Source organism: Euprymna scolopes, chromosome 33, assembly GCF_053919585.1.
Source record: "Euprymna scolopes isolate OS-2025 chromosome 33, ASM5391958v1, whole genome shotgun sequence".
Classification (NCBI taxonomy): domain Eukaryota; kingdom Metazoa; phylum Mollusca; class Cephalopoda; order Sepiida; family Sepiolidae; genus Euprymna; species Euprymna scolopes.
In genome coordinates, this window is record NC_136514.1 from 76,134,814 (window position 1) to 76,206,902 (window position 72,089).

A 72,089-nucleotide genomic window follows, 5' to 3' on the forward strand; every position below is an offset into this window, starting at 1 on the left:
AAAACCAACCTCTATCGCTGGATTAGTAAGGGAAATCGACCTGATACAAGAGGAGAGCCTAGAAATTATAAGCTCAAACAGGTGCATTTGGATTTTATTCAAGCACTAGTTGATGAAAATACTAGGATCACATTAAATGTGATCTGTAAAAAGATTGAAGCCCAGTTTGGGTTTAAATGGTCCAAATCTACAGTAGCGAAGCATCTAGATATGATGACTTATACGCTTACAGCTGTAAGATTTGTGCCCGAGAGAGCAAATTCAATTAAGAATAAAAATAAACGTAGTTTATTTTGTTCAAAATTATTGAATTACTAATCAACTGGAAACCCCATTTTATTTATGTATGAAACGAACTTTAATGTTCATATTTCCAGGTGAGATGGGCGTTCTCTAAAGGGTAGGCGATATAACGTAGTTACAACCGATACACAGGGGACCAGTATTCACGTTATTGAATGTATTGGTCCCCATGGCCCCGTGTGCCATTAAATTCAAAGAGGATCTTTTCGAAAGGAAAGCGCACAGTCTTGGATGCGAGAATGTTTGAGAGCTGCAAAGAGACAATATGGGGTCTAGTTGTGATGGTTGTTGACAATGCCCCACCCATGCCACTCAAACATTGAAGACGTTTTTAGTGAAGAAGAATTTCTAGGATGTGAAGTGCTTAGGTTGGGACCATACAGCCCAATGTTTAATCTAATTAAACAAGTATGGCTTACGTTAAGCAGGAATTGATGCTAAAATTGTGAGTATTCTTGAAATGGAGAGAAGAGATGGCTTGTCTATTACTGAACAAATGGCAAGAGCTTTGACTTAATTAATTGAGGAAGAATAGGTAAGGGTTACAGCAGAAGTTTCAATTCCTGCATCTGTCGCATTAGAACTGAACTATTACCATTTTGAAGTTAACTATTCCAATTTTGAAATGAACTTTCCCATTTTGAAACAAACTATTCCCATTTTGAAATAAGCTATTCCCATTTTGAAATAAACTATTCCCATTTTTAAATGAACTATTCCCATTTTGAAATAAACTATTCCCATTTAGAAATTAACTATTCTAATTTTGAAATGAACTATTCCCATTTTGAAATGAATTATTCCCATTTTGAAATGAACTATTCCCATTTTGAAATGAATTATTCCCATTTTGAAATGAATTATTCCCATTTTGAAATGAATTATTCTCATTTTGAAATGAATTATTCCCATTTTGAAATGAACTATTCCCATTTTGAAATGAATTATTCCCATTTTGAAATGAACTATTTCAATTGTGTAAACGAACTATTCCCATTTCGAACTGGTAAAGGCATAGTTTTACGTAGTATTAGTTAAAGTAACGTGGACCATAGTATAGAAAGGCACGCGTCATTTTTGTAGTTAAGATGCAGTCGGAGTCGAATGAAGTAGAAATATCGTCTAGGGATAGTAATGACTCCAAGTAAAGAGGATCAGAAATAGTGATAGTCCAGGACCAGTATTGCAGCTTTCCAATGGGGGGGGGCATCTGTAATAAAAATGCTGGAAAGGCAATCCGAGATTTGTTGATTCATTCCGATGAATTGTCTTCGTAACTTTCAGTCAAATAAGACCAAAAGACGGACCAAGTATGTTGATCCGATTGGCCCGATATAAAAACCACAAAGCACTGTTATCCGGCCCTTTCTGTTTTAAATGTAACATGTCCGTTCAAAAGGGCATCGATTCAAACAGCAATATATAACAAAACTAGATTTGATAAAAACGCGCATATACACGACTGTGACACGTATGAACAAACGTATATACATTCTGTATACACACATTCATTAGAAGAACATTTTATTCCACTAGACGATGCGGGAATTTAGGCACGAATATATATATATATATATATATATATATATATATACATATATATATTCTCAAATGGGGAAATTATATATATATATCCTCAAATGGGGAAATATGAATGCATATATATATATATATATATATGTAGAGAGAGAGAGAGAGAGAGAGAGAGAAAGAGAGAGAAATAAAAAGGAACAAACTGAATTATGTGTTCATTACATAATTTTGTTTCCAGAGGAAGTCTCGAAAGAAAGACGAAACGTTGATGAACACATAATTCGGTTTGTTTCTTTTTATTCCCCTATTTTGCCAGAATACTATTTCCATTATCATATATATATATATATATATATATATATATATATATATATATATATATATATATATATAAAATACATTCGTATACATAATATATATATATATATATATATATATATATATATATATATCTTTCCCAGTATACAACATAAACAGTAACTAACCTCGTGACTATAGATAAGGTGCGCGCTCAAATGAGGAAATATGAATGCACATATAAATAAGGTTGAGCAAAGGCCTATATATTCAAAGATACAATCGGTTCTATAATTAAGCGTATTGTACGATGTTCCAGAACAAAATAAAAAAAAATTTGATTACATACGCGCTAGTGTTTATACGTCTTTTATCCTTTTTCTGCCTTTTCCCATCGTCGCCGTTTTCTCTGGTGTTTACTATAGAACTAAGCTTCTATTTGTGCAGAAAGAGGTCACAAGAGACGTGCGCTGAGCTTTCTTCAAGATTTTATTCTTAGAGAGTGTACTTAGGAGAGGGAGAGTAATTCATACTAAGCTAATTATTTACCTTTTTAACTTTCTAACTTACTGAAATGAGTGACGTAGACGGATAGAAACCGAGGTAATATTTAGCTTGGATTATTTCTATTTTATTGATGGTGTCTCATTCGCGGGGTTTTCACGGTGAGACTTGAAAACTTTTTTTTCTTTCAGCACGCAAACGTTACGTCATTCGTGATCATTCAAATCTGTTTTGTCTATGGCTTGACGGGTTGTCCATTTTCTCAACTTTATGTCAGCCATCTTTTATTCTATCCTGGGAATGATTCCGTTCTATAAATTTGGGTTATCATGCACGATGTGTGACCCTTGTCAAAATTCGCACTAGCTAACTTAATTATTAGTAGTGTAGAGCCCCTAATATGTAACAATATTTGTTCTCTCTCTATCTTTTCCATTTTATATTTTTTATTTTTATTCATTCTTTTTTCTGGTTTAATACTCCTTTCTTTTATATAGTCTATCCTCTTTTACATTTAAAGTTTTTTTTTCGCTTTTCGCTTTTATTTTTCTTTATTTTTAACATAAAACCAATCCTTTTATCGAAATACTGAAATCGCTTTTTATGCCTCTACTCGATAAACTTTCCTTAACTGACTTAGATCAAAGGATAAAAGATTAACTCTTCCTATTGCAAAATCAATCGATCTTTCATGTATTGATTGGATCGATTCTTTGTATTATTATTATTATTATTATTATTATTATTATTATTATTATTATTATTATTATTATTATTATTCATACGCATAAATTGTTTTAAATATGACTAGAAGAAAGGCTGAGTGTTGCTCGGGATGGAATGAAGAATCCTATGTCATTATCTTTCCCAGTTCATAACATAATAATATATTTTTATGTACTCACTTGGAGTTTTCACACATGTTATTATCAGTGATTCCTCAGAGCGGGAGGATACTAATAGGACAGTGGTTTTGTGAGTCGATTGTTTGGCAAGTGTTCATGAACACTTGTTATCACAGAGACAATTTAAAAAACATATTGAAAATAAGATTCGACAAGACATTTGTTGTAGTTTCTTTTTGTAAGTCCGAGTCCCTAGATTCTGCGGCGAATGTGTTTTCTGCTAATTGCAGTATATCTTCTCTTGGTTACAACTACTTTAATCTTACAATAATTTTTAGCTTCAATTATTAGGGAAAAAGGACTTTATTTTTGACAGGACAAGAGATAGCTTAGTCGAACATTTATTTATAACTATGAAAAAGTTATATCGCATATATATATATATATATATATATATATATATATATATATATAAATGTAAATGTTGGTTTGTTCTAAACGAATAAAACCATATTTCTACGTTACCAATTTATTTGAAATTTTCAGACAACCCATTTTTAGAGTCGAGGTATGTTTTTATGTTATTATAAAATATTAAATAAAATAAATATATTTTTTTAACCGTTACTGCGAATCTGTTCTGTTGATAAAACTGAACTTCCGGTTCGATTCATTTCACAGCCATGAATTGACGAAATATTTCATTTTCTGTTTAGTAAGTAAAAAAAAACAAACAAAAAAACATAGTTCATTTGTTTATCTTCCATATTTTTTAATTTACACATTTTTTCTTTATTATATTGAGGCCAAAAAATAGTTTGTCGCTTGCTTTTTGAGTTTTTTGGAATAAAAAAAAACACGATTTAAAAAATAGCGCGGATCACTCTCTGCATTAGCACCGAAAAATGTTACTAAACATTTATTAATAATTTCTCACTTTTACAAACATTTGATTTTAAATTTCTTTTTAAATGACGACTTTTATCGACTTTTTTTTTTAAATATCCCCCCCTCCAAAAGTGATGTTTATTCCGGAAGCTGTTCTTAAGATTTGGAGGTTGGGGGGAGGATGATTCCAAGTTGGACCTAAGCTAAAAAAAAAAAGAAAAGTTTTTTATGCGCACATATGCAACAATTTTTTTATTAACTTTTTTTTTTTTACGTTTTTATTTAAAAATTAGTAAATTTCAATTGTAATGTAGCGTCTACATCGGAACTAATTTTGACAGTGACATTGAACATTCACCGTTTCCGGAGAGCTCCAAGAAAAAGACAAAAAAAAAATTCGAGGAGTCTATTCACGCCGCTCCTTACCCGAACGAATTTTCTAAAGAAAATTAATTTATCGTTTCATCCCAACTTATCGCCAAAAACATTTGACCAGTCGGGAAGGATTTCTTCTTTATTTTTGGACTAAAAATAACACGAGATTCGAAAAAGTTGTCAAAAAACAAATATATAACAAATAAATGTTATCAAAAGCAAGATAAGTTACTTTTCTGCCAAACTGGATATATTTTTTGTGTTTTTATTCAATGTAACATATTTATTCAGCTCGAAAAACATACAGTGTTTACCGATGTATTCAAAAATTCAAGATGGCGTCTCACACCCTCTTTAACACCGTAAGTTTGGGAAAAGGTGGTATAAATAAAAAACTATACAAAATACTATTAAAAACCCGCCGAATATATGTCAACATATGTCACGGTAACATATATTGAGCGAGTTTTTAACAATATTTTATCCGGTTTTTTATTTATAACACCTTTTCCCAAACTTACCGTGTTAAAGAGAGAATCAGACGCCATCTTGAATGTTCCAATACATCGGTAAACACTGTATGCTTTTCGAGCTGAATAAATATGTTACATTGGATAAAAACACAAAAAATATATCCAGTTTGGTAGAAAAGTAATTTATCTTGCCTTTGATAACATTTATTTGTTTTTTGACAACTTTTTCGAATCTATGTGTACAGTAATACAAACCCGTTTTTCTTTTATTAATTTGTTAAATGAAAGTACAGATAACCCGGTCGGTTTCTAATGTGATGAAAATCTAGCCCCCCCCAAAAAAAGGGGTACTCTAGGTAATAACAAAACATTAAAATTGCCTCAGTCTCGAAAGATTTCTTCTCTACTGAACGAGGAAACAAACGGTGAAGTGTAGTTCACCTTCTGTTTCTCTCCCCCTCTCTCTTCCTCTCTTAATATCTCTCTCTATCCATCTCTCCCTTTCCCTCTCTCAATCTATATTTCTCTCTATATCACCCTCTCCATCTCTCTTTGAGCTCCTTTCTCTCTCTAACTCCCTCTATCTCTCTCCTTTCCTCTGTCTCATCCCCCTCTCTATGTTTATCTATCAATCCCTTTATCTCTCTATCTCCTTCTCTTTCTCTATTTTCCTCTCACTTGCTCTTTTCTATCTATATATCTTCCTCTCTATCTGTCCATCTCTAATCCCTCATCCTATTTTAGTCTCCTAAATTAATTACAGTGAATAAGGCATTGTCAAAACATGGATAAATCCTATTTTAGTCACCTAATTTACTGACTGTGAGAATAGAAGTTATTTGGAAATTACTGCTACCTTGAACAGCACCAGAAGTAACAGGTAAACCCTTTCTAATTAAATTGATTTTGGCAGCCATTTGGTAACAAAATGACATAGCCTTAGCCCTTGCTGCATGAGGATACCTGCGACCTTGCTTGCCAAGTTGAAGAATTATTTATTCTACTTTAAAACATTCAATTTTTCAAAAATCTCATGTTCGACATCTCAAAAACATCCAATATGGGGAAAAATATTGCAGAAATGCAAACTTATTGTTTAGAATGAATGCACAATGGTACGCAAAAAATCACTTGAGGCTCTTGGTCGATCCTTGCAAGATTTGCGTGGCAATGTCAGACCATTTGGGAATGCAGTAATATTGCTTGCAGGAGATTTCAGACAAATGTTACCTGTTATTCTTCAATCAACACCAGCAGATGAAATAAAAGCTTGCCTCAAATACTCTACTTTTTTGTTCCATGTGAAGCTATTAAACTTAACTCAAAATATGCATGTCCAGTTGCCGACTGTTCGATCCGCACAAAAACTTTTGCATCACTTGTGGGAAATTGGGTACGAAAAAGTGCCAGCTGATCAGAGTTAAGGGCAAAATTCTTTGACTTTTAACTTCTGTAATTTCTGTAATTTTATTTCATCAAAAGAATAGTTAGTTTAAAATGTTTTTGCAGATATTCAAATTATAAGAATTCCATTTGACTGAGTGAATGAGCTATTCTTGCAGGTCAATACAAAGATGCCGATGAACTTAACGCTATTATTCAATGTGAAATTCCAAGTGAGGTAGTCAAATACAAATCCATCGACACTGTTGTGAAAGCAGATAAAGTGGTTAATTATCAAACAGCTATATTTGCCAGGGATGCCACCGCATGTATTGCAACTGAAATTTGGTGTACTAATTATCATGTTGTGAAATATAAACCAATCCAAGCTTTGCAATGGCACATAGCTTGCAGTAAAAAAATTAACAAACAATATCATAGAAACAACAATCTTAACAGGACCTTTCACAGATGAATATATCTTCATTCCATGAATTCCTATGATTCCACCGGATACATCATTACACTTTAGGAAATTGAACTTTCCAATTTTATTGTCATTTGCAATAACCATCAACAAAGCACAGGGAACAATCTTTACAATTGTGGGCCTTACAGTTACACACTGACTGTTTTTTCACATGGACAATATATATTACATATTCAAGAGTCACCACACCGGAAAATCTCTATATCAGATAAGAAAATGGAACAACAAAAACGGTGTACCCATGCAAAATGGAAAATTAAACCTATAAGAAACATGCTTTTTCTCATGTTGGAACTTTTTCCATTGCGCAATTTGAGCCACAGCAACGCGTGGCAGGGTACAGCTAGTATATATATATATATATATATATATATATATATATATATATATATATATCAGGGGCGGAGATGGGACTAGTGCCACTCGTGCCAGGCCAGACCAATAACTCGGTCAATGTTATTCAAAATGAGTTAAAAATCATTCATTAATTTCAAGCAAACATACTTAGTCTGATCTCAATTAAATTATGTATCTACTTAGGTTTCGATAACTAAGTAGTCAAAAGTTCATAATTATATATGGGAATAATACAACGATGCTGTAGTGAACGGATGGTCTTTTCGGTCACCGTCAGATCCATTGAACATTGAAATCGGCCATAATGTTGAACACGCGCATTCCGTGCCAGCACAAAACCTTTCTCATAATAACAGTAATGTTAGAGAAATCTAGCTTTTCACTGTAGCCAGTGACAAAATCTAGTCAAAGGCTCGTGCTAAGAAAATTTATATATGTTACTGCTGACGCCTGTCTTGGGAAGAGAGAGAGAAAGAGAGAGAGAGAGAAAGAGAGAGAGAGCGAGATCTATAGACACATACGTACGCATAAACACATGAAGAACGATTACTACTACTGCTGTAATATGCAGTAGTACGAACAGCTATGTGTAAACATAACCACGCGTATGATTGTAAATATCAGTGATGAATTTATTGTTTCATTAATTAATAAAAAACAGGATTTGAATGAGAATGAATTTATTTTTTTTTTTATTGAGGAATGTTTTTTCGTGAATTTTGAATCATAGAAATCTACGAAAAAGACGAATTTTAAGTCATTTTATATTAATACTAGGTACGGGCAAAATGAATGTCGATGCTCAAAATGTATAAACATTTTGACTCCTCCCTTTACTTAAAAATTCACCAAAAATCAGGAAATGAACTTATTTTAATGAAATTTCCAGTATTTATCAAATAATGATCGCGAAATATAATGAACTAATTATTTTTATTTAAATTTTAGTGAAAATGTATTATTTTGTTTAAACAAAACTTCCTTTACTAAAGTTATGGTTTTCAGTAGTAAAAAAAAAACGCAAGAATTTATTTTTGCCTTTTTATATAAATAAAGCATCGTAATTTGTAACAATAAAAATAAAATAATTTTTACAGGAACATTACGAAAAAAGCCCATATTAATGAATTCGATATAACTCAAAGAAAAATTAAGCATTGTTCATTTAATATTTTCACAAAAAAAAATAATTGCAGAAATTATTTCTACTTTTTTTACGCTTACATTTTTAACGTAATCTTTACATGTAAGATTCTAATATTTCCATTGCACGCAAGAACGTATAGTTATCAACGTAAAATAATGTTCATATAAGCTTGGAAAATAAAGTAAAAAAGAAAATTAAATTGAAAAACAGGAACATAGAAAAATAATTTAATTAAAAAATCGTAAAAATTATACGAACGTTCCATGTCGGTAACTACGGATACACAGAGTTGGAAAAACACAGTCTGTTTTGCCCATCCTCCTCCTCTTTTCAACTACATACCCGTTTGTGTTTATCGACTTTACATTTAACGTAAACATTCTGATAAATTTTGACGTAAGTCTGTATTTTTTTTAGCGTGTAATTTTTTTCAATGATTATAAATTGTTTTCTTAACAAATTGTAATTCTGTATTAATACTAATAAATAATGGCGCTAACTTTTTTTTCAAAGAATAAATTGTCAGTAGTATAATTAATGAATTTAATTAACTTTTATGCATTTTTAAATGAAGGAAGGAGAGCCTGCGATTCAAAAAAAAAAACAAATAGTCGCTCAGTATGCCGGAATAAAGACATAAATTATGTTTAATTTGTCCTTCCATACATATTTCAATTTTGCCGCCAGAGTTTATTTTTATACGATGAACGAGTCTCGTTCTTACCAGTGATACATTTTTGGATAATTATTACTTTTTTTGCAAAAGTTAAGTATATTTACTGTATTAATTCATTATCTTAAGACTTTAACTTAATACTTAACTTGGAAATAATTTCAGAAAACTTATATTTTTCTTGTTAGAAAAATGTAAAGACGATTATTGTCATAATTAATTTTTACGTTAAATCAAGGATTTTTCAGATTTGAGATGAAATTATTCCATGTAATTTTTATTTCATACCCTTTTTTCTTTGATAAATTTACTTTAAACTATAATCTTTCAAATACAATAAAAAAGTACTCGAAAATTAAAAAAAATATGATTAACCGGCGTTAAAAACCATACCCCCTAGCGAAGCAGCCATTAATTGTCTGTACCTAATTAATACTAAGAAACCCGTCAAACTAATGATCCTTCATAGAATTTCGTAGTGGTACGTAAATACTTTTGTAATTTTATTTTATAAAGGTCCTACATGTAACTTTTTTTTGCTGCATCCATCATTTCACAATTTTATTCATCAATATTGGCTTTTATTCTATGGGAAAATTTAATCGCCGTTTTTGGAGAACATTACTTCAGTTACCGAAAATATTAAAGTCGCTTCACTATATTAAATTTTATCACGGACGTTATTTACGAATTTGTTGTATCTGAGAATTTTTGGATAAAATTAAGATTTTCAATGTTCTCAGTGTTTCCCCGGATAACTTCAGCTGGTCAAGATATCGTGTTTCAAGATTCATCAGATGAAATTTACATTTTGGAAATTCCCTGTATTTTGCGTATAACGTAACGGGTTAATTTTCCTGTGTTTCACGGGTAAGTATATTATTCTCTAAAACATAAAAAAAAGTTGTACTGCATTTGCTGTTAATGATCTGGATTTAAAATTAGATATAATGGAAATGGATATTGTGGTAGACCTGGAAAATAGATCCTTTGGCCAGAAAAATTTAGCTGAGAAGCGAGAAATTATCAAAGTTGGGCACCCAACTCCTTTATTGGTGAATAAGGTTAGAACTCGTTCGTTCCAAACCAAATGGCTTAATGACATTGACTGGTTATGTGTGAGTAAATCTGAGGAAAAACTCTATTGTTGGCCTTGCTTGCTTTCACGTCTAAATCAGGACAATCATGGACTGATACTGGCAAGGTACGTTAGTCAATCTGTGCTATACAATGATGAGTCACGCAATAACAAATATGATTACTTACCTTAGGTCCACGGACCACGGGTTGGGAAATGAAGTTGACAGGGCAGGGGGGGCACAAGTAGCAATATTAGGCTAGAGTCGCCACTGATATATATATATATATATATATATATATATATATATATATATATATATATATGCATATATATATATATATATATATATAAATATTGTGCTACCTAATAATATTGTGGAAAGATTATAATTCTTTGTGCATTCCCTCTGAAGGCAAAAAGTGAAAACATTAACACTCAATAGAATAAAGATATAATCCAATTCATATTGCATTTGTTTTTATGAATAATAAATTCTGGAAGACATAATTTGCATAATTTTAATTCAATTCTTTCTCTCTCTCTCACACACACACACACATATATATATTATATTTATATATATTATATATAAATAAGATCTGTTACTTTTAGCGATATATATAGTTCTTAAACGCTTCTTATTTGTAAATAATTTTCGATTCCTAAGCGGAAGGAGTCTTATCCCCCCCCATTTTTTTGCGTCATCCGCTTTACTGTTTTGCGTCGAATCTTTCTTGAATAGGATATACTTTATATTTATTTATGCCTTTTATTTAATAAATATTCAAATATTTATTTTATTTAAATACTTTGAAAAATGTTTTATGTGCATAAAGGTTATGTATAAACACGTGTTTCTGGGTATCACCTCTTATCAGCGTAGATACATTGCTGATTGGGTAGTTGTCAGTTCGATCCTTTGCCAGAAAGTGTAACCATGCTGATGACGGGTGTTACTCAATATTTAATAAATAAAAACAACACACACAAATATATATATATATATATATATATATATATATATATATATATAAATAAAAAAATTAAATTAAATCAGCCCGAAAAATCCCTTTCCCAATTAAACTCAAAACTAACTGTAATTGTAATAACAAATATCTTTGCCCATTCAATAATGATTGCATCCATAAAGATGTTATATATTCTTGCACTATTACTGAGCTCCCACGCAATCCTCGCATAACAGACACTAATAAGTTATTCTTCTTCCCATACTCCATCTAATATAGTTATTAATCCAATACACCACTCGAGCAGCCCCTCCATCTAAAATCATACAACTAGTAATAATGATAATAATAATACTAATATTAATGAGAATAATAATATTCTCCTAACAGCCACCCTAACACTAACAACAGTCATTATCCCCTCCAAAATAGTCCTCATACAGACATTGTCCCACCATTTGTTGAACACTATGAACAAAATTCAAACTATTTAACTAATACAAATCAGCAAATTAATATTAATACCAGACCTCGAGCTTTTAATATAATACATACATATATCGGCACTACTTCAACATTAATTAAGAAAAGATTATCAAGCCACATTTCTTCTTTTAACAACCATAATTCTAATAATAACCAAGAAACTTCTCTAACCACTTTAATTAAAAAACTTAACTCTAACAATACCCCCTTCTCAATCAAATGGACTATCATAAAAAAGTTAAGTCTTATACTCCAGGCTCTAAGTCATGTTGCCCCTGCACATCAAAGCTATAACTATAATTACTTCCCCTCAAAGTAACAATATAATAAATTCTAAAAATGAACTGATCTCTTTCTGTAAACATAAGTCCAAATTTAATTATGGTAATTTTGAAATTACATAGTTATTACTTTTACCCTTTATATTGATATAAAAAAGTTTTTCTTTAACTTTATCGTTTTTCTATATACTTCTTAATACTTTATAATTTAATAATCTATTATTTTAATTCTTTATCTCTTCTTTGCATGGCCGGTTATTTATCTGCATTTTCTGCTTTATTCTTTAAACTTTCCTATCCATCTAATATATCAATCTACCCACACTTTCTTGTATGCATATTTACTTATATTTTACTATATGCATTTACTTACTTTTTTCTTGCTTGTTCCTGAATTTGCAGATACCGGCCATTCTCTCCCCTTACATAATTTTTATTTTATTTAATTATTTATTTTTTTATTTTATATTTTATTTTTTATTTATTTAATCTTTATTTATTATTTATTTTCTATTTATTTATTAATTTATTTATTTATTTTCCATTTAGTGTCTTCTAACAACTCTTGCTGACATTTTTTTAAGTGATGACATGTACATTTCAGTTGATCTATATTATTTTGCCCTATATATTTTTTTCCCGCCTTTAACATTTCCTGTCTGGGTCATTTTGACATTTGTTTCCCTTTATTTTATATTTTATATTTAACTCTATCATCATTTTTTTTCTCTCTCCTTTTTTTCTCTCTCCTCTTTTTCTTCCCTGATCTTTCTTATTTATATTTATGTCTCGGAAGTAGAGTAAAAAGCATATCTTATTTTTCTTTTATTAATATTTTTGGAATCTTTTCCTTTTTTCCTTGTACACACATTTTTGTGAATTATTCCATGGCTTTCTGCCTTTGGATTATTATGGACCATCTGCTTCCAATTACAGGATTTCCTTGGATTTTACTTGTGCAAATGGAAATTCTTTTAACTTTTTTGAAGTTATACATTTGGATTTTACCGTAACTGGATTATTTATCTTTCACCAGACTATCCATCCATGTGTAATCACCTTTTTCTTCACCATATTCCCTCTGCTTCACTTTTTTTTGTTTTCACTTACTTGTTGTTTCATCAAATACTTTTGCATGCAAAATGCGGTCCCGCATTTTGCTAATTCCTACCCTCTGATGAGAAGGAAAGTATTTTTTCGAAACTCCGCGGATTAAGGACTATCCATTTATCTAGTGTTTCCTTTTCAGATTAAATATGTTTTTAACTCATTTCAAAGTGTTTTTAACATGTTTTATTAACTGTTTGCTCGTATATATATATATATATATATATATATATATATATATATATAGGAAAGGGGTTTCAAAAGTAATGCCTCCTATTTTTATTGCTCCCGGATGAATAAAAGGTGTTTGCAAATGCATTGTCATATATATATATATATATATATATATATGCATATATATATATATATATATATTAGACATTAAGAGGAGAATATAAATAGATATATAAATATCCGTTCACACACACCTTTCACGATAAAGCTAGAACCCAGAATTAGATAGAATCGAGCAATTGCATCGACAACGGACAACGCCAGACCCAAAGTGGGTTTCGCTATACTGCATCTCATCAGTGACGTGCTCCGACATAGGTGCGGACCCAGGTTGTCGCACTCATGAAGTGTGCAATACTGACGACCTAACCATATGGGTCACGGCGCAATCTATTGGCTGTGCCTCGATTTTTTAAATTCTTTTTTTTTTTTTATCCAGTTCTACATTCTACGATGTTGCTTGTCATTTCAACCTTTTGAAATATTATTAAAAAATAGTTTAACAGCTGGCTATAAATATGAAATTATTAAAGTAGGTCATAATTTACTGGAACTGTGGATTATATAGGAGGGTGTGTATGGCGGTTTCTGTTTATAAACTGATTTTCATGTGCCAGGAAAAGAAGTTTGCAAATGTGTTCATTGACATTATGAGTCGCGTGCCACTAGAAGGTTGAAGTTAGGTAGGGACAGGGAGATAAAAGTAATAGAGAGAGAGAGAGAGAGAGAGAGAGAGAAGAAAAAGAAAAAGAGAATTGTCTCTATGATGGAGAATGGAACATTAATAGACTAATGCAGATAAATTCATACCAAGATGTACATCCATATACATACATACGCACAACATATACACATACATATATACGTGTGCACACACATACACACACACACATATATATATATATATATACAAGAATATACACACATATACACACGTATATATATGTTTATATATACATATACACACACATATATATATACACACACATGTAAACATAAATATATTTAGTTTTAATTACTATTCACCATATTTTAATAAAATCGAAAATCGAAACTTGCATATTTTATTTTCCTTACATCGAGGATCTTGTTAAGAATGTCTAATGATATTTTAGACCGCTGTGTGTCTTTTCCGATAAGAAGAAAATTAAATTTTATATAAAAAGACAACCAAATTGAAATAATCTTCCAAGCATTTTCATCTTGGAACGCTTGATTTAATTTGAAATCTTCTCCAAGAAAATGTAATTAATTTTAAGGTTTCCGAAACACAAATCAACAGGGAAACGTATGGGAATTTCGATTTTCCTTATTTTCCGCCGGAACCAAAGTTGAAATAATTCTTTGCAAACATAAATTATTATTGGATGTAAGACTAGATTAATTTCCAATTTACATTGGCCAATCATCCGAGTTTGCAGAAATCGTTTTTTTTTTAGAAATTTTTACAAAATTTAGAATATATAATGCATGAACAGATATAAAATATTCGCGCAACTATGAAATGTACGAGCAGTTAACAATTAAAAAATACACGGACTAATGTAAAATGTTTTTACAACTCAAAAAAATGTGTAAATAAATATTAAATGTATAAAATGTAGAATATACGAAAAATAGGAAGCATCTAAACGCATGTAAACTATTAACGAATTAAAGTGTAACAACAAAGGTGAAATGTATAAACAAATATAAAATGTATAAAACAATATAAAACATATTACAACAGAAAATACATGAAAAAATATCAAATGTATGAATAAATATGAAATGTATAAATGCATATAAAACGGACGAACAAAGCAAGTAGGAAAAAATAACAAACGTATAATCAATATAAAATATAAGAACAAAAATAAAATGTGTGAATATATCTAAAATGTATGCAAAAATATAAAATGTACGAACAAATTCAACAATGCATGAGGAAATTGTTCTTGCGAAATTTTCGAGATAATTTATATAGAAATATCAAATGCATCAATAAATACAAAATATATTTTTTAAATATTGAACATTTGAATATATATACAATTTATAAAGATTTGAAAATATATAGACGAAAGTAAAAATACTAAACAAATGCAAAATAAAATTTAAGATGTGTAGATAAAGCTGAAGTGTATACTGCATAAATAAGTATAAAATGCACGAAAAATGTGTAAAAAAATATCAAACAGTTTATATACAATATATAAAACAAATGATATAAACTAACTATAAATATACAGACATACACACACACACACACACACACACATACACACACATATATATATACATATTTTCTAGTACTACCATATATGTAACAAAATTTCATGTAGATACGGCGAAATACTTATCCGTGGATAACTATTACACATACTAGTTATCAAAGTAAATAAATAAAAAACAACGGATATATATATATATATATATATATATATATATATATATATATATATATATATATATATATATATCCGTTGTTTTTTATTTATTTACTTTGATAACTAGTATGTGTAATATATGGATAACTATTACACATACTAGTTATCAAAGTAAATAAATAAAAAACAACGGATATATATATATATATATATATATATATATATATATATATATATATCCGTTGTTTTTTATTTATTTACTTTGATAACTAGTATGTGTAATAGTTATCCACGGATAAGTATTTCGCCGTATCTACATGAAATTTTGTTACATATATATATATAACATATTACAACAGAAAATACATGAAAAAATATGAAATGTATGAATAAATATGAAATGTATAAATGCATATAAAACGGACGAACAGAGGTCAAATAGGCCTTTGTCCGATAAATGCATGCTTATTGGCTGATAGGAAGGGCGCGGTGGATACTAGAAAGCTGATTGGCTAACTAAAATCTTAATAGAAGATGCGCATATAAAAACGACAAACAGCCACAGAATTCGCGCATAAGCCTGAAGAATCCTAGAGTGGATGAAACGCAGAATATTCAGTGTAGTTTAATACATTTTATAACTTACTATATATATATATACTAGCAAAAGTACCCGTCGTTGACTGGGTTTTAAAACAGCCTACAGAAAATGGACCCTGATTTATGAAAGTATCATAGGTTATGAAAAGGAAGGGTTGTAAAGAGATAGATTCGAATTTGGGGGTATCAAAACCAAAACAAAATATGGTGAAAGTAAAAATAAAATAGATAAATCCCATAATTTATTATACCATACCTGTTCACACTGAAACACTTATCACAATATTCTGTGGATCTATATTAAAAAATCTTATTAAACTTTGTGACATATTTCCATTCTATTGAGGCCAGGCGCGAACGAATACCCCATAATTTTATTATGCCATATTTCTTCAAACTGAAACATAATTATTAAAGTATACTTACGCAGATAGATATGAAAAGTCTTTATTAAAGTTTGTGCCTATTTCCATTCTATGAAAGCCTGGCCCAAACGCAGATCCCACAATCAATGTATTCTTATGTACATTTATATCAAAAACCCTAGTAAGCGTTTTTTTTTTCGTTTTTTATTTCCATACTTTGGGGACCAGGCACGAACGCAGACCCTACAATTTTTATGAACCACCGTTCTGCCAGATCAAACATACCTATTCCTGATCCTTGATACATCTTCTATCATTATATGTGATCAGTTTTCTATAATAGTCAACCATATAGGAGCCTATTCGTGACCTCACACACACACACACACACAGACGTTCAGCTTTATATTATAGATATATATATATATATGTATGTATGTATATATATGTAAAATATATATATGCATATTTATATATATAAATATATATTCGTTGTTTTTTGTTTATAGCAATTTATCGTAAATAAAAATCAACGATTATATATATGTATATATATATATGTGTGTATATATATATACTAGCCGTTCAAAAATATATACTAGCAGTTAAACTCGGCTTTGCTCGGCCCTATGTAATGTTCATAACTTACTTCATGTGTATATGTATAAATATTAAAAATTTTGACTCATGTCCAGGTAACCTCCATCTAAAATTTCCAGTGTTTAGACCAAAAATTGGCGGAGGAGTTTGATAGAATCTGCAAAGTACAACTCTTTCAACTTTTACCGTTTAACAGCGAAATCTTCTCCCCAAAACTTATTAAAAAGCTTGTTGCATGTCTGAATACCCTTTATGTAAAATTTCAAATGTTTAGACCCAAAAATTGACTCAATAGTTTGCTAGAGATTGCAAAGGTCAAACCTTTTCACCTTTGACTTCTTGGCGGCCACATTTTCGGTTAAAATCTCATTAAAAAGCAGTCTGAATTCACTTTACGTAAAGTTTCAAATGATAAGACGAAAAATTGGCTGAGTAATTTGGTAGCGACTGCAGAGGTCAAGTTTTTAAAACTTTGACCCCTATTTTTGACCCCTTAACATTTATTGTTTTTGGCTGAGATCAAATTAAAATGTTTGATCCATGTCCAAGTAACCTACATCTTAAATTTAGTCTTTAGACTGAAAAATTGTCGGGGAGTTTGGTAGAGTTTCAAATCGTTAAACTTTGACCTCTTGACAGCCAAATTTCTGGCCGAAAACCAATTAAAAAGATTTTCCTAAATCTCAATACTCCTTATGTCAAATCTCGCGTCTGTTGACTGAAAATTGACAGAGTAGTTTGACAGGGAAATGTACACACATAGACACACACAGACAATTTCACTTGTATGTACATACTAGCAGGTCAATTCGGCTTTGCTCGGGCCCTATGTACTGTCCATAATTTTCTGTGCATATGTATATATATATTAAAAAAATTAACTCATGTCAAGATAACTTACATCTTAAATTTCAAGTGTTTAAACCCAAACTGGCGGGGGAGTTTGGTAGAGCCTGCAAAGGTCAACTCTTCCAACTTTGACTTCTTGGCAACCAAATTTTCGCCCCAAACCGATTAAAAAGCTTGCTGCAGTACACATTATATAAAATTTTAAAATGTTTAGTCCCAAAATTGGCTGAATTCTTTGCTAAGAGATCGCAAAGGTCAAAAACCGATTATAAATCTTGACCTATGTCGGAATACACTTTATTTAAAATTTAAAATGTTTAGACCAAAAATTGGCTGGGTAATTTGGTAGAGACCGCAGAGGTAAACTGTTTTTTAAATTTGACCCCAATTTGACCCCTTAAAATTTATCTTTTTGGTTTCAAATCAAATTAAAAAGTTTGATCCTTGTCCAAGTAACCTACATCTAAAATTTCAAGTGTTTAGACCAAAAATCGGCGGAGGAGTTTTATAGAGTTGTCAAAGGTAAAATCGTTGAACTTTGACCCCTTGACAGGCAAATTTCTGTCCGAAAACTAATTAAAAAGATTTTCCCAAATGCTATTAATTAGCATATGTGCACAATTGGTAAATATTAAATGGGACGAATTCTAAAGCATGCCTTATTTGTTTCTTTAAACATTCAATTAAAATATCTAATCTGATTTTCATGATTACTGATGACAATTTGACATTCAACCAAAATGATAGTGCTTAAGAGAGACAAATATAATTTTAAAATCCTATTTCTAATTTGTTATATTTAAAAGTATGTTTATTTCATTTTCTTGTACTTAATTTGTTTAATTATATTTTTTCGATTCCATTTTGTGTGATTATCATTTTTAATGAAAAGCACGAGCAGCAAATTTTAGAAGTTATATTTGATTTGGAAATGGAGCAGCTGGTTATATCATAAGATAGACGCCGAGTGTCATCGCTTGAATTGAGACAGGCACACATATGGGCATTTTGTCACTGAAATGGCTGATTCAACTTGAAATTGTTGTTAATAAATATAATTCTAACAACGGTTGCAATAGTTAATAACATCTTAACCGAGAGCCCATCCTTCAAACTTCTCAGCATAACATTCACAGGTAAATTTGACGTTTCTGAATTTTTCAGATGAGGATTGGTTATTTGTATTATTATTCATCGGACTACTGTTCTCATCTTGAGTGGGATTTTCACAACGTCCTGGTCGATATAACCTCCAACCTTCTTCAGGTGTATTTTGTTGAACTCGGGAATTTGGACGGAATTTCGAGCGGAACCCTTTATTTACGTCACGGGGGTAGTGTACTCTTGTTCCTCGGCCATGACTGGATAGAGGTCCTTGGTAATTCTCAAATGTTTAAACGATTTACGGCTACTAAAATTCGCACTAGAATTGTCCGCAAGGACCCGTAGCGCAGTGGTTAGAGTACTGGGAAAATCAATTGTAAAAGTTATATTCTCCTGAAGGTTGAAGGTTCAATCTTCAGTGTGGGCGACTGAATTACTTAGGACCAGTCATGGCTGACGGAGCAAGAGCACGCTACCCCCGTCGACAGAAAGATACACCTGAAGAAGGTCGGAGGTTACATCGACCGAAACGTTGTGAAAATCCCACTCAAAATGCGATGAATAATAATACAGGCAACATAGATTGTAATTAACACATTGAGGATATTGCCAAGACTGCTGCCAAAAAAGTGGACTCCATCTATCGTCCTAGAAAATTACTCACATCAAAGAGTATCTTTTATCTTTACAAAACCACAATTCGCCCATGCATGGAGTATTGTTGCCACATATGCACTGCAGCCTCTACTGCTAGTCTCTCACTCTAAGACAGGATCTAATAGATCCCGCACTATCGACCAAGTTCCATCCTGTGTTCCATCCCCGTAATGTCACATCCCTGTGTCTGTTTTATAAATATTTTTATGCTTGATGCACTCGTAGATCTGCTGGCCCCATGACAATCCGACAAACAACAAAATCCCACCTCTAAACTGCTGAGGTCCTTAGACACCAGACAACCAATATTTATTTCTTTCGAACTTTGTAAACTTTGGAATTTCTTTTCTGTTTTCTGCTTCCCCGACTGTACTTATCCGTAGATATTTTAATGTATGGAAACAGATATCTCACTGCTAAAATCCCCATAATCCCCTGTAGGTATGCTCCTAAATAGTAGTGACTTAGTCCAATTGGCAATATGTTTTGTTAGATCTGACAAAAAGTAAAACAATACTTCATTATGCTTGTTCCATTATTTGTTTAAATTCCAATTTGTGCGATTTTTTAATTAATAGTAAGGGCAGCCATTTTGGAAGAGGTATTTAATTTGGAAATGGAACACCTGACTATTTCATAAGATAGACGCCGAGTGTCGTCGCTGGAATTGAGACACACACATATGGACACTCTGTGGTTGTTAATAAATTGAATTCTAACAAAGTATTCAAATAAGTTTGCCATTTATGACAAGCGTGTTTCAAATGATTTCGAACTGAAAGACTGCAATACACCATACTGAGTCGAACGCCTTTGTATATCTACATTCATATTTCTAGGGAAGAAACTTTGTTCATGAAATTTACGTTTAGTTTAGGCATAGATAGAGAGAAGGCGAAATTGATGACAGTGATTGCTACTAGATGAGTGCTTGTTGTAAATGTTTTGTAGAGAGGGAAATATATTAAAGCTCAGTTGAGCACTTGCTATAAAAATCACGATAGATCAGAAGTAGACTCGTAACGTCCATTATGTGAGAAAGAGGGTGAAAACGTTTTTGTTTTGTATTTTCTGGCTACTATTCTCATTTTACTCGTAATACCTACAACGTTTCGGCCGTTATAATTCCCAAATTATTTACGTGCATCTTGTCTGAATCAGGAATCTTTAGGTCAAATTCTGGAATCTATACGGAATTCACGCTAAATGTTAAACTTGCGGTAAGACATTAGATATTTCTATTAAGAAAACCATGTAATCTAAACTGCTAATTGATATGGACACGTACGTGCATTGATATGTGTGCAAACATATGCGTGTGTAAGATGACGTAAGGAAACAGCAGCAGCAGCAGCAGCTGCAGCAACAGCCTTGACTGCGTGCTATAATGGTAAAAGTTATGTGCTATGACATAATTTAAAGATGACCGATGGTTGCATCAGTCGAAATGTAGTGCAAATTACACTCAAGATGAGAACAGTAGTCCGAATAATCGCAATAATACGAATTGTCAATATTAATCTCAAAACTTCTGAAACAATCGTTTCCTAAACAATGTAACGTAGATTAACCTCGATAATTTAATAAAAATAGAGTAGAAAGTTGAGCTTTCGTTTATTTTCGACAGCCTCGTAATTCTTACTTTTCTTAACAAATTCTTTCGTCCTCATATTCCATTAGAGATATTTCTGACATAGAGGGAGGATTTGCTGTTTTCTGGACCACAATCTATTCTGTCTACCAATTATCTTTAGGAAGTTTTTGACCTGAAAGTAATATTTTCTCGCTTCTTACATAAAGTGGCTTAATGCCTTGTGTGGAAGGATTTCATTAAAAAATATGTGTGCGCCTGGGTGTGTTTCAATGTATAAGACTAGCAAGGCTACCCGGCGTTGGTCGGGACCATATAAGACAATGAGAAAATGTTTGGACATACCTGTAATTCTTAGAATAAGAGAAGTTTTTATGTTCATGTATCATTTGCCATCTTGAGCAAAAGAATATTGTAACTACTCTAGGACGGGTATTACACAGCATATTTCCCGATGAATGTGTAACGAAAGCCCACATCCCACTTGGGAACGCCGATCATGCAGCCGTGATGGTTGAAATCGCCCTAAACTCTAGAGCCAAAACTGAAGAGCCATTGCTCAAAACAACGAGATATTATAAAAAGACTGGGAAGCCACCAGGGACCTCATCAGGAACACCCCATGGAAAAATATCTTTTCACTTCCTGCTGAACATTGCGAAAATGAAACCACTGAATGGTTCAAAATGGCAATCGAAACCCATATTTCCACGCGCAAATTTTATAGCAAGCCCCACTCTTCCCAATGGTTTACTTCTACTTGTGCAGCTGTCATAGCGCAAAGGCAGCACGCCTACCACAGATTTAACCGACATAAGTCCAGCTCAAACAGACAGAAGTATATAGAAGCCAGAAATAACTGTAAGAAAGAAATAGCGACAGCTAAGAGAGAATTTAGAGAAACCAGCAAAAAACGCATCGAAGCACAGAAATTAGGAACCCGTGACTTCTGGAAAATCTACAACAGTGTAGTAAATAATGGGCAATCAACAATTCCCCCACTATCCAACAATCATGAGGTTGTTTGCTCAGCAACTGAAAAGGCTAACATGCTTGCCAGCCGGTTTGCCTCCAACTCCACCCTGGACCCTGCTAACCACCCTCTCCCCGACTTTCCTTTGCGAACAGACGCCACTCTAGACGACCTGAGAATCACCCCATCTCAGGTGCATGCTATCATAAGAAATCTTGACACTTCAAAAACATATGGACCTGATCTCATCGCGGCTGTGCTATTAAAAAAGTGCTCCGCTGAAGTAGCTCCAGTTCTCTCCAAACTTTACAACAAATGTCTTAATGAATCTTGCTTTCCTGCCTGCTGGAAAACTGCTTCTGTAATACCAGTTTTCAAGAATTCTGGCGAAAGAACTGACCCAGTAAATTATCGCCCCATTAGCCTCCTTCCACTCTTCGCCAAAATATTTGAGACTATAATTAACCAAGCTCTAGTCCATCACCTTACAGATGCTAAACATCTGACTGACCAACAATATGGATTTAGGCAAGCCCTTCCACTGCTGACATCCTAACTGTTATTCTCAGAGCGTATATGCTATTCGCTGGACAAAGCGGGGGAGGGTAAAGCGGTAGCTCTAGGTATATCTAAGGCTTTTGACAGGTTATGGCATGAAGGTCTGCTTAGGAAAATCAGATCATACGGTATCACTGAAAGAATACATAATTAAATTCTTCTTAGATAAGAGAAAAATCCAGGTTGTCCTCGACGGTCGTACATCTAAACAATATGATATAAATGAGTGCCTCAAGGGTCTATCCTTGAACCGCAGTTATTCCTAATATTCATAAATGACCTCCCTGATAAAATTGTCCTTGAGATGGGTATATATGCTGATGGCACCACACTCTATAACAGACACGACAGGAAAACAAATGAACATATATCAACTAAATGGCAGAAACACTAGAAGATGATGTCCGATCTGTAGTAGAATGGGGTAAAAAAATGGATGGTCACATTCAATGCTGCCAAGACTTAACGTGTTTCCTTCAATAATTACAAGAAACCTTCTTTACCACCAATAGCTATGGCCAAAGATTCATTATCTGAAAATACTTCTTTTAAACTCCTCGGCCTAACGTTCACAGGAAACATGAGTTGGAACAATAACATTGAGAGTATTGGCAGAACCTCTGCGAAGAAGGTAGGTTTTTTCTACCGTGCTAGAAAACTATTAACGCCCGAAAGTATCCTGTACATCTATAAGGCCACCATTCACCCATGTATGGAGTATTGATGTCATATTTGGGCTGGCACATCTGCCACTAGCCTATCGCTCCTAGACAAAGTTCAAAAGGAAGTCGCCAATCTGATAGGTCCTGGACTGTCATCTAAGCTTCAACCTCTGTCCCATCGAAGAAATGTTGCATCGTTCTGCATGTTCTGCAAGTACTTTAACGGTTAATGCTCTGACGAACTGCAAGCACTTGTACCCCCCGACGTAAATACCCCCGACCAACCCGACAAGCAGCTAAATCCCACCCCATTCAGAGTAGAGATCCCTAGATGTAAGAGAGCCTCCTGCTCCAGTAGCTTCTTCCCCAGAACCGCTAGACTTTGGAATTCCCTTCCGGGTCCCCGCTTCCCCAACTGTACTGACATGCAGAAGTTCCAGTGTAACTTTAACCGACATCTTGCTGCCCAACTCCCTACATAGTACCCCTGATGCTTATGTCCCTGATAATAGCCCCTTACATAAAAGTGGCAATATGCCTTTTTTTGGGGTGAAAATGCAAAAAAAAGCATATGTATGGAATAATTGTACCTTCATTGGACAGGAAATTCACAGCACGTTTGTGGAAAAAAAATTTCCTTACCTAGGACGGGTTATGTACAACACATATTTAAAATTATTTAAATAAGTTTATGTTGTGCTAAATCTTCGGTATGTCACTTGTAAGAGTGTGTTTGGTTTTACATCAAAGTGCTATGGTAAAGAAGCACCCGAATTTTTATATAAATGTTATACTACTCGAATATATTACATGATTTTCGATTTTGATAACTTATGTACGTCACAAATAAGAATTTCTTTGTTTTTCATATGGGTACTTATTTCCTGGGTAGGATACTGTAGAAGTACCATTTTTTCTAAATTAAAAATTCTTTTAAGTAATTTTCTGTTGTGCTAAATTTTCTGTGCGTCTAAAGTAAGAATTTGTTTGTATTTAATCTGGGTGCTATAGTGAAGAAGCACCTTATTTCTCATTTAAAAATCATGCTATTCGAATATATGTGATTTTCGGTTTTAATGACTTTTATGCACCTCACATGTAGGATTTGATTTTTTTTCATACGGGTACTATACTGCACAAGTACCTTATTTCTTGGAAAGGATAATGTACAAGTACCTTATTTTTAATATATAGATGAAACTACTCGTCGATTTTACATAATTTTTTGTTGTGCGAACTTTACCGTATGTCTGAGGTGAGCGTTTGTTTGTTTTTATATTAGAGTGCTATATTAAAGAAGCACCTTATTTCTTATATAAATGTCATACTACTCGAATATATTACATAATTTTCGGTTTGGATTACTTTTATGTACGCGATGAGTAAGATTTCCTTTGTTTTTCATATGGGTACTATACTGTACAAGTACCTTATTTCTCGGGTAGGATACTGTGCAAGTACCTTTTTCTAATGTGAAAATCAAAAAACTGGATACGATATTTTTATGTAATTTTCTGTTGTTACATTTTCTGTAAGCCAGGGGTAAGAATTTGTTTATTTTGTTATCTGGGTGCTATAGTGAAGAAGCACCTTATTTCTCTTATGTATGTTATACTACTCGAATATTAAACGTGATTTTCGATTTTAATAACTTCCATGTATGTCACCGGTAAGATTTTCTTTGTTTTTTTCATGAGTACTATACCATACAAGTACCTTATTACTTTGATAGAATTTCTTGTACACGTAAATACATTAAAAACTGATCATTGTATGTGATTTTTGGAATATGATTATACAAATATACAAACATATATAATACATTAAATTTATAATGATCAGTTAATTAGTATAAGAGTGAATCCAATACATACAAATATATACGTATATACGTATATTAATCATTCATAACGATCGCTTAATTAGTTTAGGAGTGATTCCAGTACATAAAAAGATATAAACATATGCACGTAATTAAAATTCATAATGATCGGTTAATTAGTTTATGAGTGGATTGAATACATACAAATATATAATCATATAAACATATTTAAAATTCATAATTATCTGTCACTTAGTTTAGGGGTGAATCCAAGACAGAAATATATAAACTTTTACACATAATTAATATTCTTAATGATCAGTTAATTAGTATAGGAATAGATCCAATACAAATGCCATTACTTGATCTATTTACCTGATTTTTGGAATGTAAAAAATTAGTTGATATATCATTTTTGAATATGACATTTTCGTTACGTAAATCAAAAAATTCTTCCGTATTTTTTTAATAAAAACATTCTTGTGTATTTATTACATAACATTTAAAAATCAAGAATATTGGAAAAAATTGATGGAGATCGAAACTGCAACACTTACGCCAGTAATCGGTCACGCTACCCGTTGCACCAAAGTGACAACAGCTTCAATACCATTGTGAAATATCTTAATACATATATTTCTCTTTTGCTCGATGTACGCATGCGCACAATGGCTCCATTATGCTACGCCCGTCAAGGTGTTATTGCTTTCAAGTTTGAACCCTTTTTTTAAGCCCTTGGCAATTATGTTTATCGATTAAATGCCCCTAATAAAATTCTGCACCAAAAATGCAATCTTTTGAACTATTGTACGCCGTTCAACGATCATCCGTCTAGGAGGAGATACAATTTGAAAAACGGAGACAGACACACGGACATAGTGTGATTTATATATTAGATTTCTCAATTAAAAAAATAGACCAATACTTAAGTTATCATTCAGTTATTATTTAGTGTTCGAATATATGGTTAAGTGGCAGATTTAGTCATTTAAAACTGCTAATTCATTTTTCGACAACATTTCAAACAATTATTACAGCTCACAGATCACCTTCTCAGCTATATTGTGAAAAAATTCCAATTTTCGTTTAGTAAAACAAAAGTTATGATGAATGTACTGGTGTTCAAAATCGTAAAAATTCGTAAGGAGGTGAGCGACGTTTTTGATGACTGGTTTCCATAGCAACCACGTCACCTCAGCGACTACTGTTGCTACCAATTAACCGCTTCCGCAAAAAGAGAAGTAATAGGTGAAAGAGAGAGAATGAAAGAGCGAAAGGGGGATAATTGGGAAGATTTTATTGAAAGCAGACGAGTGCCATACATTGATGTGTATGTTATGTTTAGGGGGGCATAAAATAAGACTGAAACTAAACAAAGAACAATTGAATTTACTGGAAGCTCGTCTGAACTCTAATCTCTGGTCCCCCCTCGCCAATCTAGCTTAAATCACTGTCGAAAATTTCCCCCACTTTTTATATATGCCTAAATCAAAACTTAGATTCCATGAACAAAGTCTCTTCCTTAGAACTGCACGCCTGTGTAACTCTGTTCCGTCTGCTTGTTTCCCACCTGACTACAACCTGGATGTCTTCAAGTCCAACGTAAACAAATTCCTGATGAACTGCCTCCATAAGTAGACATTTTTATTAAACCCCCACACTAACGTACTGTACATGCAATAACCCTTATCCCTGAGTGGTTTCCGGGCCTTGATAAGTGGTGATCACCTTGTAAAAAAAAAAAAGCCTGGAAAAATCATGGATTACAATAGAAAAATGTGAGCATAAAAGTAATATGGTGAAGCTTAAACATGGAAAAGGAAAGGACAAGATATTCTAGTTAAAAATATAAAAAAAATTATAACTTAAAATTTAGAATTTAAAAAAAATCATTTTAACATTATATAATCAATTCTTGATGCTGCAATATTTTAAGTTATGAATTTATTATATTTTATACCAGAATATCTTGTCCTTTTCTTTTCCAGTTTTAGCAACTAGTCATTTACGTTTCCATGTTTAAGCTTAACCATATTACTTTTCATGCTCGCATTTTTCTTTTGTAATTTAAAATATTAAATAACGAAGAGAATGTATTCAATAAATTAACGTTTTAAAATCATATTATAGGCCTTTGTATATCTCAATAAAATTATCGGAGCAATATAATTTTTAAATTTTCTTATCACTTAATTTATCATTCATTTTGTACGAGATAGGAATGCCAAAAATTTCAACCGAGAGATCATTTTAAAAGTCTACCCATACGTTCACATGCAATTATTTTTTTTTAAAATAATTTTTGCACTTGGTTTACTGGATATATTTGCCAGATAGTTTTTAGGATTCTTCTTCATGAATTATGTTACTCCGACTATTACTAGAATTGTTGAGTGTTGAGACATTATGTTGAACAAAGATGGCGGTAGTAAATCAAATCAGCGAAGAATCAATGCAGTCACGATCTCGAGTGCTGATAAATTCTTAATAACAAAGATGACGGCGAATAATCAATGCGGTCACGATTCAATCGTTTCAAGACAGAGGATGACAGCGATCTGAATTGAATGTAAAATTCGATATTTTTATAATAAAGTTGGAGGCTTCTGATTGGTTGATTGTCCTAACCGTAGTTATAAGTAAGATCGTCGAAATCATTGGGGTCACACCCTCATTAGTAATCAAAAACATTTTAACAAGACTGATAGAGATCTTCCAAAGATTCTTGCTATTTTTTTCCCCTGTAAATGAGACCTCAGTATTTCTTTTTATCTTTTCCCTCTCAGTTCTGTTTATCCCACCGCCACTTGGGACACTAACTTCTACTAAGGTTGCCTCTTGTTTCTTCTTGTCATTATATCACTATATCAGTTTTAATTGATGCATTTTCTCGGTATGTAGCTCTAAGAATTGCATATTTATAGTAATTAGTGTCGGCCTTATTTCCAAGCGTTCTTTCTGGTATGTGTTCCCAACACTCGCTGCACAGGAATACATCATTGCGCCAATATAACAGAAACACACACATACACACACACACATAGGCATATATATTGTTTAGATAATGTATATTTTATTGATATAAATTACTAATTAGATATCATAAATTAGTAATTTAGATACGTAAAAATAATTAATTATTGACAACAACCATCAATCATTATGGCAACCAGTTTCTGATGGAAGTATTTTGACGTCAATTCCCAGAATAAGAATAAGAATCCGTCTTCAATTTATGTATAGCCTCGTGGCAAATCAACAAAACACTTTATACAACGACTAATATTTTAAACCATCTTAGAAAAGTTCATTAAGAAGAAGAGTTGCATATAATATGAGAAAATAATTTTTAAGAACACACATTCCAGGAAAATTGTTAGATAATCTATCTATATATCTACAAAAGTGAACGTGCCTGTCTGTCTGTGTACATTTCCCTACGCAATAACTCTGTCAATTTTTAGTCTACAGACTCAAAATTTGATATACAGGGTACTGAAATTTGGGAAAATATATGTGATCGGTTTTCGGCCAGAAATTTGGCTGTTAAGGATTCAAAGTTCAACGATTTGACCTTTGAGAACTCTACCAAACTCCTCCGACAATTTGTGGTCAAAACACTTAAAATTTTAGATATAGGTTATTTGGACATGGATCTAACTTAATAACTTGATTTGAGTCAAAAAGAATAAATGTTAAGGGGTCATAATAGGGGTCAAATTAAAAAAATTTTTACCGTTTTTTTTTTGTTGCTCAGCATACACCTCAAAACACCCGGAAAACGCCGGGGTGAAATGCTAGTATCTTCTATATATCTATAAAAGTGAACGTGTCTGTGTATCTGTGTATCTGTGTGTCTGTGTACATTTCTCTCCGCAATAACTCTGTCAATTTTTAGTTTACAGACTCGAAATTTGATATACAGGTTACTAAGATTTGGGAAAATCGATGTGATCGGTTTGTGGCCAGAAATTTGGCGATTAAGCAGTCAAAGTTCAACGATTTTACCTTCGAGAACGCTACCAAACTCCTCCGACAATTTGGGGTCTACGCACTTGAAATTTTAGATATAAGTTCCTTGGACATGGATCTAACTTAATAACTTAATTTGAGCCCAAAACAATGAATTTCAAGGGGTCATAATAGGGGCCAAAGTTAAACAAATTGACCTCTGCGGTCTCTTCCAAATTACTCAGACAATTTCTGGTCTAAATATTTGAAATTTTACATAAAGGGTATTCAGGGTTAGAGCAAGCTTTTTCATCAGTTTGGATTGAAAATTTTAGTTGTCTGCTTTACGCTTTCAATATAGGCGACGGATTTTACCAATATCAGTATCGTTTTAAAGTTCGATCTTTCAGACGACAAATATCGAAAAATTGGCTAAAAACATTAATATCTTCCCCTTCAACTAGGCACTTTTCTACAGGGGGGGGGGTTAAAGTTATCCTCTCCTTTAGATTGTCTAGCCTTAATTTTACAAAAATGTCCCTTCCGGTTTGGTGGTGGTCGTAGCAGCATAAACGTTAGGTTTTACCCGTTTTTTCCTCCTTTGCGGTACGGGTTCGAGCCTGCCTTCCTACTACCACTTTTTTTTTTGCTCAACATACACATCCAAACACCCGGGGAACGCCGGGCGCTCATGTTAGTATATCTATAAAAGTGTCTGTGTGTCTGTCTGTCTGTCTGTCTGTGTATATTTCCCTACGCAATAACTCTCTCAATTTTTAGTCACACTCAAAGTTTGATATACAAAGTACTGAATTTGTGAACATCTATGTGATCGGTTTTCGGCCGGAAATTGGGCTGTTAAGAGGTCAACGTTCAACGATTTGACCTTTGAGAACTCTATCAAACTCCTCCGACAATTTTGGGTATAAACAATTGAAATTTTAGCTATAGGTTCCTTGGACATGGGTCTAACTTAATAACTCAATTTGAGCCCAAAACAATAAATGTTAAGGGGTCATAATAGGGGTAAAAGTTAATATTGACCGTTTTGTTTTTTTTTTTTTGCTCAGCGTACACCTCCAAACACCCGGGCAACGCCGAGCTGAAATGCTCGTATATCTATAAAAGTGAAAATGTATGTGTGTGTGTGTGTCTGTCTGTCTGTGTACACTTCCTTACCAAATAACTCTGTCAATTTTCGGTGTACAGGCTCGAAATTTGACAGAAGGGGTATTGAGATTTGGGAAAATCTTTTTAATCGATTTTTAGCCAGAAATTTTACTGTTAAGGGGTTAAAGTTAAACGATTTGACATTTGGGGACTCTACCAAACTCCTCCGCTAATGTTGGGACTTAACACTTGAAACTTTTGATATAGATTACTTGGATATGGATCTAACTTTATAATTTGATTTGCATCCAAAGTAAATGTTAAGGGGTCATAAAAAAGGGTCAAAGTTCAACAGATTTTGCGGTCTCTAGCAAACTATTCTACAAATCTTGGGTCTAAACTTTGAAATTATACATAAAAAGTACTCACACCTGAAGCAAGCTTTTTAATAAGTTTTTAGACTAAAATTTCGCTGGCAAGAGGTCTAAGTTTACAGAGTTGACCGTTGCAGACACTACCAAACTCCTCTACCAGTTCTGGGTCTAAATACTTCAAATTTTAGATGTAGGTTACTTGGACATGAGTCAAACATTTTCATTTAATTTGAGCGCAAAACTTATTTAAGTTATGAACAGTACATAGGGTCCGAGAAAGCCGGGCTGAACTGCTAGCATTGTTTTAAATTAGTTATTATCGATTTATTAGTCTACCTATATATTTATCTATCTATTCAATGATATTCTTTAAATAGTTTATATTGGGAGTTATTTATTGTTTATAGAATAAGGTGTAGCAATGGGTTTTAGCTGTGGATGTTTACATAAATTAGCTAGGTTAAATAAACAAAATAACTTTGGGCAGGCATACGCGGAAAGGTTGCGCATCGAGATACGTGTGCCTTTCGTAATGGAACTGAGGTCAAGAGGTAGGGAAGTTTAGTCAGTTGAAGAGTTGGAGTTTGGTCACGGAAGTGAACGGACGTACTTCAAGCCCGGAAGCGAGGCTGTAAAGAAAAAGCACGTGACTCTGTGAAGACCATTTGAGACAACTGAAATAAATGTATATCCTAAAAATATAAGGTGTTGTTCTCTGGTTTCAAAAAAGAAGAACAGAGGTCTCAATTGGTTATAGTGTTTGTCATTTCATGTTTCATCACGAAGCTCAACAGTGAAGATGGAATAACTCTTGAAGAAAGAAATGTATGAAGCATATATTATTCTTCTTATAAAAATAATACTTTATTTTAATGTAAATATGAACTGTAATATATATCCGTGTGATAACTCTGATACAACATGACTCAGTTTATACGTCGATATCATATCCTCTGACTAAACAATACATAACATTTATACGTTTATAATATGGTGCCGTTATAAGAATAATATCTCCCACCTCACTATGTAATATAACTGTTTTAGTGGCAATCCCCTTTTCTATACAACAAAATGTGGCAGCAATTACAAGCCTCCAGCAAAACACAAACCTACTATAGAATCATTATTGGCAAAGAGAAAAGTTTATGAGATTAATGATCACATATCACAAGCGACCCATTATCCGATAGAAGAAATTATTTCAAAATTAAATCTGTATGCAAATTCATGATTGATAAGTCTGGTACCGAATATAAGTGAAAGTTCCCGCTTTTTATTTAATATTTTCACCAGTAATATTTACGTATATTTTCATTATGTTTTTTGTTTAGTGTGTTGTATTCACTTTTTAATTGTCAAAGGAAACTTTTATGTCCAATTCCGTCACTATCAATCAAGTTTTTCTGTGGTACGTGCTGTCGTTACCCACATGCATGACTCCGCTTCGACATCATAGACTTGATGTTGTCTTACTTTGATTTTATAGTGAATTGTCAATATCAAGGCCCGAAGGCCACTCAGGGATAAGGGTTATTGCGTGTACAGTAATCAATGAGATAGTATTGGAGTAATCATTAGTATTGGGTGGTTAGATAGAGTGTCTTACTTAAGGGAGCGGTTTGCCAGGAGTTTGTTTATGTTGGACTTGAAGACGTCCAAGTTGTAGTCAGGTGGGAAACAGGCAAGCGGCAGAGAGTTCCACTGGCGTGCAGTTCTAAGAAAGAAACTTTGCTCATGGGATCTACGTTTGGATTTAGGTACAGATAAAGAGTGGGGAAAATTATTGACAGTAGTTTCAGCCAGACAGGTGTTTCTCGTGAAAAATTGGAGCGGGGGAGCGAAGGAATGGAGCTCAGACGAGCACCTACCATGGAAATAACGATAAAACAAAGACAGGCTCGCAACGTCTCTTCTGTGGGAGAGAGGTTGCAGGGAAGAGAAAAGGTTTATTTTATTTTATTCGATTAGTAGGATTTTGACATCGTATGTATTTTTTACATATCCGAATTTCCATTGTCCTTTGAATCCTTTGTAACGCTAATCACTTGTTAGCAGTCATATTCTATCTTGGTTCACTTTCTAATTTAGTTAAAACTCTACTTTGAATTACCTAATCTTTTGCCGATACTAATCGTTAGCACTCAGTTTGGCTAATTTAAATTCGTCGAAATATTTGTTGACTATTGAGGAAAACATTAAATAGTCCTCGCCATCTTCCTTGGTTAAATTCAAGCAGTTTCACCTTTTATGAAATAAGGAACTTTTAGCCTGAACAGTTCTAGCTGTAATGTTGAGTCACACGTTTTTCACAGTAAAATGTGATCCACGAAGTTTTTGTGTTCTGTGGACCCGAGTTTTCGAAACAATAAGCGGAACTTTGTAGAGTCCACCTAATCGACACTATCACTGTTCTATTGGTTCTCATACCTTCTAAAATACGAGGCGAAACTCTTGTTTTCGTATGGGACGTAAATAAAAATATCAATATCATTCCAGACTACTTTGTGAGAATTCTAAGTTTCTTTCTCTTTGTTTGCAATAAGTTTTTTTTTCTTGTTTTTCCATTAGCAAAAGTTTTTGTTGTTATTTCTGTAGCCATTTTTGCAATTTTTTTGTCCATTTTCTATTGTTGTTCCTGAAATCTTTTCTCTTTTTACGATGCAGTGGTCTTTCTTCTTTATTTTTTTTATTGATTCTGTTGTTGTTCCATTTGGCATTTGGCCAATTCAGCCTGTCTTTATTTTTTGCTGTTGCTGCAGTAGTCGTTCGTCATTATTTTTGCTGCAAAACCATTTAATAGTTCCGCAGTCATGCCAAAGTTGAATTAAATTCTTCCATAGTAGTTTTTCTTTTTTTCTGTTAAGAAGACGAAAAAATGAATCTGACTTTAAAAGCATAAAAAATAATTTGCAATTTTCTCATAGTTTTTTTTTAATGTTAACTATCAACGCAATGTAAATTTTGAGGCAGAGCGAGAGAAAATGAATTACACTTTTTCAATAAAAGTAAAACATTTTACATTAGCAGAAAAAAATTAAAATCAAGTTCCTTTTTGCAACATTTAATTTCACTCTTTTGAGAGAAAACACAAAGAAAAAACGAAAAACTGGGAAGCTATTTTTGGTTGAAAAAACAAAAACAAACAAAAACAATAAACTTACATATTTTTTATTTATAACGTTTTACCTGCTTGATAATCTTATTATCTTCTTTAGTTGAAACAAGAAGAACCAGAATGAGAGGAATAAGCAAGACGGAAGAAACAACAAAGAAGAACATAAGAAAAATGAAAAGAAAAAGAAAGAAGGAAAAGGAAACAGAGAAGATAGGAAGCAGAGGAAAGAGAACGAGAAAAAGAAAGTAAGGAAAAAGAAGAAAGGAGAAAGAAAAGTATTAGACGAACAATAAAAAAGAAAAAAGAATAGAGGAGGAGGAGGAGGAAGAAGAAGAAAAAAGTAAATGAGAAGAAGAAAACTTAAAACAACGGACAATGGAAAACGAAAAAAAAGGAGAAAAAAGAGGGGAGAAAGGAAAAAAGAGGAAATACTAATACGTATTATTCTTAGTATTCTTATACGAAGAAGAAAAAGAAAAAATGCATGATTGACAGCACAAAATGGCAGCTAAAAAACAATTACCTTTCCGGTTCCTCTTTCTGCAAAACTATTCATTTGTAATAATGGTTCGTCTGTTGATCGAACTCTGATTAATTTAAGCAAATAATTTCCTTTTCCAATCACAGACGCAGACGCAAACAAATATCGCTTCCAATCGAAACGAATCAAGACCGTAAAAAAGTGTTCCTCATCATCGACATCGTTTTTCTTAGACATTGGCGTCTGCATGTTGGGTAACTTTTGACCTCCCACTATTATATACCATTTCAGAGTTCAGACGATATTTGTTTGCAAGATTATTTTTTACTGAGGAAAGTAACGCAGTAATTTAATTTTTTGATATTCATTCATCAACTTTTCGTCAGTTTTCGCTTCGTGACTTCTTCTGCTTTTTCTAAGGTGGTTTCTGCAGTGATTGATTTTTGTCTCGACTCGGCACCATCACAGTGTCTAGGAAAGATTAACAAGACATTTGTTTATGTTATGTTTAAACTTCTGCATATTAGTACAGTCAGGGGAGCAGGCAGCAAGAGGGGAATTCAAAAGTTCGAGGGAATAAACTGTTAGAATAGAAAGCTTTCTGGCATTTAGGGACCTCAAAAGTAAAGGGGTGTGGTTTTATTGCTAAGCGGGTTTATCGGGGATATGTATGTCGAGGGGGTACAAGTGCAACGAGTTCATCAGAACTTCTTTGACATGGTTCAAATAAGTCGCCAACCTAATAGATCCAGCACTGTAAGATAGGCTTTAACCTCTGTCCCACCGAGGAAATGTGGCATATCTATGCCTATTTTACAATTATATTAATGGTAGGTTCTTCGACGAATTACAAGCCCTTATACCCTTTCGACGTAAATACCCCTGACAAATCAGACAAGCAACAACATCCCACCCTTACACGGTAGAGATCCCCAGATGCCAAAAAGCCTTTTACTCTATTTTTTTCCTTCGAACTGCTAGATTGTGGAATTCCCTCCCTGCCTCCTTGTCTTTACTGTCGTGCAGAAGTACAAATGTAATGTAAACAGACATATTGCCCCTCACCTTATGTTCCAGATAGTAGCTTCTACATCAAAGTGGCACTTTGTGCTGTCTGAGGTGTTTCAGTTAAGAAATTAACTAATTCTCTCCAGAAATAAATTTTTCGAAACTCTTAGGAACAGTTGCAGCAGGTCAATCAGCGTTGATAAAAACCTATATGAGAGGAGAGTAAAGTAAAAACCTCACATTTGTCGAGCTGAGAGAAAACACGCATTTTCAAATAAGTTGTATGTGAAAACAGGTACAAGACATACTAAGGATAATACTGTAGGGAAACTTTGAATATCGCTAAGAGTGAAATAACAACCCTACAATCACTGTAACCTATCTTAATTTTAATTAAATGGGTTAAAAGAACTATATTCCCTCTATCTCTCTCCTTGTTAAGTCAATTCTCTCTAGAAATGAATCCTTGGGAACTTTCAAGGAGTCTCTGTATTAAAATGTTTTATTTGTCTAGTTAAACTGATGAGTCTATCGAAAGCCAGAAAAAAAACAGGGGAAGGGAATCGTATAACAAACAATGCAGAGAAACGGCAATAATAAGAAGAAAGTAAAGTAAAATCTAGTTAATGTATTAAGTAATAGAAAGAATACTGTTTAAAGCACTGTGGATATGGAATGCAACATTAAAAAAATTAAAAGGTTAAAGACCAACAAGCGCAGAATCTCTTTCAATGAATGAACATATTTATTTATTAAAATCAAATTTAATATTTCGATTAATAAGAGAATCTTCATCAGGAAATATAGATTTTAGGTTCCAGTACGGTGGTAATGCTTGGCACGTTTTCGTTGGTATTGGTGAAGTGTAAGGTTTAAATGTTCAATATAGTAGCAAACGCTGATCAAGCGTTGTATGTTAAGTAATAGAAAGTCTACTGTTTTAATCACTGTTGATATGAAATGCAAAATTAAAAGATTTAACGGTTTTAAGACCAAAAAATAAATATATTACATTATGACGAACATTTACGTATGCCCTTGACTATTACAACCACACGAAGAAAACTAAAGGACAAAAAAAAAAAAATGCAGGTGTACCTCAGGGTCGATAATTAGATCATTATCATTTGTGATATTCCTAACATGATCTCCCTTATATATTTACTAATGACACCACACTGTATAATAAATATGTAGGTAAAAGGAATGTACACATATACAAAGCAATGTCAGAAACCGTAGAAAACTAGCTTCCATTTGTAGAAATGGACTGTAAATCGTTGGTGACATTTAATACTAGTAAGACTTAACATTTTCCTTTGATAACTACAGAAAAACATTTCAACCATCGGTTACGATGACAAGTAGCACCTAATTCAAGAAGTCGTTCTACAAACTTTTCGGCTTCACATTCAGGGCAACACAGCATAACAGACATCTCGCTGCTCAACTCCCCACATAATCTCCCGTTAGACACGATGAAAAATAGTAGGCCCTTACGTCCAAGTCACAACATGCGTTATCTGGATTAAAAAACAAAAAAAACTCTTCTGTGTGAGAAGAATTTCAGGGAAGAAAATGCATCGCCTAAGCTACCGCAAAGAAGGTGGGCTCCGTCTACCGTGCTAGAAAATTACTCACAAATCTATATATCTATATATCCTATATATCTTTACAAACCCACAATTCACTCCTGCATGTAAACGCCACCGTTCAGTCTCGAAACACAATGGTCACCGCTTATATGGATGATTTTACGTATAATTGTGAAGCAAAGTTTGCACAATCTCCGACCACACTTCTCCAGAATCTGCCCTACTCGAATCCAGTGGCAAGAAGTTTAGTGCGACCGGAAACAATGCCGAGATAAGCAGAGAGCACATACAACCCGGAATTCTCAAATGGTCACCCATTTTTAGTACTGCGCAAGCTAACGTTGCTTAACTTTGGTGATCTAACGGGAACCGGTGTGTCAACGTTATTATGCCGTATATTATGCCGTATATGAAGTGTTGTTGCCATGTCTGGGTTGGTGCATCTACCAATAGTCTCACAATAGTCTCACACTAGTCTCTCACTAGTCTTCTCTGTTATAGGGGATTCAGAAAAGAGAAGAGACCATCGCACCTGTAAGGAAAGTAAACGCCATACGATCGTCACATCTATGCATAAAATGTTTGATAGCGAAATAGTCAAAAGTTGATTTGGAAAAGTATTTTGTCTGCGTGGGACAAAGTTACACAAAAAAAGAAATAGGTTTTTGCAAGTCACAAATTACTTGTAAAAAAGCGCCAACGGTATTCTCAGGGGCGTCAGTAGTTAATATAATTTCCACTGCTATAAGATAGTTTTATAAAGTTGGCTAAAGATGGTTTAGCTGTACGAAATTCTCGTAAGGTTTCATCTGTCAAGATAATCTTCTTATATTTTTTTATTAACGTCAAGAGTTGGAAAATTGCCCATGGCATAAAAACTCAATAAAGCGGCGTATTTGTCTGAAAACCACACGAAGAAGGACATTTTGTATAGTTTCTACTTTATCAGGTTGGAATTAAATTACATCACATCATGTATTCGAAAAGGTTTGTGAAACACTAGAAATCAGGGCATAATAAACTCCAAATATTGATGTTATTGTTTTCTTTCCTTTCCCTTTTCTTAATTATGTTACGCAAAGTCCAAAAAAAAAAAAAAAAAAAACCCCAGCTATTTTCCCCTATACAAAACAAAGCAAACACTGTGAATGAATATTTGAAAATATTAAGAACTTCAAACATAAAACTTCAGACATAAAAGTTCAGCCCGGCTATGCTCGGGCCCTATGTACTGTTCATAACTTTATGTGCATATGTATGTATATAAATTAAAAAGTTTGGTCCATGTCCAAGAAATCTACACCTAAAATTTTGAGTGTTTAGACGCACCATTGTTGGAAAAGTTTGGTAGAGACTGCAAAGGTGAACTCTTTCAACTTTGACCTCTTGGCAGCCAAATTTTTGCCCAAAAATTAATTAAAAATCTTGTTGCATGTCTGAATACACTTTATGTAAAATTATAATTTTTAGACCAAAAATTGGCTGAATACTTTGCTATAGACCGCAAAGGTCAACTTTTTTGTTTAACTTTGACCCCAATTTAGACCCCTTACCATTTATTGTTTTGGGGTCAAATCAAATTTAAAAGTTTGATCCTTGTTAAAGTAACATACATCTAAAATTTCACGTGTTTAGACTCAAAATTTGCCGGGGAGTTTTGTAGAGTTTTCAAATGTAAAATCGTTGAACTTTGACCCCTTTACAGCCAAATTTCGGGCCGAAAACCGAGGAAAAAGATTTTCCCAAATCTCAACACTCTTTTATGTCGAATCACGATTCTGTAAATTTTCAATTTACAGAGTAGTTTAGTAGGGAAATATACACACATTCACATACAGACAATTTCACTTATATAGATAGACAGATTGCTGGATTACTCACACCAGAAAGTATCCTATATTTTAACAAAGCCACAATTCGCCTGTGCATAGAGTATTGTTACTATATCTGGTCTGGTGCATCTACAACTAGTCTTTCACGAGTCTTCTGTGTTGATATGCCATAAAATAAAACAACCAAACCAAACATCATTATTAAATATGAAGATATAAAGAACTTGAGGAATAAAAACATTTTCCAAAATAATTGGATTAAGCATTAAAAACCTGAAAAGGGTTGATGCGCTATAAAACAAAACAACCAAACTAAAAATGCACGTATCTGCATAAATATCGCTGGTTTGTGCGTTGGTTATTGGCTGAGTCAGCGAGCCTACATCACTGATGTAAGCACATGGAAATATTTGCCTGTGTAAAATCTGGCCAATTAAACTCTGAGTGATCTGATTCAATTCTGTTAAAACGATCGCAGAGAAAAATGGTTTCTACGGCTACAATATTGCATTCGTAACAGTAACCCTGTATTTGTATAAAAGTCAGATACGTCCTGAAAATGAGTACTGTTGCCACTGCCAGGGAGGTTCATGCTAAGGTATTATCTCCTGTTTGACAAAGTACAAAATCGGCTACAAAATAGAGTGAGCGATATGATATTCTCGTCCCTACAACCTGTGTTACGTTGTGTGTATGAATATGAATATGAATACGTTCTATAACGACGCACATGTCGAATAGTGGGATTTTATATTTTATCTTTATATTCATGTACATGTAAATGCGTGTATGTATATATACGTCGTATCATTTAGTTGATCGTCTAGTGTGTATATTTTAACATTTACGCAACAGTTCTAATAGGAAACGATGAAACGATTGACGTGGACGTATCGAAACAGTTGTGGACAAACAGTTCTTTTTAACCGATGTAAATAACACAACACATACCTGGATTATTTACGAACATTTATTTTCATGATCCGGCCGGCACCTTCAGAAATTACACGTTTTCACATCTTGGCTGTCTGAAATGAAATGATGCCGCTCCCTGCGTCATGGAGACCAACTATCCTTTTTGAGACGCCCGTTCTCTCTGATGTCCAGCTAACGACTGCCAGAATCTCCCGAAATCTACATTTCATTACGTGTCTCATTACGTCTCAGGCCAACAGCTAATGTAACCCCAATCTAGTTATTTGTTTATACAAACCACAAAGCATGTTTACATCTATTTTCTATTTTCACATTCATTTTGTGATATTATTTTATATATGTCAATCATTTTTTTCCAATTTAATTGTTTATTTTTCTAATCATAATAATTGATCCACCGACCATTAATAATAATAATAATAATAATAGTAATAATAATAATACTTGGACCCTTGGCCCTGCTTACCACAGTTAACACAGATACTACGCTATGCTCACAACGCAAAGGGCCACGATATTACACCTGCATCTAATAGAAGACCTCGCTAGTCTCTCTCTATCCCATCACTATTTTCACTGTAGATTCTCGTCTGAGCTCCAGTCATTGCTTCTTTCTGTACAAAATTACAGCAGATACGCCACGGTAAGGAATTTCCCTTCGTCCTCTGTGGATAGAAGAAGTTTATACAACACACACACACACGCACACACACATGCACACAGAGACAGACACACACACATATGTATATGAGAAAGAAAGGGAATTTTCCTTTGCTACATGCTTGATTAAACACACTAAACCGTGTACTCGAGATAAAACATGTAAACATATACTGTTGATTGCGTAATCATAACACTTTAATGACTGTAAGCAAAATAATTAATTATTTATTTATACTAATATTATTATAAACTCCTTGCAACTAAAATTGTTTTTAAGATAGTTATAATAATTTATCAGCTTAAAGTAATACAATATTCCGATGTCTGCTGTTAAACACTATCTGGTCAGTATTGGTTCGCTTGCCTCGGCTATTGACCTATAAAACAGTGAAAATATACGATACACAAGGTGTAGACGATAAGTTGGCAGTTTGAGATCTCAGACTCTAAACCTTGATAAAGAAGAGACAGTAAAAGATTTGTGTGTGTTTATTTAACTATTTTATTAAATATACAAACAAAAACAACATTTTATTCTGTGCGTTCACCTTTTGCGTCAATAACTTGCTGAATGCGAACCCTAAAAGCACGACAGCTGATTATTTCTTTATAGCGCTGAATGCTCGCCTTATGGATGTCGTCAGGGAGACCATACTCTCATAGGGACGAGCATTAGAGACTTTCTCAACATCGCTCCATAATCAATAGTCGCATGTCCTCAAATCTGGCTAGGTAGAGGGACAGATATTTGATGGCACAAAAAGCAGAACTCTCTCTTTAAGAAGTTCTGTACCGTTTTTGACTCATGAGCAGATGCAAGATCCTGGATGAACATCACTTTCTTTGGATCATAGTTCTTCTTAATCCAGAGTAAAAGAGCTTCCCCCAGAATCTTCAGATATTCCGCTGAATTGATCTTCCGGCTTACTTTAATTAAGTGAGAGGGCATGACTTTCCCATCGCTGGCAAAAGCTCCAAACACCATGACAGAGGCAGGGTGTTTACTCTGCATGGCTATAATAAGAGAATATCTTTTCATTATTTTGACTCTCGAGTATATATCAATTAATATCTTATATGTTTTTAGATAGAGTGATGTGGTTCTCGATTGATTAACTGTGTTTTACTATGTCGGATATATACTCGAGAGAAAACAACGAAAAGAATATTCTCTTGTTACAACCCAACTCATAATATGAAATTATATAGGAATAAAGATGCATAATAATAATAATAATAATAATAATAATAATAATAATAATAATAATAATAAGAAGAAGACGATGAAGAAGAATGATAATGATAATAATAATAACAATAACAAATAATAATACCAATGATAATAATAATATTAATAATAACCATAATAATAATAACAAGATTATTAATAATAATAATAATAATAATAACATTATTAATAGCAATAATAATAACAACAATGACAATAATAATGATAATGATATTAATAATATTTATATTTAATGATGATAATGATAATAGTAATAATAATAATATTAATAACAATAACAATACTAATAATGATAATAATAACAATAACAATAATAATAACAATGATAATGATAATAATATAATAATAATGATAATAATAAGAATATTAATAATAATGATGATAATGATAATAATAATAACAATAACAATAATAACAATGATAATAATAATAATAATAATAATACTAATAATAATAATGATAATAATGTTTACGTAATAATGATAATAATAATAATAATAATAACAAAACAATAATAATAACAATAATAAAATAATAATGATAATCATAATAATAATAGTAATAATAATAATAATAATAAGAAGAAGAAGAAGATGAAGAAGAAGAAGAAGAAGAAGAAATACAAACAGGTATCTTCCAGAGCGAGTCCCTATCATTACTACTGTTCATCGTAGTCATGATATCCCTTAACAATACGCTGGTGAAAAGGCTAAGCCGAATACAAATTCACTAATAGAGATTAAAGTTTGAACAACCTAATGTATATGGATGACCTGAAGCTGTTTGCAAAAACCAAGAAGGAATGAGAGACGTTGATAAATACAACCAGATTAGCCGAATGGAATTCATGGAAAAGTGCGCACTGCTGATTATGAGAAAGGGGAAGAATAGAAGCATGGAAAGTATGATAGTACCCAACGAAACGAAGATGAAGTCAAATAAAGTGAACATGATAGCTGCAAAGATGTGGCCGTTCGAAAGCAGATACCATTAAAAAAAATAGAAATGTTAAAAAGAAAATCGGAAATAAATACCCCAGAAAAAACAAGCAAACGACTCGGAAATAAATTACACAGTAGAAACCTATTTAAAGCCACAAACACACGGACAGTGTCACTAGTAAGATAGTCTGGACCATTTATAAGTTGATCCAAAGAAGAACTGAGGCATCTCGACCAGAAGATAAATAAGCTCATGACTATGCAAAATGCATTACACCTAAAGGATGATATTGACCGATTCTATGTGAAAAGGAAAGACGGAGGAAGAGGATTGGTTTGTATGGAAAACTGCGTAAATGATACAAGAAAAGAATTAGAAAATATATAATGGAAAACACCGATAGAATTATTACTACAGCAAAAGACACTGAAAAAAAAAAAACAGACAGAAACAGAAGAAACGAGGGATAAGACGAGAAAAGAAAAATGAGAAAAGAAACAACTACACGGACGATTCATAAGGATGACAAAAGATGAGACTAACGAAAATACTTGGGCATTGGTATAAAAAGAAAACCTTTGCAAAGAAACTGAATCCATAATAACTACAGAAGATAACGCAATTAGAACCAACCACATCAAAGCAATGGTCAACAAGACACAAGAAAACAGCAAATGCAGACCCTGTGGACAAAGGGATAAAACAATAAACCACATAATAATTGAGTGCAGCAAACTAACCCAAAAGGAATATAAGAATAGACATGATTAAGTTGGGAATACAGTACACTGGAAATTATGCAGACAACTGGTATAAGCACAACCCTTTTGACAGCAGTACCTGAAAATGAAAGCCACAAAATCCTATTGGACATGGGTATACAAACGGATAAATTCATTCAAGCAAGGAAACCGGATATCATACTAGTTAACAAGAAGGGAAAGACATACAATATTGTAAAATTTGTCGTTCCAGCAGATCACAGAATGAATATCAAGGAGACGGAAAAACGGAACAAATACGATGAACTAGCTAGAAAGCTCAAAGGGATATGGAAGGTGAAAAAAAATCAAGATAACATCACTAATAGTAGGAACACAAGGAACAATAACGAAAACCTTTGAAAAAGGGATGGGAGATAGGGATGGCTCATAAGATATAGCGGATAACAGTAATGAAAGCGGCTCAAATATTAAAGAAAACCCTTGTATGCGGAGATTAACACACATGAGCTACAGGCACAAACTGGTAATGCAGAAACTGCAACAGATGTAAATACGATAAAGTATCGCATGGGATCATAAAAACCGAAACTGTATAATCGTGAGTTAAACCCCTTGCGCTCCTACTTTCCCCACAAATTTTGTGTGTGTGTGTGTGTGTGTGTGTGTGTGTGTGTGTGTGTGTGTGTGTGTGTGTCACCAAATACTAACGTCCCACTAAATAAGTAGGGAGGGTCAAGGAAAATTGAATAACCGAGAAGAGAACACATTAGCCAGACCTCCGATGGATGAGTGCAAAAAAGACTGGGATCATGGGGAGGCTTTTTGCCACCCAAGTTACAGTGAAAACCAATGGTCGCAGCCAACGAGAAATCAATGGTAATTGGCTGCTACGATAACGCAAATTCGTTTGCAATGGTTACCGAAAGAGGTGGAGAGTACCGAGAATCTGGGAAGACTTATTGCCAATCAAACTCCAGAGAATGCCACAACTTGTTCTCAAAGAGAAATATTTGATGATGGCCTGTGTGACTACTCCTAGTGAGTAAATAATAATAAAACTAAATACCTTATATTTAAGATGGGACCAATTACATCGACAATAAATAACGAAATCATAACTTTTGACAGGATTTACACTCCAAACTTCAGAATTACTTATCATTATCATATCGTATAAATGCGATCCTATTGTTGGCATTGGTTTCCACGATATGTTCTGGGCAGAATTCTTTCTAAAAAGACATCTAGGATTACAGGTTGACAATATCCAATGTGAAAGTGATTTTTGTGGAGCGAAACGAATTCAAACACAGAGATCGTCAGTAATTGTCGTTAGCAACTCGAGCACGGTCACCTCTGATGGGAACGTCATATATCGCGCAATTCTTTTATTTCTGTGACTTGATTGATATCGTTGAGTGGAAATAATGTTTCGAGGTGTGTTATTTTTTTATCATGATTTTTCTTGTGAACAAGCAGATAAAAATCGCAAAAGCGAAAATATTTCTGCAAATGTTCTATTTTAGATTTTGTTTTTACACGAATGTTTCATTTGCTTAATCTTTCAAAGAATTAAAAAAAAATACTAATTTATAATGTTGATAGAATGTCATTTCTGGGTATTCAATAAAAACTGGCGATAATCATGAAATGAAAAAAAGAAGACAAAAAGAAAGACAAAGAACATAAAGGAATATTAATGAGAAGGAAAAAGAAGAGGGAAAAAGAAGAAGGAAAAAGAAGGAAAAAGAAGAGGAAGAAAGAATAAAAAGAAGAAGAAAGAAAGAAATGAATGAACAGAGTAGACAACTAAAAAGAAAAAAAGATTACGAAGAAAATGGTAATGATAATAATAATATACATACTAATAATGATTATAGTATCAATGATAATAATTATGATGATGAAGATGATTATGATGATGATGATGATGATTATAATGTTTAAAACAATAATAATGATGATAACAATAATAATGATGATGATGAGAACAATAATGATAATTATAATGTTTAACCAATAATAATAATAATAATAATAATAATAAAATAATAATAATAATAATAATAATAATAATAATAATAATAATAAGAAGAAGAAGAAGAATAATGTTTATAACAACAACAACAACAATAATAATAAAACTAATTCTGATTTCGTTTATCAACGTCTCCCTGGAAAGTGATGGAATTCATTTCGAGAGGATGTCCCTCAATCCCGGCTCCAAACCAGGAGCTTCAAAGATCAACGGTTTTCCTAAGGATGTTCGTGGTACCTACAATAGCAGAAGTCTGAAGGCCGCCTAAAACATCGGGGATTCATAGTTTTTTCAATTGTCCTTCTAGACAACTTGATACTGCTCCTAGCGTACCTACTAGGATTGGGATTATTTGTGTTTTAACCCCGTGTATACACCTTATTTCCAAGGCCAATCGAGCATAATTGCTCCACTTCTCGTTCTCCTTCTCTCTCACATTCTTATCCCAGGGTACTGAAAAGTCTACAATCTACCAATATTTTGAGACCTTGTCATTGATGACCAAATCTGCAAATCCAAATTGCTTCGTCGTTATGACACTTTTGTCCCACCATACGTCCACCTTGCCACTTGTTCTCACTTCGTCAGGCACCTCCTCAAACCATTTTCCAGCACACTTCACCCCAACCCTCTTACACACCTCCCAATATATCCGGTTGTCCCATGCGATCATGTCTTTTGCGGTACTCTCTCTGTGCCAGTCCACTACACCCTGCTGCAAGATGCGTAATTGACTCTGAGATCTTACCACAAATCCGGCATTTTGCAGCAACTTCCTATCCTAGAACCACTTTTTTGAACAATCGTGTTTCTAATGCCTGCTCTTGTGCTGCACAAACAAAAGCTTCAGTACTCTTAAACAGATGCCCAGTTCTAAGCCATTCCCATGATCTTTCATCAGCCACTTCTGCTATATTCTGGAAGAATCTTCCGTGCATTTTCTTCCTAGCCAGTCTCTTTGCCCTTTCTCTATCCATACGTTTCCCATAATCAGCCTTGATCTCACATACCTCCACTTCATTGGCCACAACCTTAAGCATCCACTCCTCACTTGTAACCGCATGCTCCTTCAACGACATCTCCTCAGTTCTAACACAATCTTTTACACTTTTCAATCCTCTCCCACAATCTTTCCTCTTTTGATACAGCCTTGCTACGCTACTTCGAATGTGCAATATACCAAACATTGCTAAAACTTTCTTGTTTTGATATCCATGACGTGTAACTCTTTGTCAGACCTTAATATTTCAGTCGTTTTCATTATCGTTAGTCGTTGTACTTATGCAGTTATTCCTCTGATTCCAATTTCTGACATTCTTTTTTCGAATTTTTTCGGAAATTTTCCTAGTGCTCCTACTATTATCGGTACTATTTTCTTTTCTTTATCATCCAAATCCCTTTTAACTCTCTGGCTAGCTCAGTGTATTTGCTTCGTTTTCCTTTTCTTTGATATTTAACATGTGGTCGACTGGGACAGCAAAGTCTACGATTTGACAGGGGTTTTCTTTCTTGATAAGTTTTATGATATCTGGTCTTCTTGCTTGTATGGGTTTAACAGTTTGCATGTCCATGTCCCATAGGATTTTGTGATTCTCGTTTTACAAGTATTGCTGTCGACTTATCCTTGTACCACTTGCCTGTGCGTTCGAGATGCAGTTGTTTGCATAATTCCTAGAGTACTGCTCTTCACACTTGATCGTGTCTGTTTTTGAATTCCTTTTGGGTCAGTTAGCTGCATTCACTTACTATATGATTTATCGTTTCGTCTCTTTGTCCACAGAGTCTGTATTTGCTGTTTTTCTTATGTATGCCAATCCTTACTTTGATGTGGTTGGTTCTTATCGAGTTATCTTATGCTGCGGTTATTAGAGGTTCAGTTTCTCGGTTTATGTGTCCTTTTCGTATCCATGTCCAAGTGTTTTCATTATCTTTATCTTTTGTAATCCTTATGAATCTTCCGTTAGTTGTATCTCTTCCCATATTATTATTATTATTATTATTATTAGAAGAAGAAGAGGAAAGAAGAAGAAGAACCACGACAAAAATTAAAAGAAGTGAGTAAAAGAAAAGAAGGAAAAAGAGGTAAAGGCTAAAAAAGAAGCTGACAAAGAAAACGAAAATGAAGAAAAAGAAAAAAGAATAAAAAGAAATAATGAAGAAGTGAGAAAATTCTGATGAAAGACTAGAAATCAAAACAAATGAATTAGTGAAGGACGAAAAGAGACTACGAAGACGTTTAATAAAAGAGGAAATAAAAAGACAGAATGGTAGTCACGTGACAAGATAATGCACGAAAAAGAAAAAAAACAATTTAAAGAAATGTACGTTATTCGTATTCAATAACACTTCAGAGAAATACAACTCTCTTTCCAATAACTGTATCGTCCTACAACAACCTACGCCATATTTTTCCAATTAGCTCTCCACTCCACCCTTACTAAACCGTGTTCTTTTCATCTCGATGTCCCAGTGGGGGCAACCCATATGACAATGCTTATTTATTTAAAAAAAAAAAAAAACAGCAGGTCAAAAAATTGTCTTCGAATCGGTGAACCATTCAAATGGAAAACATTGAACGAGGAATTCCAATTTCGTCCGGCTTTTCACTCAATTGAGACCAAAAATAAAATCGAGCATCTTCAATTGCTAATGTCCAAACAAAACCACTACGGAATGTTATGGAAGAGCAAACCTCTTCGCTAAAATGACTGCCCACATATATTTTATTAATGCTTAATCAGAGCTCGTTTAGTTTCTTGTTATAATTTAAAAGCTTATTAGCTTCCGTAATGTCTCTATTATTTTCTATGAAACAAGGTTTTACTTAAAAGTAGCTCATACTAACTCTTTAAGCGATCTTTACATATTTCGTTGCTGTTTGGTTGTTAGGTTTTATGGCATATCAACAATTTTCTGGTTATTTAATGTTGCATCTAGTCGTTTTGGTAAAGGTTTTATGTTTCAAGTACTTTGCGTCTACACATATTTATTCATGCTGTTTGGTTTGGTTGTTTTGTTTTACGATATATCTACTCTTTTCATATTATTTAAAGTTGTATATATATATATATATATAAACTAGCAAGGAGATCCGACGTTTCCCGGGATTGAATTAGGATTAATGAATTTTCCACACTCGCATATTTTTATTGATATCTAAATTGGTGAAATTGCCTATTTTTCAAAAAATCGATTAGTCAACTGCTCTAGTCGGTGACTCATTACTATACACAAAGAGGAAGCATCACATACCTCCCTATACCTACTTTATCTAAGAACACTGCCAAACACATAAAGTATATTTGTGTGAAATTTAAAAAAGAATCAGCCCAGCCGTCTCCAAGTACATAGGAGTAGAAACACACACACACACACACACACACACACACACACACACACACACACACATATATATATATAACGAATTTTCCACTAATAAACATATATATATATATTTAAGATAGATTAATTAACTCCTTTGGACCAACTGAAACATGGATTATCTCCCATTAACTGAAATAAGATAAAGTATTTATCTCCCTTGCACCAGCTAAAATTAACAGAAGGCAGACCGGAAACCATGCAAAAACAGAATAGTACATATTTACTAAAATGCATTAAATAAAAAATTAAAAAATTAGAAAATTGATATTAGAATAAAATAAAATATACAGAGATAGGAATAAGCTATAGTTAAATAAAATGAACATCATTATAAAAAAATAAATGCGGGCCTGAAATTTTTTCCTCAGACAGAAACAGCATGGCTGACGAGAGCCTAACATCATTTACGTTTTACCATTAACTGACCCCCTTTATGTTGGGCTTGAAACCGACGGTACCAATGTTTTCCTGAACTTCTGTACTATTAAACAAATAAATATTAAGCTCTTATATCGAAGAAGTTTTTCTTTGTAATCGAGCACTTTGTTGGAATTCTTTCCCCCCAAAACAGTAAACAAATATATATATATATATATATATATATATATATATATATATATATATATATATATATATATATACTATCTAAGTGATCCGGCGTTGCCCGGGATTGAATGATGATCAACGAATGTTTAACAATCCTATATTTTTATTGCCATCGAAATCGGTGAAATCGCCCATGTTTCAATCAAAGTGGTCGATTGCCTGATCTATTTGGGGACCCATCGCGGTGCACCGTGTGTGGGGAGGGGAAGCAAAATCCAACGCCTTCACTCTAGTGCTTTATAGTTTCCTCTCTCGAAATACTCGTCTTCTGACTTCCTTTCTCGTTTCCTGATTCCCTAATTGTACTGAAATTCTACAGAAATTTAAATGTAATGTGAACAAAATATCTCGATGCTCAACTCCCTACATAGTGTCCCTGTAGCCATAATCCCAAATAGTAACGACTTATGTACAATTGGCAACGTTGATGAAAATAAAAATAAACGTATAGTAATTAAAAGCACCATATTTTAAATTTATAAACGTATACCATTGGACAAATGATTTGGATGAATACGGTGAAATGATTGAAAAACGAGGGAAGACCAAAAATGATTTCGAGAAGCGAAGACGTCCTGTGCTTTGTTTTCATTAGTTGGGTTTTTGGTAGAGAGTTCGGTGTACATAGGGAAAGAGAGAGATAGAGAGATAGAGAGAGAGAGAGAGAGGGAGAGAGAGAGAGATCAACAAGAGTAAGCAACGTAAATCATTTCCTTAACTGATCTTTACTGTTTTATTTAATCTTCTGGAGAAAATGATTGATCGAAAGATACAAAGTAAGTCTACATTCCCACTCTTTATTTTTATACGACAATAATAACGACGTGACACAAAACCATAAGTAGAAACGTTATGTATAATCAATTGCAGTACATTGTAGATAATCACTTTTGGAGCTCAATTCAAAATAATTATTTTGGAGCTCACTTCAAAATAAATCTTTTAGAGCTCACTTAAAAATAAATTTTTTGGAGTTCACTAAAAAATAAAATTTTTGAAGCTCACTTATAAATAAATGAAAGTATACTGTTTGATGCCTCAACTTTCTCTGTGTTTTAAGTTTTAACGTTTCTTTTCTTTTTAACTAGCTTTTCCCGGTCGTAAGATACGCATAATTATGATATTTTAATTCATTCGGATTTATTTTTGTAGAGCTAATTCTCTATCACTTATTATATTGTACCTAATATATAGTAGTGATTTCAAAACAAAAGTATGACTTTGATGCCATCAGCCAGAATCAAAGTATAAAACTCTCCATCTAATTCCTTACCCTCTGAGTCACACCCAGAGGAATATAAATAGTTTAAAAAATTACGTTATTTAACCTATAAATGCAGGCGTGTGATCGTAAACATGTTTAGTCAACTACTCCTGCCAAGGTCAAGTGTTTTGTTTTTCATTTTGACCCCCGAGCGGCATTTTTTTTTTTTTTACCCCTTAACAGTAATTTTTGCCAGTGTGCTACAGGTCCATATATATTTAAATTTCTACACAATAGACCAAATATTAAGCGAGGAATTTGTATATAGACTTTTTGCACACACACACACATACACACACACACACACACACACATATATATACTCCTATAAATTTGTGTTTTTGTGTATTGCTATTTATATTAAAATCCTCTTTTTCTATTCATTTAAAAAGAAAATACAACTTGTTATATATGGATCAAAGAACGGAATTCACTAGCAAAAGATGTAGATAATTTGCATATTCTTTTAAACATTCATTTTAATTAATTTCCTATTTTTCGGTTTTCTTATGGGATGATCATCTTTGGTTAACTATTACGTGTAATTATATTCATGCAGATATTCTACATGATTTATAATTGCGTTATATTTGCGTAAAAAGTTTATAATAAACACAAAATTCTGTCTATATATTTTTTGTTTACGTTTTTGCCTACCAAACTCCTCCTAGAAAATATGAATCTTCATGCGAAACTTTATATTTGAGTTTTAGCCCGAGAAAATCAATACAAAAGTGTGCAAATTAAAATAAAATAAAATTTGCTAGGCGAAGGTCGAACGCCGGCATTACAAATGTGCATGCATAACGTAGTAGCTATTAGTTCATGTTTTAATTTTAAGCCTTGCAGTAAACATGTCTTAATAGCTCAGTCATTAATGGCAAAGGAAAAAAATAAATCCAAAGTTACACGTTTGGTTTCGATTCTCAGTGGTGGTGCACAAGTCATTTTGTTTTAAAACTTTTTAAATCACTGCTATATATTGGGTCTAATATAATATAATCATAAATACGAAATCTGCATTAATCAAAATATTATATTTAAGCGTATGTTACGACAGGGAATGCCGGGCTCTCTGCTAGTATATATATATATATATAGCCAGAGATGTCTCGTGTCGCGGGGTTCGAATCGTTCGGCTGGTGTTAATCGTGACACCCTGCACTGAAGAATCACGAAAGGATGAAACACTAGTGTCTGTAGGTACTTAATTATTATAGTAAAAAAAATAATTATATATATATATATATATATATATATATATATATATATATATATATATATATACTAGCAAAAGTACCCGTCGTTGACTGGGTTCAAAAACAGCCTACAGAAAATGGACTCTGATTTATGAAAGTATGATAGGTTATGAAAGGGAAGGGTTGTAAAGAGTTAGCTTCGAATTTGGGGGTATCAAAACCAAAGCAAAATACGATGAAAGTAATAATAAAATAGATAAACCTCATAATTTATTATACCATACTTGTTCACACTGAAACACTTATCACAATATTCTGTGGGTCTATGTTAAAAAACCTTGTTAAACTTTGTGACATATTTCTATTCTATGGAGGTCAGGCATGAATGAACACCCCAAAATTTTATTATACCATATTTCTTCAAACTGAAACATAATTATCAACGTATACTTACGCAGATAGATATGAAAAGTCTTTATTAAAGTTTATGCCTATTTCTATTCTATGGAGGTCAGGCGCGAATGCAGACCGCACAATTTTATCATACTATCCCTATTTAAGATAAAACATACGTATCAAAGTATTATTATGTACATCTATATCAAAAACACTTGTAAACGTTTTTTTTTTAATTTTTAAATTTTTTGTTTGTGGACCAGGCGCGTACGCATATCCCACAATTTTAATGAATAATCATTATGCCAGATCAAACATACCCATTTCTGTGTCTCGATACATCTTCTATCATTATATGTGATGAGTTTTCTATAATAGTCAACCATATAGGAGCCTATTCGTGACCAGACACACACACACAGACGTTCAGCTTTATATTATATATATATATATATATATATATATATATCTATATATATATATATATATTAAGTACCATTTTATTACAGCTTAATTTATATTCCAATAACTTTCATATGGCGAGGGGGAAAACGCGGTGAGAAAAAAAACAAAAAACAAAACAAAATCAAAACAAAGCCACAATAGATATTCTCTGAATAAGTTGATTTTATAACAAAATTCCTATAAAAATATTTTTAACGATTTAATAAAAAAATATATGACATTTATTCGTTTTCTAAATTTTCAAACTTCGACTAAATGTAGCTATTTGAGAATTAGAGAAATGCACAGACTGACATCAACGCCCATAACCGTGCCAAGTCTCGACGATTATCTGGTCCTTAAAGCATTGCTTCAACGACCAGCTGTGTTAAAATCCAGACCCGTTCGCTTTCAAAATTTAACTTTTGTTTCTCGCTTTGGTCCCATGCGACGTCACATTCGTGGTTTTTATCCATATATCGCTTTGAGCATTGTCCCTGGAACTAACCTGTTTATTTCCATCTGGTGCGAGGTCATTATCTATTTCACTGTCAACTTTCTTTGCTAAAACATGGGTAAGCATTCCCTCTCTTAAAATATACACTGGGGAAAGGGGGACATAATTTAGGAATTTATCAAAACCATTTGTTCTATTCGACGTTTCCCTGGATCAAATTGACTGTTTACTTAATATTACCTCATTTGGCATATATATATATATATATATATATATATATATATATATATATATATATATATGTATGTATGTATATATATGTATATATATATATATATATATATATATATATGAACAAATGATTAATAAAACATGTTAAAAAACATCTTGAAAAAGAGTTAAAAACATATTTAATTTTAAAAAGGAAGCATAAGTTAAGTGGATAGTCCTTAATCCGCGGAGTTTCGAAGAAATACTCTCCTTCTCATCAGAGGGCAGGAATTAGCAAAATGCGGGATCGGATTTTGCATGTAAAAGTATTTAATGAAACCACAAGTAAGCCACAGATCTTACTTGGTTAAAAAAAAGGGTGAGGTAACGGGAATAGGAAGTAAAAGAAAAAAATGATAAAAAGATTTCACATGAAGGGTAAAAAATCCAAGAATGGTAAAATCCAAACACGGTAGAATTAAAAACTTCCAATCGAACAGGTAAGTTCCAAAGGAATCGAATAACTTGAAGATGGTCCAAAATGATCCAGAAGGCAGAATTCGTTGGAAAAATCACAAATGGAATGAGTTCAAAATCATTAAAAGAAAAGTTCAAATGGGCACAGAAAAAGCACTAGAGAGAATATTTAAAACACGTCTGCCAAGGCCGGAAGAATCAAGTAAATTAAGGTTTAAACAAAACAAAAAAACAAAAAAAAAAAACGGAAAAACAGTGAAAGTTTAAATTTGAAAAAGCAAGGTCGAATTGACCCAGAAAAAAAGCGCGAAAGTTAGCGTTAATAATTAGGTCAACTTAAATACACACGTGAAAGTCCCAGAATGAAATTAAGAAACACGAGTCAGTGAACACAGGTAAATGACTAAGTTTATGAAATGGAGCGTCTATTATATTAAGAAGAGTAAAAAAAGTGAATAAGTAAATAAAAAATAAAATAATAAAAAAATAAAAAATAAATAAATTTTCATTTTGAAAATAAATAAATTAAAAATTGAAAATTAAAAATGAAAAATTAAAAAGTTTAAAAAATTAAAAAAAACCCTATATATACATACATATATATACATATATATATTTATACATATATATATATATATATACATATACATATACATATATATATACATACACATACATACATATACATGCATACAGACACACAAATGCACACATACATATACATACATACACACACGCATATACATATATGCATACATATACAATAACACACACATATATACACATATATATACAAACACACACACACACGTATGCATACATATATACATATCCAAAAACATATACAACATAAACACAAATACATACATACATACATACATACATACATACATACATACATACATACATACAAATTAAGGGGAGGGAATGGCCGGTATCTACAAACTCCGGAATAAGGCAAATAAATGTGTATGTAAATGCATATAGTAAAATATAAGTAAACAAATACATAGAATAAAAATGAGTAGGCTGATGTATATATTTAATTAATAGGTATACTTATACAATAAAACGGAGACAGCAGATCGGAAACCGGCCAAAGAAATAAAGAAAAACAAATAAAATTAAAAATTAAAAATATAAAAAGCTTAGAAGGTAAGATAAAAAAAAATATGGGAAAAGATATATATTTGAAGAGTTAACTTAATAGCTATGTAATTTCAAATTTACCATATTTAAATTTGGACATGAGATCAGTTCGTTTTTAGAGTTTATTATATTACTACTTTGAGGGGAGGTGATAATAGTTATAGCTTCAGATGTACAGATATGACAAGATTTTGATCCTGGAGTATAAGACTTAACTTTTTTTTAGGATGGTCCATTTAATTGAAAAGTGGGTATTGGCGGAATTAAGCTTTTTAACCAGTGTAGTTAGAGAAGTTCCCTGATTATTATTTGAATTTTGGTTATTGAAAGAAGAAGTGTGGTTTGAAATTCTTTTCTTTATTAAAGTTGAAGTAGCACCAATATATGTATATGTTTTATTAATAGCTCGAGGTCGAGAATTAATATTAATTTGTTGATTTATACTGGGAAAAGAATTTAAATTTTGTTCATTGTGATGAACAGAGGGTAGGACAATGATTGTAGCAGGATTGTTTTGGAGGAGATAATTAGTGTTGTCAGTGTTAGGATGGTTGCTATGAAAAATATTATTATTATTATTATTATTATTATTATTATTATTATTATTATTATTATTATTATAGCTGGTTGTATGATTGAAAATAGAGGGGCTGGTTGATTCGTTTGTTGGATTAATAATTATATCAGAGGGAGGGTCGGAGGAAGGATAATTTGGTGACAAAATATTATTGTCTATTATGGGAGAATTGCGTGGGAGCTCTGTAATTGTGCATGAATATATTACATCTTTATGGGTGCAATCATTATTGAGTGGGCAGTCATTTTGTTAATACAGTTGCAGTTGCTTTTGGTTTGGGTTGGGAAAGGGATTTTTTGGGCTGATTTAATTTTTTTGTTATTAGATGCTAAGATTCTTTGTACTAAATTAGGCGCAGTAGAATAAGAAATTCTTATTGAGTTTTTATTAAAAATTTAACTATATTGGTATAGGTATTTTAAAGAGTTTTCTACAATATTGAAGAATTCTTTAGGTATATTGGTTTTAACATTTACGCTAAATGGAGGATTAAACCAAATATTTTTCTTTCTCCTAGTGCGACAGGGTGGGTTAGAAATATTACAATTAGCATGTTGGTTCGGATTATATTTGTGGAGTGGACCATTGTTATTGATAGCAGCAGATCTTGTTATTTGAACTGGTTTCTTGCGAGTCATATTGTGTGTGATTACATATTTAAGACGGCCTACAGGTGGAGCATAATAGTTATATTGAATCTTTTCATTGTATCCTGAATTTCTTAAGGCATTATTGAAGAAAGTAGCATTTTGATTAAAGTTTTTTTTTTTATCGGCTGAGAGCGTAGAAATTCTTCTAGAGACGGATGTTACTATAGATTTTATAATTGAATTGGGGTGGTTAGAAGATATATGGACGTATAAAAGCGTAAGGTTGGGTTTATGATAGGGGCTGTAAGTTTCGGTATTAAGTATAAAGTATTAATCTACGTAAAAATGATACATTTAGTAGTCCGGCGAGGTTAGCTGCGTGGTAGACGTTTAGGCTTCTTATCACGAGGTGCTGATTTCAATTCTCGCTAGATTCAGCCACTCTGATGAGTCGTGGATGACGAAACACGTGTCAGTGGATAATTATATTTAAGAAAATAATATATATGCCGCTCCCCATTAAAGGGGGTACCAGATTGGTCAATGGGAAAATTATTCCCAACAAGCATTTAGGTAAAAATGTACTTTCGTATAAATACTTGAATTCATTTAAGAAAGTATCGCTAACAAAAAACAGATAAAAACATATATATATATATATATATATATATATATATATATATATATATATATACCAACCTGACTAATTTTTATCTATTGGATTTAATTTTGGACTTCATGGTTTCTAAAAATTTATTTCCGTCTTCGGATCACCTTTGAAAGAATCTTCAGTGAAGCTGTAATTTTATGCCCGGTTCATTTTAAGTTTTTTTTTTATATTGTTGTATTTTAAAAAGGACATGCATATTTTGGCAATTTGTGACTATAATAAATTGCAGTTTTATTTAATGCCGTAACCAGCAAAGTCTAGCATTACTACAAATATAATTTGCTGATTTCTTTCTGTCCTCTGGTGAAAAGAGTAGCAAGAACATCATTCTTTGAAATTCCGTGGTATAAAAAATTTGTAAATTGTTTTTTGTCAGTATTCAGTCGAACAATAAATTTGATTGTAAATTTCAGCTTACAGTTTTAATTTATTTCCACTTATATATATATATATATATATATATATATATATATATATATACATATATATATATATATATGTGTGTATGTGTGTGTGTGTGTGTGTGTGTATAAGAATCCTGAGGTGAAAGAAACACAGATTAATAACTCGTATGGTATCGAATATCTTTTATAGATAATATATAAAACAATCCCAGCCAAAAAGGGAATAGCTCAATATACTTGATAGAATAAATGGAATTTATAGTTTTTTGTTTACATTTCATTCAGAAATATATATATATATATATATATATATATATATATATATATATATATATATATATATATATACAGGGTGTTTCAAAAGTCTTGGGAACATAACGATTTTTAATAACTCAAAAACTATTAGGAGTTGAAAAATGAAATTGGTACCGTTGGAAAGGTTAAAGTTTCAAGTTTTGTGGGGAATCTTCAAAGTTGCTCAATATGAGCACCATTCGTCACACGGCAGACATCTAGTCGATAGTCCATTTCCTGCCAAACGCGTTCCAGCATCTTGACGTCAATGGTTCCCACAACTGCCGTTACTCGAGCCTTTAGTTCGTCAATATCTCTTGGAAGGGGTGGCACGTAGACTTGTTGTTTGACAAAGCCCCAAAGGAAAAAGTCACACGGGGTAAAATCTGGAGACCTAGGAGGCCAGGGCATGAGAACGTCATCACCTCGCCCAGATCTCCCAATCCATCTACCAGGCAGCCTTGTGTTAAGAAACTGCCTTACTCTAAGACTCCAGTGTGGTGGTGCACCATCTTGTTGAAAAATGAAGTCATCAGATTTTGTTTCTTCCAACTGAGCCATTAACCAGTCTTCCAGCATGTTGAGATAGGATTCACCAGTGATAGTTGCCTCTTCAAAGAAGAACGGTCCATAGACACCTTTCTTGGAAATTGCACAAAACACGTTCACTTTTGGTGAATCTCGCTCGTGCTCAAGAAGTTCATGAGGATTCTCAGTACCCCATATGCGAGTGTTATACTTGTTAACTTTGCCATTCAGATGGAAGGTCGCCTCATCGTTAAAAACAAGCCGGTCATCAAAGCCGTTATCTTCCAACTTCTCTTGCATTACAATGCAAAAGTCACGGCGAAGTTACTTATCAGTGTCCTTCAACTTTTGGACCAACTTGAGCTTGTAAGGTACTATTTGCAGTCGTTTCCTTAAGACGCGCCAGGCAGTTGCTGGAGCAAGCTGAAGTTCCCTGCTGGCTCTTCTCACTGATTTACGGGGTCTCCGCTGAAAGGCTGTCCGAACTTGCTCAACTGCATCTTCTGAAGTTGAAGGGCGACCTGTTCGCTAACTTGGGCACAAACACCCATCTTTCATAAATTTAGCATGCCATCTGACAATGGATTTCCTTTAAGGGGCTTCTTTTTTAAATTTCCTGCGAAATGCACGCTGAACACATGTCCACGATTCAGTATTTGCAAATTGGAGGACGCAAAATGCCTTGTCTTGTTTAGAGAACGCCATTACTGCACATGGAAAGATAAGACGAAAATCATTAGTATGACCAAAAACTTGATTACGTAAGCTTTACAATGGCACCAGTTTCATTTTTCTACCTGGAATAGTTCATGAGATATACGCATTTGTAATGTTCCCAAGACTTTTGAAACACCCTGTATATATATAAAACGAATTATAAACGGCACAGCCACGTTGACACACCGTGATACGAGTGATTATATACGGCACAATCACGTTGACACACCGGTTCTCGCCAGATCACCGAAGTTAAGCAACATTTAGCCGTGCCAGTACCAGATGGGTGGCCATTTGTGAAGGCTAGGTGCTGAATGTTCCGCGTCGAGTCCTAGAAATTTCCAATGAAGCAATTAGCTCAGGATTGGAACTCGACTGTCCAGGCGACAGTCAGCGCTTCTAACTATTACATATACATACTCTCTTTAAACTACTCCCTTTTTCGACTTAACGTATCTTCTTAATATGTGAAAAAGTGTGATGCAAGAAATTAAGAAATTTAACAAGATTTGTTCCAATTTTCGACACAAAAAATATAAGATTATAATATAACTTTTAGTAATTTATATATATATATATATATATACACTTGTGCCCGATATTATTCATACCCCCCTTGAAAATTGAGTTTATTAGGTGTAACTTTTGTAAGAATTTATTGTTTACGTCCATATTGATACATATTCTTAATAAACCTCTTCTGATCATTTTCGTCATTTTAAAATCTCGGGATACTTGTAATAAAAGAAATATACAGCTATTTATAAAATCTGCAATGTTCAAAAATAATCATACCCCCTTATTTTTTCAGTATTAATCGAGTTTCTGACTGTTTGTTTTCTGTTTGATTCTTATTTTGAATGCTTTTATACAACCTTTGATTAATTTCATTTCGTTTTTTTGCATTTTTCAGAAATTAAAATGATATCAACTGAAAACCAATAAAAGAATAAAAATTATTAGAATGAGGAAGAAAAAAGAGCTTAGTAATGATCTTAGGACTAAAATTGTGAATTCACATAAGGATGGTTTAGGTTACAAGTAACTTTCCAAGAAATTTGAGGTCCCTACAGCAACAGTACAGAGCATCATCAAAAAATTCCAGAGCCACCACACAACAAACAACTTGATTGGTAGAGGAAGGAAAAGGAAACTGTCTGCTAGAGCCACCAGGAATATTGTAAGAAGTGTTAATGCAAATCCAACCACCACTAATAAGGACATTTTAGAAAATCTGGAGTCTTCTGGCATAAAAATATCAAGGCAAACATTGCAAAGAACTCTGCATGAAAATGGTCTGAAAGGAAGAAGATCAAGAAGGACTCCATTGCACACCGGAAAACACCTTGCAGCACGTCTAAAGTTTGCTAGGACCCATGTGAATTCTCCAGAGTCCGTTTTCTCAAGTATTTTGTGGACTGACGAAACAAAAATTGAATTGTTTGGCCATATGGATGCTTCTTACGTTTGAAGGAAGAAAGGAGAAGCTTACAACCCAAAGAACACCATACCCACGGTGAAACATGGTGGTGGTAGCCTAATGTTTTGGGGCTCCTTTTCGGCTAGTGGTCCAGGTAGTTTGGTCAAGATAGATGGAACCATGAAGAAGGAGCAATATTTGGAGATACTCCAGAAAAACATTAGACAGGATGCGGAGAAGCTCCATTTAGGACCAAACTGGGTCCTTCAACAGGATAATGATCCAAAACATACTGCCAAAATAGTCAAGAAATGGTTTGAGGATAATCAAATTAATGTTTTGGAATGGCCTAGCCAGAGTCCCGACCTGAACCCTATCGAAAACCTCTGGCACATATTGAAAACTGAGGTTAAAAAGCGGAAACCTAGAAATTTGAGGGATTTGGAGAACTACTGCATTGAAGAATGGTCAAAAATCAGTGTTGATACTTGTAAAAACCTTGTTGATAAATATCCCAAACGGTTACAGGCAGTTATTAAGAATAAAGGGCATGCTATTGACTATTAGTAAGAGAGGTATGAATAATTTTGAACTAGTGCCATTATTGTTTTTCTTTGTATAATGTTTCAAACATGCATAATTTATTTATTTGTTGAGTTTAAATTAAATGCTTATGCTTGATTTATTGTTTGAAATCCCTTTAATATTGTCTACCTTCTGGTTTGAGCAATATTCTTATAGAAATCTCAAAGATCCGAGGGGTATGAATAATATCGGGCACAAGTGTATATATATATATATACATTCTTCGGACTATAAGAATTATGGAATGATGTCTTATTTCCCTGTCTTCTTAATATGTTCAAATCGAGATAAAAAAGACATTAGAAACTTAACATAACCATTTGTTCTAATTGGAGTTCTCCGGGATCAAAAATTGTAAACTTACAATATGACTTTCAGTAATTAATATATATATATATATATATATATATATATATATATATATATATGTATATATATATATATATATATATATATATATACTCTTTTCGGATTATTGCGCTTATCAACATTTTTATTTTCTTAATAATTTTAGAGTAAAAGGGAGATAATTTAGGCCTTAGCATCGACCATTTGTGCTAATATGTGTTGTCTGGGATCAAAATTATACTTGTAAGAGGAAATAAAGATAAACCGATGAGAGATAGATACAAGTTTTAATATAAAGAGGTTACATTCGGTATTGAAATTCTTCTGTTAATTTTTTTGGACCCGAACAATGCCAGATATCCCTGCTAGTGTGGAAATAAGTAAGAATAATGAATACGTAAAAGAGGGTCAAATGTTTTCAACGTTAACTTTGGAGGGTTAAAGTATCTTGTAAAGTTTTAATATGCGACTGAAAAACCACAACGATAAGTTTACTTAGACTAAAAAATAATCATGTTGTCACTCAATGCCAAGCTCTGAATAAACGCTGATTATAAATATAGAGTCTGCCGTATTTGTACAGAGTGACATGTTGCTTACTTCCGCTTGGACGTTTTACTTCTGCTCGGATGGTTTCTTTCGTTTATAGTAATGGTATATGTCAGGAGTTCAATCTAATTTTAAAAAGTACAAAAATCTTTGTGGTATATTCACTCGTCAAAGAACGAAAATGTCATATTCGAAAATCACGTAAATTGATCATACAGTTGTTTTATAAATATTGATTTAACGTTCTTTAGTGATTTAAATCGTAGCAATTAGAAGGCTGATTTTAAGCTGTATAGTTCGTATTTATTTGTCCCCCCCCTTTATTTATTAAACATGGCTGGTAAATACACAACGTCTCGCTTCCTCATAAAAATACGATTTTAGTTAAAACTTAGTTGCTCAATTTACGTAATTTTTGGAATATGAGATTTCCGTTCGTGACGGGCACGCAAATCAGAGATTTTTTGTATTTTCTGTATTTTGTGTAAAAAATTAGTTTAAGCTCTTTGATGCCTCCGTTCAGTCTCGAAAGACAAAGAATACCCACTGTGCGTGTAATTGTGAGACAAGCATTGCGCCATCTCCAACCACACTTCTCCTGAATCGGCACTATTTGGGTCCAGTGGCAAGGAGAAGTCCAGGACGACTGGAAACAATGCCGAGATAGGTGGAGAACACATACAGCTCTGGGAAGTCTCAAATGGTCACTCGTTTAGTACTGACAAGATTCAACGTTGCTTAACTTCGGTGATCCAGCGGGAACCGGTGTGTCAACGTGATTATGCCGTATTATCACGTTAAACTCTAGACACATATGAAACCAAACTTCTCCTTTCTTCATTGACTTTGTTTTATTTACGGCGTTTGCCTCAACTTTACGTCATCCGTATTTCATTCAACCCTGAGAACGTTTCTGTTTTATATATTTGAGTATCATGCACTACGTATGACACTTGTCCAAATCCACACTAGCTAACTTAATCATCATTGGCGTCGGGTCCCCTATTTGTCGCCAGATGAAGCATTGTCGACATATTTTGGGGGATGCAATTTGGAGAACTCTTTCCTGACAACGTACAAAATTAAGTTTACAATCTAGTGGTATTTTCTTTTCTCCACAGAAAAGATGTTGCAAAAAAAGATATCTACTGTATCATTATTTTAATAATGTTAGATGTGCTGATCGATGATTATTATGATTACTAAGGCAAAAACCTTTGTCAGTTACAATATGATTTAGAACAATCAAAATATTTAGAATAAATATTTATTCACATTAATTTAGGAATGTTAACCTAAAAATGTTATCATAGCAATTTAGTTGACAACTTAGAAATAATGGCATGTAAAAATATCAGGTGATTATCTTAGTGAATGACGTCATTAAAAGAGGAAGATGGCCTTTTTGAGATACATGGAAATTAGTTAGTGTTCAGAGCTTGAAGAAAACAGACAGAGAATCGAGAAACTGGCCAGCCATAATGGCTTAAACCACCCGGGGGAGAGCAAGGTGTCCAACGCCTACCAAATGTAGGAATTAGCGTTGCAACTTTTCAAAAAGGATGACCCACTCTAGAATAAAATGTTGCTGAACCCCCCCCCCCGTCTGAGGTCTGTCGTTTTTATGGTGAATCTTCCTTGCAACTTCCCGCCAAACAAGACCAACGATGGACTAGATGTTTTCGATCGGTCAGATGTTAAAACACCAAATAAGTGTTATTCTTCCTTTATATTAAAAAGGTATTTATGTATATTATTGTTTCGTCATGAATTGTATTTGAATGTATATACACACACAACGTACTTTAGATTAAGCGGTCATAGACAAGCATATGTACATACACTCACATACTCACACGACTAGACAATAATATAAACTCATAATTATATACACGATTCACACTCCTCGATGCAACACAAATACCCCTAACACAACAATAGTAGGTGCTCGACCGAGCCCTAATTCTTTATCCCCTGTATAAATATTCACTTCATTAACTCGTTTATTTATAACTAGGACTAGGACAACAGCATATTATTTTCATTGTTTTGACTCTCGAGTGTGTATTCGTTGATATCTTATATGCTTTTATATAGAGTACTGCGGTTCTTGGTTGATTAACTGTGTCGAACTGTGTCGGATATATACTCGAGAATAAAAACAAGGAAAAGAATCTTCCGTTGTCATAGTCCTAGTTGAAATTACTTCCATGTACAAAAACCAAACGAAATATCTTTCACAGAAAATTCTATTTGTGAAACAAAATAAAAAAAATTAAATTCCTAACCTACACCAACATGATTTTCTTCAAGTCTAATCTAAACAAATACATTTTGGTGATTCCTCTTGCGTAATCTTCTCTACACTCCACTATTTGTTATTTTTATTTGTTTATTTTACTTTTAACGATTTTTTGGCACATTTCAGTCATGTAACGCAAAAAATAATCTCGGAAAACGCAGCTAGACTTTATTTTTCATAAATTTATATCTATTGTTTTCATTGCTGATAAACTTGGTATTTGACGTAAACGTTGGAGCGATCTTTGGCAGAATTTTGAAGGAACTTTTGGTTAACCTGTAGTCAAAGAAAACTTACAACGTGCCAAGGTAATCACGCTGAATAAAACGCCAACTATAGTATACGCACTTTAAAGTCTAATGTATACAAATACTTGTTGAGGCATCTTCTTTGGTAAATTAATATTTTTAATCCTTATCCTCGAGTGGCTTTCAGGCATTCATAGATAGTGACCTGTTAGTAAAGCAAACTTACATCGCATATCTTTTGTTCTTTGTTTTGGTGATTTAATGGGGGACATATATGATCTAATTAAATTCTAATATAAACAAATACTTGTTGAGCTGTCTCCCATTGCCCCCATCTTATTATATACCTTTCGTGGTGGCGATTATTGTTCAATTGACACTCACTTTAGCTCTTATAATAAAATAACCCCCACAAATTTATAAATAAAAATAAATCTAATAGGTCGCTTGAATATCTCTACTTGTTGTATTGAGAGGTGAGATTATATATTATAAAACAGTTATATTGTTTTGAGATATGGGAAGATATCGTTCTTATAACATCTGTTATGAACGTATATCAGTTGTGTGTATTGTTGTTTAGTCAGAGGATATGATATCGACGTTTAAACTGAGTTATATTATATCAGTGAGTTATCACACGAGTATATATTAAATTTCATATTACATAGGGTATCATTTTTTATAAGAATAATATATGCTTCATATCTTTCTTTCTTCAAGAGTTCTTCTATCTTCACAGCTGAGCTCCGTGATGAAACGTGAAATGGTCAACACTATCCAATTGAGACATCTGTTCTTCCTTCTTTTTTGAAACCACAGCAACATTCTATATTTTTAAAATATAAATTTATTTCAGTTGTCTCAAGTGGTCTTCACAGGGTCTGCATTTAATTTCTATATGTTTATTCCACCCAGCCGCGCTTCTAGACCGTCCGTTTACTCCCATGACCAAGCTGCAACTCCCTTCAACTGACTAAACTTCCGACCTCCTGATCTTAGTTCCGTTATGTCATCAAAAGCACACGTATCCCTTACGTGTGACCTTTCCACGTCTGTCTACTCAAGGTTATTTTGTTTATATTTTACCTAGCTAATTTATATAAACATCTTCAGCTAAAACCCATTGCTACACTTTATTCTATAAACAATAAATAATACCCAATATAAACTATTTAAAGAATATCATTGAATAGTAGGATAAATAAATAGATAGACAGATAGATCGATAATAACTAATTAACTTTACATAATGTTAATTATTCAACATCTTATATATAAAAGGCACTTTGTGAATCTGACTATGTGACGGTCTGTGTGTGTTTGTTCCCTATGGACGCCGAAATAGCTGGTCCGATTTTTTTTTTAATTTCACACAATGTAGACTACATGTAGCGATTTCTCTTGCGCACTAGAACAATCGATTTGATCGAAAAATGGTCGATTTCATCAATTTTGATGACAATCTATCGATCTATCTATTTATCTTTCTATTCAATGATATTCTTAAAATAGTTTATGCTGGGAATTATTTATTGTTTATGACAATAAAACTATAACAAATGTGAAACATTCATGAATCATTATTCAATCCTGGACAACCTCGAGTTTCCCTGCTAGTCAAAATATAGGCTTAATATATATATATATATATATATATATATATATATATATATATATATATATATACAAAATTTTCAAATCAAGTATTGATAGGGCTGATAACACCTTTTCCTGAGAAGCCGATGTTTAAACTCTTTTCCAACAACAGAAATTTAGATAGATTATAAAATTAACCAACTATTTTAAAGTATAGATAAAAATAAAATAGCTAACATTTATTAAATTAGAATAAAAGTAGCTAAGAAACATTAAATGAGTATTAACATTGCTAATAAATTTAAAATTAGCATAAAAGTAGCGAATAAATGCTAAATTAGTATAAAATAATCAATAAGTATTAAATTAGCATAAAATTAGCTAATAAAGATTAAATTAGCATATGAATAGCTAATTTTATGCTAATTTAATTAATATAAAATAGTTTATAAATATTTAAAAAGCTAAAACGTGGCTAATAACTATTAAATTAGCATAAAAAGTATATAATAAATATTAAATTAGCTAAACATCGATAATAAAGATTAAATTAGTATCCAAATCTCTAGATGCGCTTTACATAGAAGATTGGATGAACTCTGGTGCAGATTCTTATTTTTAAGCAAAACAGCTCCCCATGAAATGTTTAAAATTACTGTACATTTTTTTTACAGATCCGTTTCGTTATGCAGAAACAACCATTATTATTATGTCAATACTGACTCTTTTCGTGCATATACATTTCAAGAAAATAAGAAATTCTTTGAAATTCTAGAGGTTTTTGTAGAGTTCTGATTCAATGAGTAGACATCCTCCATGATTTTTTCGCATTTGCGTTTTGGGGAGGTGAATTAGGGGTTATTTCTTCATGTTTGATACGATAGTTTATTAATAAAAGTTCAAACTAAATTTTGTACCATTGTCAGAGCGGATACACTTTATAGCATAATGTACTAGTGATAGGATTTTCGTGGCCTTTTTGTCTGACATCTTGTTTTGGTACTTTGCCATTTTACCTTGTGTACAAACGTCGCCGTTTGTCAAGGTTTTTGAAGTTTTTATTTTCATTCTATCAACCACATTCGGAAATTTTTTATATCTGGAATATTGCAGTGCTCAAGAATTTTATGCCATTCCTGTAAATCATGGAAGGCGGTTTTTGATGTGACTACGCTGTTTAAATAATATAGTCTTCCAGTTACTTTTAATATCGAATACTGTTCCATTCGGGTACACCTGTTTTGATTTATTGTGGCTAAAGTTTATATTTGCACCTTGTAAAATGGCGGTTTGTACAGAAAATATATTTTGTTTAATTTCGGGATTAGCAGAACGCTTTTTAGAGTACAGAAACTAAGTTCACCTCTCTTCATAATGATATCGTTTACTCGACCGCTGTCGGCTAGCTCTACAAAGTGAATCTGGGGATTAAAGTTGGGACTAAAATTAATAAAATCCTATATCTTCGTAATTACTCCTGATCTGAAATGGAACACTTCCATAAAATCTGTTGCCAAGGCCGCTGAAAGAATGGTGGTATTTTTCTACCGCTCCAGTAGATATCTCACTGCTGATGCAATTCTCTATCTATATAAAAGTCAAGTACGTCCAAGTATAGAGTACTGCTGCCACATCTGGGTATAAGCTGCTAGAAGCAGCTTATCCTGCCTTGACAGAGTCCAAAATAAACTTTGTAGCTTAGTGGGGGATACCCTTTTCTCTTTTCTGCAACCTCTTTCCCACAGAAGGGACGTTGCGAGTCTGTCTTTGTTTGATCGTTATTTTAACGGTAACTGCTCGTCTGAGCTCCAATCTCCCTCGCCAATCTTTCTTGAAAAACACCGGTCTAGCTGAAACCACTGTCAATAACTTTCCCCACTCTTTAACTGTACCTAAATCAAAACGTAGATTACACGAACAATACTTCTTTCTTAAAACTGCACGCCTGTGGAACTCTTTTCCGTTTGGCTGTTTTCTAGCGAACTACAACTTGGTTGTCTTCAAGTTCCACATAAACAAATTCTTGATGAAGTAATCCAATCTACAAAATTTCCATTTATAAAGACTACTACGTTATTGTACCATTGATTACTATACACTCAATAACCCTTATCCTCGAGTGGCCTCAGGGTCTTGATAAGAGATAACTCCAATGTAAAAGAAAATACATGTTTTGTTGCCCCACAATTGACAAGAAAGATGTTACTGCTTGTTGAGGTGTCAAATGTATATGAAAATAAAAAGGTATGTTCGCTAACGGAGCTCGCTACATTTTTAATGTGAAATTCCTTGTACTTACATTGGAAACTCTTTAGGTTGGGTCTTCCACAATATAGCAAATAATGTTCATCCTTTTCTTACGAGAAAAATTGTGTTTTGGAAAAGTTGCCGTTTTTATTCAAGGTAAAAGTATAATATAATTTTGATGTTTTTAATTGGACATTTTTAAATTTCATGATATTTGTAGATTTATTTTTTCTGTGAACATTTTCTCGGTTTCCTTATAATTCCTAAGTGCTACCTTGAAGTGACTAAAAGTTATAGGTTTTTCTTTCTGAGTTATCACGTTAATTAACGGCTTAAAATCACTCGGAAACCCTTTAACGACTATGGAGATTAAGGACTGTCGCTAATAACTTTGACAGACATTTTTAATGAATTTGTTGTTGTTTCGGCACTTATGTAATTTGTAATCATCTCGGCTCCGTACGTTTTAGAAATATCAGTTCAGCATATATAGAGATAATTTGGTGTTTTCCTTTCGATAAATAATGCTCTCTTAATATGTTCATATGGACCCATAACCTCTTGACTTAGAAGCCATGTTTAATTTCAAAAGAGTTTCCAATGTGTAGCTATTTCGAACAGCTTCTGGACTTTATAAATTTGCAGCTAAAGAACAAAAGATCCTAAAATTATGTGCTGGAATGCTAAAAGCTCTAATTTTTATGGAACGATTCCGGTTTCTGATTGGTCGATAGCAGAACGTGAATGAATTTGATTTGCCAGCGTTTACAAATATAATATCTCAACTTTCAAGAAGCAAACCCCCATTATACACAAACAATATTGCAGCAGTATATATGTATATGTATATGTATGTTTTTAAATCACACGACAATAATCACACCTTTATCCTGCATCTTAACTAAAACATTCAAATACTAAATTCTCTAGACCATTTTAATATAGCTACACAATCTCACTCGTTTATGCCTCATCTCATTACATTCCGTATTTAATTCTATTTAATCTAATTTAATCTCATACAACTGTAAATTTAGTACGAATAGTTAATTTATAAGAAAACAATGTAGAACAACAACAACACCAATAATAATAATAATAATAATAATAATAATAATAATAATAATATATGAACGAGTTGAAACTAATCTTTATTAGTTTACATCAGGTATTATCAAATATAGATAAACATACAGGGTGGAACGATATTGTAGTCCTAGATATTGGAATGAATTGTAGTCATAGAAAAAAAACGACATGATGCCATTTCCGTTTTGTTAAAACTGGTTTCTTTTTTTTTGTTGCAGACCATCTACTAGTTGGCCTGTTGTTTACAAATACCAAGAGCCATAGGAGACTTCTATCCTATCTGAAAGTGACACAATGTTCTACAGGCGAGATTAGAGATGTGCCGCTGTACAACTCATGCTCTCTACCGATCAAAGTAATGAGAATAGGACGATTGGCAGCACCTTCAAAATGCATCGCTGAATTGCCACGAATAACAGGGTGATGAAAACGAAGTTTCCGGCCACGGTTATGGTCTTTAGTTTGGTTTCAAGTGAGGGCCACACCATGTCACCTCACATCTTCGAAGTCGGCTTGAAAGTAAACACCAAAGTGTACCTGGATGTGCTGAAGAGTGTGGTGATCCCCTGGTGAAGTCAGGTGGTCGCTGGCAAATCCTGTAAGAAATTTGTTTCCCACACGCACAATTTCCTCCTTGCAGATAGCAAATGAAACTCCACAAAAGTCATACATTTAAAACTCAAATTTTATTCAAGATGTATCAGAAATGAAAGTTCTTTGGTCACGGTAAGTCCTTTGCAAAAAACTATCCATTGCAATGAAGCCGGTAGTTATGATTCCTCTGTGGGAATGTTAGTTCGGGTTTCCTTTTAGAAGGATCCATGTTGTACATGGTCAACACGGCGGGAATGTTGGCGCCCAATATGGCATATTCTGGGACCTCGTGGTTTCTGGAAGAAATAGGAATACATTCCTATAATCAAATATATTATGCCGAACACAGTAGAATGTCCTCATTGGGTAGAATAAGTTCAGCAATTATGTTGTCTCTGTATTTAGAGAAATGTCGTTCGTTCACCCACTGTTTGGTGTCCAAGAAGGTAATATCCTGGCTCTCTAGACAGAGCGCCGCTGTTGTGAGTCTGCTGGTTCCCGTGTTCATTCTCAGACTGAAAAAATATGAATATGACGCCAAGACACGATTTGGCGCATTCAAATTAAACCAATGACAGACCGGTTTACAAAGCATGTAGGCGGCCAAAAACAATATGGCGGTTGTACGTGGAAAATTTCTCACAATCCTGCGTGTTGTAGCAGGACTCGGCGCCGGCTGGCAAGTCTCAAGAAACCCAAACTTTACTTCAGAATGCTACGACTTTTATCATTCTCTTACTGGCTTCGTTCTTCTCTGATCTAAATACGCTGGACTACTTCGTTTGGTCCTACGTCAAGAACATCACCAACATGACCTCCTACAACACCAAAGCCAGCGTGATCGCCGCCATCCACCGAGTATTCGCCGATCTTCTGTTGGCGGTTGTAGAAAAGGCATGCTCCCAGTTCCGGACCTGTATTGAGGTGGTGATTGAGGCTGAAGGCGACTACAGTGAAGAAATGTCAGCTCTACTACATAATCAAGTTACGTGAATTGATTTTTTTCAATAAAATTTTTAAAATAAAACTGTAACGTTGTTTTCTTTAGGGTAACAACTTCATTGTTCCACCCTATATGTGTGTACGTGTGTGTGTGTGTATGTGTGTGTGTGCAGATAGATAATATTTGCGGTGATTAAATAGTTTACATCATTTGATGTCTATGTACAAATTATATCAATTAAATGCGTTTTTAGACAAACTGAATTGAGCATGTTGATAACAAACATGCTGAGTTACACGGCTCTAGTGAGATAGAAGTCGTTTCTCGTGATTTTTGACAAAAGGGAAATGTTTTCTCAGGCAAACGTAAATATCATAAAAGATATCAGAAAACTTTCTAGACTTTTCTTTTGGCTTTGTTTAAAACAAAAATACGAGTAAAAGGATCTAAGATCGACTATTTACAGGTGTAAAGAAACATCGCACGCACGCACACACATATGTGTACATTTAAGTATTGTGCTAACAATAATATTTTTTTCAAGCTAAAAATGTTGGAACGCAACGAAGACGAGAAAGATACCATTAAAACTAGCGACCATTTTGCGCTTCAGAATGAATTTTTCTACATAGCCATCACTATTTTCAACGCACTTTTGCCATGAATGAACGATGAGCGCTTTGAGCGTAATTTGTCATACAAGGGCCGTTTCGAAAGTAAAGCCTCCTATACTTTCAACTAAAAAAGTTGAAGATCTACGAAGACGCTAGTGGTGCCATTCAGACGAGCGACACTTTTGAGCTACATAAGTTATTTTCGTACATAGTTACCGCTCATTCTTAATGCACTTTTGTCAGTAATTCAATGACGCACCTCTGCTTTTGACAAAGAGTTTTTTTTTCTTAGTGTCTTGTACTGTTAAAATCTGCAACAAAGAAATGGAATTTTAAAGTCATGTCTGAATAATTTCGTCGTCATAATACAATTATCAATATTTTCTGATTCATTCAAGTTGAATAAAAAATAGATGCCATTATTTTTGGAACATCTCTCATATATAGGAAACAGTTGCTTCACTCATTTGTGTAATCTTTTCCGTATCTTGATAAATAAAACGTTATTACATTCCACTATTGGTTACAATGTAAAACCGTAACTCTGTTCAATCTTTATATAAATTTACTTGTCCATACGTTCGTTGT